General features: G+C 45.0%; 3 long non-coding RNA genes across 3 annotated transcripts; all 3 read right to left on the reverse strand.

Moving 5' to 3' along the window:
* Nucleotides 1-13,953: 13,953 nt before the first annotated feature.
* LOC112846825 (uncharacterized) lies at nucleotides 13,954-27,511 on the reverse strand. The gene is made up of 3 exons (XR_003220002.1): nucleotides 27,060-27,511; nucleotides 26,635-26,775; nucleotides 13,954-14,027 (listed from the first exon to the last, which is right to left on the reverse strand). It is a non-coding gene; the product is annotated as an uncharacterized LOC112846825 (long non-coding RNA).
* Nucleotides 27,512-29,486: 1,975 nt separating this feature from the next.
* Nucleotides 29,487-35,644, reverse strand: LOC112846843 (uncharacterized). Its single transcript, XR_003220024.1, has 2 exons — nucleotides 33,640-35,644; nucleotides 29,487-29,748 (listed from the first exon to the last, which is right to left on the reverse strand). It is a non-coding gene; the product is annotated as an uncharacterized LOC112846843 (long non-coding RNA).
* A 13,671-nt stretch (nucleotides 35,645-49,315) lies between these two features.
* Nucleotides 49,316-51,011, reverse strand: LOC112846960 (uncharacterized). The gene is made up of 3 exons (XR_003220192.1): nucleotides 50,964-51,011; nucleotides 50,689-50,796; nucleotides 49,316-50,587 (listed from the first exon to the last, which is right to left on the reverse strand). It is a non-coding gene; the product is annotated as an uncharacterized LOC112846960 (long non-coding RNA).
* Between the last annotated feature and the right edge of the window lie 15,575 nt (nucleotides 51,012-66,586).

Raw genomic sequence — 66,586 nt, forward strand, 5'->3', positions numbered from 1 at the left:
CCTCTAAGTACGTCGGCACAATTCTGCATTTGCAGCAAAAATACATCTTCACTTCTGCCCTACCAAAATAGATCTATTATGGTGTGTATGTGTGTGTGCGTGTCTGCAGTGTATGCTATGTATGTGTCATGACCTCTCCTGCACTCCGGCTCACCTCACAACCCTCGTCCTAGCCAGACATAAGGCCTGAGCTCATACAGCTAAACTATGAGTGACTCTTGGCCTAAATGTCACACTCCAATAATGATAACATAACCATGAAGGAAACTTACTTAAACTGAACATAAGTGAACCTTAAACTTACTTAAAAGGATATACGTGATAAATGACACAAACTTAACTCTTAGCTCTAAAGAATATAAGGATATAAGGATATAACTCCAGGCATATGTCATGTAAGCAGGTGTGTTGCAATTCCTTTCAGAGCTCCTGTTCCCCCTCAGCTTGTATTGGCTGCTCATTAACGCCCGCCAAGAGTTTCTGACCTTCACTTGACCAGGAGCCACAGCTCTTCAATAAGCTCAAATGCAATCATGTATAAAAGATTAAAATCATTTTCATAACACAGGTTTTTCCTTTTCAGATCTGCTAATATGTTTGCTCCTCCTAATATAGTCTAAAAGCCACCCCAAGCAACACAATTTGAACTTTCCCCTATCAGTGATCCCTCTAACTAAGTGTGTGTGTTAATCAACGATACATGCATAATAACACCCTGCTCTTAACTTGCAGTTAAACTCTGGTTTCAGTTTCACTTCTGCAGAAGCCTGCAACTTCAAACACATGTAACTTCCTGTCCCTGCAGTCTACACAGAAACCCTGAGATCATAGAAGCATTAAACACATTTACAATTATAGATTCAACTCAACCGTTTAAAGTGGTTCTTCTTGGACCTGTAATAAAGAGTATAACCATATATTTGAACATCTGAATGCATCTAAATGCAACATCACTATTAATACTGAAATGTTAATGATGATTATAAAAATAGCAGCAAATAATAGCAGTAAAATATTTCTATCCTTCACAGTACCTAAAACGTGCATATTTATATTCTGAGATGGATTTTTTACTTACATCCATTTGAAAGGTGAAAACTAGGGTTGCGAATCAAGAACCGGTTCCTGTAGAGAACTGGTTCCCAGTGGTTCAGTTCCTCAGAGTTAGTCTATTCGCCCATCTGTCTCGCCTATCACTTCGATTGCACTCGTGCTACAGTCAGCTGATGACATTTTGTGGCAGGAACATGCGGTGCAGTCTGCAGCTGGACAATTTTGCACAAAAGGACGAGAGCGTGAGGGTAAAGTGGAGACTGCATCCGAGGCAGAAACAGCTGAACGATGCTGCTAACACCTGCACAGGCAGCACGCTAACGCTAAGCTAGCCAGGAAACCATAGTGATGTTAAAGCTGAGCGAATGCCGACCCCAGCCCAGCAGCCAGAGTCTGAACTTCTACAGGTAACAAACTGATGAGCAGTCAGGCCTTTCTACCTGTTCATGTTTCTATGGCGACCACTTTGAAGTCTCTTTGTGCTGCTTTTCACGCTGGCTTTGTGTTCATACCTGAATCTGTAAAGAGAAAGATTATACATGTCCTCATTAGGACGAGAATTTATGTTGGTGTGTTGGACTGCAGCCTCAGGTTTGTGTTATGAAACAAAGTGTTTCAGGTGATTTTACAGAGAAGTAATGTAAAGAGTTATGTAATCAATTACTTTCTTCTAGCACTGATTAACATAACTGCATTACTTGTAAGAAAAGTGTTCTATGAAATATTCCATTTTTTTTATTTATAAAACACAAAATCACAACAAGAGTCACCTTAATATTGTAAAGGCCCGGCAATAATACAGAGACCACACAGAAAACCCAACAATCATATGACCCCCTATGATCAAGCACTTTGGCGACAGTGGGAAGGAAAAACTCCCTTTTAACAGGAAGAAACCTCCGGCAGAACCAGGCTCAGGGAGGGGCGGGGCCATCTGCTGTGATTGGTTGGGGTGAGAGAAGGAAGACAGGATAAAGACATGCTGTGGAAGAGAGACAGAGATTAATAACAGATATGATTCAGTGCAGAGAGGTCTGTTAACACATAGTGAGTGAAGAAGAAACACCCAGTGCATCATGGGAATCCTCCAGCAGCCTACACCTATTGCAGCATAACTAATACGTTACTTTTTTTTTTGAGTAACAACCCCGACACTGGTCGCAACAGAGTGCACAACATGCACGAACATGTGACGCAGAGCATGTGATTATTGTGCACGACTGTGAGGGTCAGAAGCATATCAGAGACATCAAAGGGGAGCCAATGACATTCAATAAGTGATATTGATCATGGAATCTAAGGTCTTATCAGTCCCCATTACTGATTATAGCTGGTGTTAACGTTGTAATTAATCAGCACTTTGATGTGTTATACAGTGTATTTAGTTCTTGAGCCAGCAGTGATGGAGCTGTCTGATACAGGGACTGATGCTGTGGCTGGACCCAGACAGTGAGCTTCAGACTATTGATGGTTGTGGAGCAGCTGAGTTTACATGTACTTCATTCTTTGTGTCAAACTGCAGTATTTTTATGGTTTTACTACTTCAAATAAGAGAATCCAGCTTTAGGGAACCCCAAAGCATCACAGCAGGTTTCAAAGGTGTGACGTGTTTCCGAACAAAGTTAAACAGAAAAATCTGACGTTTGTGTCAGCCCTCTCTCATCTGATGTACATCAGGAAAAACACTGAGTTTAAAACTGTGACACCAAAATCAGTTTATTTAGACTAAAATAAATGTTTGAACCATCAGACGCAGTAAAAAAGAAGTAATTGTGTGGTGCTCGGTGTGAGTGGGCGGGCTCAGCGACTCGGCTCTGACCGACAGTCACGTGACAACAAGCCAAGACGGTTTTATTAGGTTAGCATTGTGCTGAGCATCGTGTACACGGCGCTTCAGGAGAAACTGAGAGGAAAATCAAACATTCTGTATGATGACATCACTAGGGATGGGTATTGATAAGATGTTAACGATTCCGATTCCATTTTCGATTCTGTTTAACGATTCGATTCTTTATCGATTCTCTTATCGATTCTTGGTTTTAAAAAGGAGAACACTAAGGTCGATTAGCTTAGAACTGTTTTATATCTTCTCTTTCAACAAGATAGAAATTTAGGAGTAACATGGCCTTACAAACCCAACAGTGAGATCTTAAGAGATCCACAGCCTACGGCTCTTCAATGGGGCGTCACAGGGTCCCCGGGGAAAATTGTAAACATAAAATAATAAAATAAATATTCTTCTGTAGCAATAACAAAGTATAACATAAATTATTCTGTAGCAATTACACAAGAATATCCAGTAATGTCCCTGCCTACAATTAAACACATTCACTTACCATCTGCTGTGGCAAATGGCTGCAAGGTTTTGACCACAAACTAGTCACTGCTCGGTGACATTCGGGCCTGAAAAGAGACGCTATCAGTAGACTGCAGCGACAACTGCCAGCGAGCGCCAGCCAGACTCTGTCTGTCTGTCTCATCATGGTCACCTAAATGCACAGTAATGGCAGGTTTTGTAATAAAGCAGATAGCGCTAACATAATATGCACTGTTAGCTGATTATTTACCTGCCGCATTAACGGGAGAGGACGTGCAAACGTTACCGCTGCTGCTGGGTTGAGATTCACGAGTCCGGAGCGGAATTAAAGACATTCATTTAAGTTCATCGCGTGTTTTGTGAGCAAATGCTTTTGCATATTCGTAGTGTTTCCTCCCTTAGTGAAATATCTACTTTGCAAGTATTGCAAGTTGCCCTGTTGTCATCCGTTCTCGTAAAGTATAAACAAACTTTTAAGCGTTTGAGCTGCTTAGGCGCCGTGTTTCCTGCCAGGTACGCTCCGACGCTCCACAACGTGGTGACGTCATTCGGGGCGACTGGAATCGATAAAGGAATCGTTTGCAAAAATGGCAAACGATTCCAAGGAATTGAAACAGTGGGAACCGGTTCTCAACAAGAACCGGTTTTCGATACCCATCCCTAGACATCACGCAGCGTGGAGCTGTTATCTTCATCTCCATCATCCTTTGTCCAGCATATCCACCCTCCCTCCTCTGCACATGTCCAAACCCTCTCAGCCTCTCCTCTCTGTCCCTGTGACGGACTCATCTCTGATCCTCACTTCCAGCGAACATCTGAACATCTTCAGCTCACCCACCTCCAAATCCGCCGTCTCCAAACCATCAGCAGCTCTCACCGCCATCTTTAAACCCTTCCTTTCACTCTCACTTGCTGCTCTCCTTCTGACACAAAACACTATGGTGCTCATCTCCACCCGCTCCACCCTGCCTGCAGCTCTCTTCACCTCTGTTTGGATGGTTGACCTCAGGTACTGGAACTCATCAGGTCCTCACTGTTACACTGATCTCATTCTCTGTCTACAGTCTGAATAAATCTTCTTCTTCTAATTCTAATAACATTTTAATAACAGTGGCTCTGTCACTAATAACTTTTGTCATGTGACTGCTTTATTTCCTCATTGCTCCCCCCCCCAGCCCCCATGATCAAACTGCTTTCACTTTAATCCCATCATAAGTGCAGTCGCACACGTGGCTCATTAGTGAATGAGAGTTACTGCTGCGTAGGTTAATTACAGGAATCATAAATGACACGTCACAGCTGGGTCCTGACAAATATGATGCAGGCTAATAGAAACATTAATGTTAGCTGATCGTGAGCCTTTCCCGTCACTGAGTGAATGTGCTTTTCATTTTCAGGCTCTGATGCTGTTAGTGTAGTACTGATGTTTGTCACAGGTACCATGGCGATTTCCTGGGTTTGACTCCGCCTGCCAGCTGATGACCTGTCCAAGGTGTACCCGCCTCTCTCCCCGGTCGCCTCCGGCCTGAATAGGATGAAGATAGTGGATAGATAATGACGTGCACATTGGCCCTTTTTAAACAAAACCTTTTCGACTGCAGGAAATTACTTTTTTAAAATATTACTTCCATAAACCTGAGCAGCTGACATTAACGTTACCTGTTCCTGTTGTAATTGAAGTGATTTTCCACTCAAAACCGTCCCATCAACACCTGAGGCAAAGCTAGCGAGTGCAATGTGCTTCTATGGTAATTCTTCACTTTTTAATGAAATTAAAGTGTTTTATATTAATTATAGCTGACAGCTACAGCTTGTTCTGGTCTACGGTAACACCACTCACACCAACCACCCTCAGACCTGCAGCACGGAGCGACGCTCCCAAACGTGGCTCCGATTTCGCTCCGTGCTGCAGATGATAATGTGAGACAGTGATGTGCAGCTGCCTGTCATTTAAAGTTTTCTGTCAGGATGCTGGGCGGGGGTGGGGGGATTAGGCACGTCTGCATAAATATCAGGATTACAGCCTTGGGTGTTTCTCTCTGCAATAACGGCGCCTCGTTTGTCGCCCGCCAAACCATTCTTTCTTCTTCTTCTGTTTGTTGAGGGTGCCCCCCCCCCCCTTTCAGCATGAATACATAACGAGCAGACGCACAATGATCCAGATGATCAAACAATAAGAATATAATGAAATTATACAAACACAGCAACGCAAGCACAAAAACAAAAACTACATCCATTACTGTCAGCCCGGGTACATCTGCTCGCGTACTCAGACAAACCGTCTGCACACCAAACCCAGAATGATCGTTTCATCTGTCAGAATTTATCCGTCCTGAAGTGTATTCAACAACTGCAACAACAAAAAGCATTTGAAACGTGATATTTGTTGCAGTGAACTGTATTTTAAAGTCAGCCTCCTTCAGCTCCCAGCCGCTCCCATCCTCCGGTCCAATCTGTATTATGTTATCTGTTCACTCAGGGATTCATTTTTAACCGGATTATTTGCCACATTTGTAATTTTAGGCTCACACAGTGCGAGTGTGTGCTTGTCTCTGCAGAGAAGATGAGTTATTATTCTCAGTGTTTGGATCTTTATCCAACTTTCACTTTGTAAAATACAAAACTTGATGTGAAATACAACCTGGAGCTTTAATGGTGATGATGTCACCATTACAATGGACATCACTGCCATGATGTCAGAGGCTGCTTTTGGGCTCTTCATTTTGAACCCCCAGCTTTAGTGTTTTGGAGGTCGCCATGTTGTTTTTTAGAGCACGGGATGAATCTCAGGTACAAACACCTGCTAATAAGCAGCATCCAATGGAAATCCAGGATTTTCCCCAAACCTGGAGCTAAGACTTGTAGGATGTCCTGTTATCACAATAACCTCAGAGCGGCCATATTATTAGTCAGATAATTACATCCAAAATGCTCCGAGAGCACAAACACTAAGTTCAGGTAGAGCTAGTGGACAGCTAGCAGGAAGCTGATTAAAAGTCCTAATCCATTTCCTGCCTCTTCTCCGGGTCTGGTTGTGGGGCCCAGACTTCCTTTACCCTGTCACGTCTTCCAGCTCATCCAAGTTATTCCCAAGCTAGCTGAGAGAAATAATCCCTCCTGAGTCTCGGGACTGCTCTGGGGACATTGGACATGTCTGGAACACCTCACCAAGAAAGCATCCAGGAGGCGTCCTAGTCAGATACCTGACCCGGCTCCAGTCAGTGTGTAGCAGCAGCGCCTCTACTCCAGGTTCCTCTCGAGTGACCAACCTTCAAAGGAAACCCGTTTCTGTGTCTTGTATCCCCCAGCTCGTGTTTAGGGTTAAAGTGAGCTCATAAAGCTACAGATCGGTACAGCGTCTGCATCATTGATCATTGATGCATCCTGATCCCCTCTCCCCAGAATACTTAAACTCCTCCATATGGGGCAAAAACTCACCCTGACCTAGAGTGGCCACGCCACCTTTCCCCTGCAAAGGAGTCTGACATATTGTTGGAAATACAAACCAAGCTCTCGTAATGGTTGTACAGGGACTGAATGACCCATAGTAACCCCCACAGGATCCCTCGAGGATGTCGTCCATAAACACATGTAGACTGTTTGGGCACGCGCTGCCACGCACCCTCAAACATCCACGAGAGGATGAAGAGGTGGTCCAAGTTTAACAACTAGGATGAAAACGGCATTGAATCCCTGAATAACAGACAGACACACACTCACATATAATCCAAATCTTAATTTAAATCTCACAGAGGTCTTCAGTGAGTGAGCTGATGAATGTTTCCGTGTGGGATCATCTGGTTCTCAGACTACAGCCGAGTGGTGTTAAAGAAGCGCTCAGGTGAAACGCTGCGCTGACATAAAAAAATCAAAACTGATTTTTTAGTTTCTGCTTTTAAATGATTTCCTCTAATGATTGCACTCTTACATGACATCCACTCCCAACAGCAGAATAAGGGGCTTCTCATTAAAAGCACACAATAGGCTTTGTTGTCCCAGTGATTGAAGGACTGGAGCCCGGACCGAGCTGAGCTCGAGGACTTTAGGAATCTTCCTGATGAGGGGAAATTAAGGCCATTGTTTGGCATTTTCGTTTTTTGTGGGGAAACGAGGACGGCTCAGACTCTGTGCTGCAGACTGAACGCCTGTTCTCATTTTCACTGCTGTCTCTTTCATGCTCTCCTTTGTCTCACACTCACAGATTCACATTCTGTCATGTAATAGGCTAGAGACCAGGCTGGGCAGTTATTTAGAGATGTGTCGTATATTTGAAGGATCTGAAGCAACGTCTGTCCTTTAAACACGTTAATCTTACAGAAGCAGGCGGGACTAATGTCCTTTGATTTAAATGATCAGGACCGTAACTCAGAATCCTCCAGAGTCCTGGAAATACACGGCAGCTTATTTAATGTATTTGGAGTCAGAACCACAGACCAGCTCGACATACGCTTTTTGGTTGGGGTGGAAGAGGCCCAGCAAGCGTTTGCTGTGTTCTGCTGGTGGATATGACGGCTGCTCTCCTCCAGTGAGGATGGCAGAAGCTAGAAAGTTTTCGCCATCCTGTGGTGCTGAATTAATGAAGCAGAGCACTAATGCTGCCAGTGTTTGGGCTTCAGCTCTCACTGGGGCCATACATGCTGCAAATGTAGGCACACGTGGACTGACATGCCCGCCAAACGGCAACTATTACGCTTCTGGCATCGGTCAGAATCAGAGGGTTCGTTAGCAAAACATCATTTCAAATTCCTGCGCTGCTTCCATCTCTGAAGCAAAGGATACTCGGAGCGTGATATGTTCATCAGGGAGGTGACAGTGTGCACGCCCTTGTTGATAATGACAGCATGTCTAGAAGAACATCACCGCTATCAGCACATTCACTTATGCAGGGTCACATCTGCACGTGTCAGCCGCCTGCTGCCTCTGGGTCCAAAACATCGACGAGTGGAATAATCAGCCGTGCTGGCTTTCCTGTTCATGTGTGTCCTGCTGCTCATTTCGCTCCAACGGGAGATAATTTTATTCATTTTAGTTTAGCTTTATTACTTTGGCATCATTTTAATCAAACTCACACTTTGATTAAAGGATAACAAACAGGGCAGGCGTAGAACTGTCACGGCCAGACGGGCCGGTGTGTTTGTGGTGCCGACCCAAGAGCAGACACAGAGGAGGCCGACAAACATGAATACAAAACAAGGCACAGTGTACAGGGGCGTAAACTAAAACTAGCACCTAAAATGGGAAAACCTAGACTATGACAAAGAGACATGAACATGATTCTGAGCAGGAGCATGAAATACTTGATGTGTCGTGGAGAGAGAAACAGACCCACCGACACTGAACAGAGGGAGACAGAGGACACACAGGAGGGTGATGAGGGAAGTGGAAACACCTGGGAAACAGCTGCCACAAACAAACATGACACCACAGTGGAAGTGAAACTAAACACACTGAACATGGAAACACCAGACCTTTCAAAATAACACAGGAAACATGGAGAGACATCGACATGACAACACAAGCTTAACAACGTAGACATAAAACACATGACAGACTGGAGAGGCAAGGAAGACGAGGAGAGGGAACTGGGAACAGCAAAGGGAGACGACGGCACGGCATAACTTACATGTTTAACATAAGGGACAAGACAGACTACACAGAGGACAGGAAAAGACTCATAAACACAAAGACCTGAAACATGAAACAGACTAAAACTCAGCAAAGACAAACACCAACAATGATACTGGTCCTTAACATTATCTCATAAGTAACCAAAACTGAACTACAACCCTAACTGAGAACATCACATGAACTAAACATTACTTAAACATAAGAGATCAACAATACCAAATAAACTCAAAAGTCCGAGTCACAGAGCCAGCTCCTGACATCGACTCTCCTAGAGTAGCTTTGCATGATTCACAGTTCAAAATAATCCTTCATCTCTTTCTGGGCTTGAGTGCAGCCATTCACCCACAAGCTGCTTTAGCTCCTCCCCCTTTTAGCCGACTTTCTTCCGATTGGCCGCCCTCTCTCTGACTTCACACAGATCCAGCGGCAGAAGAAACTGTGAGTGTGTTGAGATCTGAACACACACTGAGCTCATTATCATCTCCGTTCCATCACTTCTCTCCACCTGCTGCTCTCACAGTTTTAACTTTCCTCATTTAATCAGCTCTCACTATTATTTTGGAGATTCCACGTATGACCCCTTGAACTTACTTTCACGCACTCTTCTTTAAACCAAGCAGCAGATTTTTGTGTGATTTAGTCACGTTTCTTTCTTTCTTTCTTCTGCAGTCAGGTTTCCTCCCTCATCAGTTTCTGTAAATGTGTCATAATTATCGGTTCAGACTGAAGAGAAAATGATTTCTCCCATTTTTCTGGTGAGCAGAAGTTGAAGTCAGATAAAAAGAAGTTATTTAAAAGCGATCGTGACTGAATGAGGATTCTTTTCATTTCTTTCCACAGATATCGAAGCGCTGCGGCGCTAACTGTGACCGCGGCGCTCTCCGCTCTGGAGGGATTTACTGTTTTTCCACAGCGCACTTTGGTATTGGCAGAGGGAATGCAGCATCACTAACCAGCTTGACATTTTCTGCCCTCCATTTTGCAGAACATGTTTGTTCTTCACTTTGGTTTGGTCTCGCTCTTTTTCGACTTTCCTCCCACTCCGAGGAGCTTCCACCTCCAGCAGAGTAACACCAAACTGTCAGCGCGCTTTAAAAGCCTGTTTGTGAGTCGCTTTGAGCGCTGCACAGGAAAGAAGATCTTCTGTGTACTTCGGCTTTGTGTGAGCAGCACAAAGAGTCAAAGAAAAATAATCCCGAATCATCTTTCCCCTGCGTCGAGCCGGAATTCTGCATCTTGTCGTGTGTGAATTTTTCACCAGCATTTGAGCTTCAGTGATGCAGCGACGGGAGGTGGAAGCTGAAGGGTGGAGTTGGACATTTAAGTGTTAGATGGATTCTTTTCTCATGCACAACAATTTATCTAAGCTTAGAGGTGGGGGGATGGGGGTGGGTGTCGCTGCTTCACTTCTGTTAAACAGACCCGGGAGCTCGAACCCGGCCGGCTGCATTCTGGCCCTGCAGAGTGTGCAGGGTGGCAGTAACGTCACAGCCACGACGCAGGGGTGGAAATATAAACGTACAGGAATTCAAAGTGTTTTAAACACTTCACCTCTGCATTAGCTGTCATGCTCACAGTCAGAATGGCGACCTTGATAACGGCTGTGAGTGTGCAGCAACTGACGACAGCCAAAACACTCAGTGTGGGACTCACATCAACGTCCATCTTTTACATACACATATGGACACAGCTGTCACACATCTGCACATCCGACAGATTTTTAGGAAACTTTGATCTTTTTTCCTCTTTACAGACTCAAAGAATTATGGATCGAGTCGATCGAGCCCACGTCTGCTCGCTCGCTGGTGTGTCTCAGCCTCTGTGTGGTGTGCACTGGTCGTTTAACCCACCAGCTGGTTACCACCCGAGGGTAGTGAGGCCTGCCACCTTTGTAGGTCAAACAATTAGCTTCATAAAAGCCGGTCGAGGCTCGCAGAGCGTGTGGAAGACAAGCCTGCTAATTACAGCTGAAGCTCTGCTTCTAAACACTGAGACACTTTTATTTAAAGTCACAAGCTCAGATCAATAAGTTAATTTAGAAACGAGCTCCAGAGGGAGAGAAACTTTTCGCATTGATGTTTCTTCGAGTTTTCCCTCACATCGTGCGTTCCGTCTTTCTGTCCGGCGGCGCTTCTGCTCCAAATGTCAGACAGAAACTGGCGATTCCAGCGTTTGATATTCGGTTTATTCGGCTCGGTCTCTCAGAAGACACAGCGCTGCCTGTTTGCCTTCATCTCCTGCACATGAAAGCAGGCAAAGGGGAAAGGTGAACGGAGCCGCACGATAAAGATGAGTCACCTCATCTGTGGAGCCGGCGGACAGATTGTCAGCGCACATCGGGACTCGCTCACGCTGACAGTTTTTACAGCTTTAATTCGTCCTCTATTGTTTTTGCGTTGGTGCTTCGTTTTGGCCAGTTTATGGTTCAAATATTCTTCTTCTATTTTCAGTTTGGTAATATGCTTTATTTTTCTACAAATGCCATCTTCATTCTTAAATAATGGGCTTGTATCTTTGCCATTTAATGAGTTGTATAATAAACTTTCATACTCATGCTGTACAGGGGCACTGTTTCATAACTCACCTGTTTAAATTAGTGTTACAGTTTGCATTTTTAGGGGCGTGGCCTCTGTGACAGACAGGTGGCTGTAGCTGCTAGCTGTCAGCTAGCTTCACCTGATCCGGACCTGTGGACCGTGTTTGTGACATCATGTGACCAGTAATACGGCTGCTGTGAGGTTACTATAGTAACAGACTGTCCAAGAAGTGAGATGTCTCACACACACACACACACACACACACACACAACAGTCCCTTTGACTACAGGAGAAATAAATTATTAAAGCGTCACATAAAAGCAGATGAACACAAAATGTTTACGAGTGAAATGTTCACGCGTGTCCTCGGGCTTTATCTGTTTCACAAACGCACAGATACGAGACCGGAGGCCGAATGACGCCAGGTGAGAATCTGTTTCCTGCCCGAGCGCTCCTCTTTGGCGTGCACGGCTAAACACGGAGGTCACGTTATGTCGGAGCTCGCTCGCCACGTTTCGTGGAACGTCAGAGCGTGGAGCTGCTGTGAGCCGCTGACAGGCGTCTGAATCATTTCCTGCACTGCTTCAGCGGCTCGAGCAGGGAGGCAGGAGAAGCAGCAGCACACGGCTCTGATATCATCAGGTGACCTCTGTGCTGGCGAGGAATTAAAGCTGAATCGCACTGAAGTGTTTACTTAACAAATTACAGAGCGAGCAGATTCTCAGCTGATTAATGACACACATGACCTCTGCAGTTCTTAGCCAATCACAGGAGGCCCTCGGCAGCCTTTTCCTCTCTTATTAACACACTTTACTGAAGCCGCAGTCGGATGCACCATCACGTCTCCGTGTGTTTACTCGGGTGTTTTGAACAGCGTCTCCATATAAAAGTGTTGCTGAAGGGTTAATTTATAAAATATGATGAAAATAACATTTTTCTCCATCTCTGTTACTCTGAATAACATACACTCCAACCCAGGCAGCAGGGACAGCATTGCGCATCTGATGGGGTGAAAATCGATCACCTGTGCTCTGTGCGGTGGGTTCTGTAGTTTTATCGTACTAATGTAGTTCTCTGCCTCATTCAGAATTCAGCTGCTTGAACAGCACAGTGAACTCGAATCTCCGTCCTTTGTTATGTCGAGCGTGAGCGGAGCGAAGCCGGAATAACTCCCGCTGGTCTCCTGCTGCTGATGGAAGCTAAAAGTTTAATGAGGAACTGAAAATGATGACTTTACAGGGCAGCGAAGTTTCCACTGAGGTTTGAACAGACTGTCACATGCACAAGGGTTTCATTTGGCACATTTGGACTTTGTCATCATGGGATTGTTGTGTGAGAGATGTAAAACACACGTGCGATTATTAAATATGACATCACTCTGAAATGACACAAATGAACTTTGAACTCATTCATTGGGTTCTATCGGTTACGTGTCCACTGTGTCCAAAGTCTGCTGAGAAGACGGAGGACTGATGGGAGGAGAACCTGTTGGTTCAGGCCTCCTCACGCTCACTTGAGGCTCTCTCCTCGTTTCCTGTCCAGATCTTCATTTTGACTTTGGCCAACTGTCACACTTTCCTTTTCTTGCTCCTTTCATTGATCCCTCTCAGAGTTTATGTGCAAATTGAAACTGCTGATAAAAACCTGAGGATGGAAACACACCTATTGTGCACGGCTCATCCCCAACTCTGCCAGACGACGACGTCTGAAAACCGAGGAGTCCAACAACAGTTTCAATTATTTAAAGTGCGCATGTGGCCGAGCCACAGCCCCTCGGCTAATGATGCCTGTGCAGACCGAGGAAGGTCAGACTAAACGATGTGTGAGAGTGAAGAGGAGAACGAAATGAAGGCGAGGCTGCAATCAATGCTAAACCCAACGTCTTCTGCAAAGAATGCTTGGAAAACACGTCTAAAGCCAATGTGCATGAAAAAAGAATAAATAAAGAGAAAGCTGATGTGAATTAGACGTTCCTGCTGCACCTGAACAGACCCCACCTCTGTGAAGAGCAGCAGCCTGGTGACTAATCAGTCCACAAGATGCTGCAGTGGAGGAGAGGAGAATAATAATGTGTGTGCTCTCCACCGTCTCCAGGATCTTTGGTCCGATCCACTTTAGACCTGGCAGGTAAGTTTCTGGGTTTGAGCTCATTTAGATGATTGTTGTCTTATTTTGGCTCAAACTTCCTCTACAGCATCTCTGTGTTTGTTTAAAAATATTAGAAATAGTTGAAAATGAAGTATTTGTAATATTTTTGATTGTCTAAAGCTTTGGCAGAGACATGACTGCACTTTATATTTATGGCTGCTTTAATCAGGATGAAGAGGTGGAGAAAAGTGCAGTCAACATGTCGTGTTGAAGAAGGTGGACCACACGCAGGCAGCGAGGTAATAAATAAAAACAGATCTTTTGTTTATTAAAGATCTTTATTCTTCCACCAAGGGGCAGAAAACAATGTCCATTAATCAGATGGAGAAAACTCCCGGGCAGGCCTGCAGGAAACAAACAGAACAATGCAACAAAGAAGTGAGAGGAGACAAAGGCTGTGAACACAAACACAGGAAACACAGCAGGAAGTAATCAGGAAAACAGGACAAGGGAAGCCAAATTAAATACGACACACACGAAACAGGAAACTATCAGAACATGGGAACATCCAACACGCTGATAGAGACTTAACCTAACCTCGTTGGAAACTCAAAAAACCCCCATAAACCTTACAGCAGCGGTCCCCAACCCCTGGTCCACGGACCGGTCTGTGAGTCGTTTGGTACCGGGCCGCGAGAGTTGAGGCTCGGCCGTGAAATTTATGGTTGTCGGGGTTTTTATAGGTTTTTATCATTATTTTGATACTGTTTTTATCGTTAACTCGGTTTCCCTGGCCCATAGTCTTCTTTTTTTGGTACCGGTTTTATTTTGTTGTATTTATCCACGAAACCTTGAAGGCCGGTCCGTGAAAATATTGTTGGACATAAACTGGTCCGTGGTGAAAAAAAGGTTGGGGACCGCTGGCTTACAGAGCACTGGCTTAGAGACCCAGGACCCTGACACTGCTCCGTCACCTTTTAACCAGCCACTCATTCTCTGTCACGTTCCTGCCTCAGGGCGGCGGTGGGGGTGGAGCCCATTACCAGATGAAGGTTCATTTCTCGAGGCTTCATGTGCACAACCGCCTCCTGTTGGTCAAACTCTTTATTGTCATTTCAAGTGTTTGTGATGGTGATCAGCCCCAAGAACAAAACAACACCTTTATTTGATTTTGTGTGGTTCATTTAGTCATCCATCCATCCATCCATCCATCCATCTGCTTCCGCTTATCCTTTTCATGGTCACGGGGGGCGCTGGAGCCTATCCCAGCTGTCTTATGGCGACCCTGGACAGGTCGCCAGTCTGCTGCAGGGCTAACGTAATGTGAGGTTGTCGATGTCAAAAACCTCAAATCATCAGATTTCAGTGATTATTTAAATAAATCCAGGGAACCTGATGACATGAGGTGATGATGACTATTCACTTTTTAATATTAAATATTTGTTTTGCCACTGTGATTGGACCAAGTGGGTTTCTTGCCGTGGAGAGCGAGCAGGCAGGAGTGCACAGGTGTTATACCTGTATGGGTTTGGATATAAGTACGTCACAGGCTAACTGGTGAAACTGAAACATGAACACCAGCATGCTGATGCTGTGGGGAGAAGTCTGAGCGTGTAGAAGACTCTGAGACTCCTGATCACCTGACCTCTGATGGGTTTAACAGCTGCTTGGAGGGAGGAAGAGCTTTGCTTTCTAATGTACAGGAAACAGTCAAACGAATGAGAAATGCTCGGACGTGCAGGTCTGACCCTTCCTTGGGTCTCTGCCTGTGGCTGGTGTTTGTGGCTCTTTCTAACGAGCAGCATGTTTTCCTTAAACACTGCTGGTTTCCCATCACACGGCTCCAGCAGACACCCGCTCACTCAGTCCTGCTCGAAACACTTTTCATTTCAGCTCAGAGTGATGCGTAACTTTTTGATAGCTTGTTAAGCCGAGAAATTGTTAATGACTCACTGCTCAGGCCTCCTGCAGCACAGACAGGCATGACTAATCAAACTGGCTGTTTGGAGGTCGGCTGGAGGAGAAACACCACAGACAATTGGACCAAGTGACAAATAAGTCCACAGTTCAAGAGCAGAAACAATTTGTTTGTGATTGGCTGATTCATAGTTTACTTCAGGTCTAAATGAGCCTTAATGCAGCGCTGACGTAAAGTCAGCATTCAGAGAAAACTGTGTGAGTGTCGTGGTCGACATCACGCAGTCTCCATTATTTCTGCTGCTTGTTAAACTGTACAGTTATCCCTCAGTCTTTAAAGTGGACCCTGTCCTCCTGCTTTAAGGCAGCCTGCTGATTTATGTTCCAACCCTCAGCTTTGAACACAAGCAGCAGCACAAATGGACTCGCTGGCTCTGAAGGTGTCTGGGCTCAGTCACTCAGGAGGAGATCAGCTGCTACTAAACATCCTGCATTTATCTTGATAAAGGCATAACTTAGATTTAAAATCTATTTGTTGAGAGAAACTGACCCAAGAGTGCAAATACAGAGACGGGGAGCCTGTCCCAGCTGGTCCCGGCAGCAGGTCGTCAGGCTCTTGCAGTCAAATCACATGTAGTAACACATCATTATGAGCTGTCACGCTGACCATCCTTTAAAATGGGCTTAACTCGTCCATCATAACCAGTTCTGACAGTTTCAGGTCCTTGTGTAGATGCTTCATTTTAAAAGCCTTTGTCCTGTTCCCACTCTGGGGATGTTTTCAAACACTGAGCGAGAGTGATGGCCGTACTGCTTATGGTTTTTACATAGATAAGAAGAATACAGACTACTCCTCCACCTGTAAAGCCAGCTGAGATGCTGTTGATATCTACCTCCTCCTCGGTGAGGTGTCCAACCAGGAGGAGTCCCCGGGACACAACGGAGAGATCAGATCTCTCAACTGGCTTAAGAAATCTTAATATTCCCTGTGGATGTGCTGGTGTCTGCAGAGACGGAGGTCTGCACATCTCTGCTGCCTCCTCCACCCAGAGCGGCAGAAAATAGACAGATGGAGGCTTCTGTAGACGAGGATGGATTAGGTTCAGAGAAAAGCTCTGTTTGCTTTTCAGCAGCTTCAGGTTGAAAAAGTGAAAAAGCTTTTCCACTTTAACAGTTTATCATCTTCCCAGGAACTTTTATGACTCTTATTAAAGAAACCAAAATCGGGCTCTGTGAGCAAAGAGGAAACCTTATTAAGAAACACGAGAGTCTGAAGGACATTTGAAGGACAACAAGAATCACAAAAGTCCTGAAGCTGCGACGTGAAGTTTATGGAAGCTGAAAATAGTTTTCGAGGACACTTCATACAAAACCAGAAGAAAAGTGCAGCTGTGGAAAATGTTTCCGGGAACAAATCACTTTGGTCGAGAGTGATGTGTAGATGGGGATTGTTGACCACATTTGACCTACACGAGCGCGCGCTCAATCAGATCCCAATTTAGTAAAACACAGAGCAGTTAGCATTTACAGCCGAGTGTTCCTTCTATCAAGTGCTGAGAGTAAAGAAACGATCAGCTCCGGCCTGGTTTTCCTGCAGCGTTCTTATTGTCACAGCCATCCTGACCCCATTTTTCTGACGGCAGTAATCACCTGGAGATGACCTGCAGTGTTTCTGACTGAACAAGAGAAAGCCATTACTGTAGCCCCTGTCCTCTGAAGCGGCCTGTAGCTTCAGCTTAACATCAGTCTGCAGCTGTACTCGGTTACGAGCATGCTTTCAGGACATTTATACACGAAACAAATACGGGCTGGAGAGATAAAGGTTTTCATCCCGAAACCCAAGAAGAGCCACAAATACCAGCCAGCCTCACACCGGCAGCGTTTGAAGGATGTCCGTGTGGCAGACAAATATCCAAAATCCCAATCAAATCACAGCAGGTTTGCTAAAGTCGCAGTTTGCTTGCATCGTTTCCATGTTTGGTGGAAGAAACGTCCTTACACTGAAATAAAGCGTATTGATGAGTGTGTTTTTAAGCCGTGTCTACATTCTGCAAAGCTGTTCACATATGAAGGCAGCTGTGGCCAGAAGCTGCTTCTGCTTCTGCTCTATTATTCAGCAGCTTTTCATCTTGGAAATTTCCACCAGGAGCATGATGGGAAATCAACTTAAAAGTACTCTAGCTGTAGCTGTGCAGATGGTGACCCCGAGTCTTCAGAAAACCCTGTGACCTTGTGTCTTTATGTGTGAGCGTGTCCGTCAATTTAGTCTTTTTTCATCTTTTTAAATCGTTTCCTGAGCCTTCTGTTGTGGTTGGCATCTGCTACCAAGGTCTGCGCATGAAGACAAAGAATTTCAGCTCAATTCAGGTCAAGGTTTGTTTTTTTGTGGTGCATAAAAAAAAAATTAGAGTTTAAAAGAATTTACTGTTCAAACATCTGTGCAGTTCATCTGATCCAGCAAAACAACCTTTTTGAAACACAACTTTATTCTGTCCTTATGACAAACAGAGAAACAGAGAAATGCACAACGTGTCCTTTTCTGTCAGTAACTCAGTAAACTTAACCTAATGTCACAAACTTCTGTGTGAACCTAAAGGAACTGAAATATTAAGATGTTATCACCTCTGCTGTGGAGGCTGACTAACACGGCTCAAAGTCTAAATAATTAGTTCATGGCTGCTACATTTACCTTCATGACAAATAATTTCATTATCTTACAAAATGTCTGCATTATTTTAAAAACCTGACTGAAAATACATCTGTAACCTGTAACAGTTGTTCTTTATCATTCAGTGGGGTTTTTTTTATATACACCAAACAGTTGCTTCATAGTAAAGACTCTACAGTAATACAGAGAAAACCCCAACAGGAGAGCTGGGTTTGCCGACAGTGGGAAGGAAAAACCTCCGGCAGATCCAGGCTCAGGGAGGGAGTATATTTCCATACGTCTCCAGCAGTTTTCTGGGTAATTAGTGTTTATTTAAACTATGAATCCGGCCTCTGTGATGTCCTCTGTTGGTTTATGGATCACTGAGCTAAGTGTTTTCGCTGTCGCCATCTTGGTGTTTGAAAGCAAACGTGATGAGCGAGGGGCGGAGTCTTGACTTTAGTCATTAGACCTGCAGCGTCTTTGGTTCCTGGAGCTGTGTCTATTATTGTAGCCTCTATATAAAGCGCTTTGAGGCGACTGTTGTTTGCAGCTGTATAAATAAGATTGAACTGAACTGGAGCGACTGGAGAGTTCAGAGAGATGCAGACGCGTCGAAGCAGCAGTCCGAGTGTTCACACTGCGAGCCAGCACAGGGCACACAAAGCCTTGCAGAGCTGCACAGCAACACTTCTCCAACACAAAGCTGAAGGAGTGTGTCCATTCAGGCTCGCAGAAGCCATTTATTGCCGCATTGACGCCTCATGTTTTCTGAGACTCCCGATTAGCCGTGCAGCCTGTTTTGTTCTTTCTCACCACTGACACCTAATAAATGCACACATCACTTTCCTGTTTGTATCTGCGCGCAGAGCTCTCCAAAGTGCTCTCTGTTTGATCGAGTTTAAATGGGGAAGCAAATGAGGCGACGTGAAAGTGATGTCGATATGAATATTGACTCGTGTATTAGAGTCAAGCCGAGCCTGGAGCAAGACAACATTAGTTTTCTCTCCTCTTTGTCTGTTTGTGCTTCTGCAGCCGAGAATCAATCACAGGTGCACGCACACGTGGCTGAACTCCAAACACGCCGGCAGCTGTTCTACACAGAGGACTGAGCCGTGCAGGCCGAGGTACTGCAGTACTTACCCTCACTGCACGGCATTTGCAGTATTTGTAGGATTTTACAGCCAGACTGATCATAGTTTTGACTGACATCTGCACACAAGCAGGTGAGGTTATCCACGTAGTCTGGTCCTGTGACTTTGCACATCTTTAAAATCTTCCTTTGGTGTCTTTGTGTACACGACACAGCACATAACAGAATCAATCAACCAGTAACAGGAGGATGGCTCCTAACAGCATGTCTATGGGAGTAATGGCAGCCGATAATGGTCCTTTAATGGTCTGATAACAGCTGAACTGGGCACTCAGTGTGTTCGTCCTTGGTGTTCTTTAGTGCGTCACTTTAGCCCATTGAGGCTTCAATAGATGTAAGAAAAATAATGCTCATGTCCACCTTTTATATACAGTCTGTGGTTGTGAAGTTGAGGGTCTATAACACTGGTAACACTGGTAACACTGGAAACCACAGAGAAACGTCGCAGGTCTGAACGTGTCCGAGGTGACGATGACGGCGGGACGAGCAGGCAGGCTGGTCTGAAGGACGAGCGAGCCCACCCGGGGACTGAGTGTAAATGAATCGAGGCTTAAAACAACTCAGAAGGTGCACACAAACCTGGTCCCGCTGAGCCGAACTGGCACCGATTTCAAACTCATTCCTCACTTTGTCTGTTTGCTGGCACCCCAAACAACAGCTCACAGCTGCCACAGACTCTGTGAATAAATGAACGATTTGTCTGTTTGTGTGAAAACTTTTCAATCGTCAGCTGCTCGCTGCCAAGAAGCCAGTCAGGGCGTTTGAAAGGCTGTAAATGTGTGAGAAGAGGCACACGCATATTAAATATACGGCAAAGACTCACAGCCGTGAAAAGTTTGATGTGAGTTAAACTCCAGTGAAGATTTTCCAGCTTCGGGAGGCAGCGACGGTGTGCAGAAGGTGCTGTGTGGCGATATGTCCGGCAGGTCCAAACTGATGAGCAACATGGGAAAATGTGACAGAGGGAAGGGCTTGATTAATGGTCTCATTGCCGGTTAGAATGCCCTTGAGCAAGGCACTCAATCAGTGACTGCTGGAGCTGGTCAGTCACCAGGAGGATGTCGTGGACAGCAGTCCCAGCTACAAATGCTGCTCGCAAAAATCCTGGATCTGATGAATCCCTGCGACTCAGAGAACAGACGCCTTTAAGGCAGTTTCTACCACACAAAGCTTCAACAACACATATTTGCTCAAAAACTGAAGCTTATGTATATCTCATGAAAGTGTGCAAAGATAAATTACACTGAAAAACAGACCAAGCTGCAGTGGTTTGGAAAGGCATCAAAACTGAGGCTCACTGAAGCTGTGAAGTAATAAATGTCTTTATTTCACTGGACTGCAGACATTTCAAAGATACATCTGTGTGTGTGTGTGTGTGTGTGTGTGTGTGTGTGTGTTGGCTTTTTCAGAGCGTACAGACACAAAGAAACAAACAAAGCGTTTATAGTTCACTCACAACGTGTGCGACGCAACATTTTCTTTGTGACCTCGAGGGCCAAAGGTGAACACAAGGAAGCACAACACTCAAGCCAAAAAATATCAACAATACTGAATCTCTGTTACCGTCAGTGAGAAAACCAGAAGGAGACATTATTTCTGAAGACATCAGGGGTCCGTTCTTCGTACCTCGCTTACCTCCAAGATCAAATCATCGCGCCAACTTTGAGCTCGCTAATCCGGTTCTCCGAACACACCTGTTGTTGACGATTAGTATAGCTGGATGAAGCAATCTGAGATCACTGGGTGGCTTAAAAGGGGCTACGCATCGATAGTAGAAACATTGATCGGCAACCCTGTGATTGGTCGGCGAAGATGTCGAAGGCGCGCGCTCAGTATTTTACGGCAGCAGACCAAGAACTCTTGATCGAGGGATATCAGGAGTTTCAGAGTGTAATTAAAACGCAAGGGAACACTGCAAAGGCTGCAAAAGCAAGGAGAGAGGGCTGGCAGAAAGTTGCTGACAAATTAAACTCGTAAGTAATTTATTATATTATATCACATTATATCCTCTTTCACATTAGAGCCACAACAGGACCCACTAGAACATGGGAACAAGTAAAAGTGAAATATAAGAATATTCTACAGAATGGTAATATTTATCACTTATATTGCTTTTAGTCTCTTGAAAAGAGACCCTGAAATAATCTGTTTGTTTGTTTATAACAGCAACCAAGAAAAGGGCAGAGCAAATAAAGACAGGTGGTGGTCCTGCACCCCCTCGTCACACCCCGGCTCTTTGTACTGTGACATTTATTGACATTGTGGGTTTTTTGTGTGTAGTTTTACATAACACTCCATCACTTTTACCTGTTCCCATGCAAGGAGTGACTGAAGCATGCACAGTAAGTTGGGAGATATATCTATCTATCTATCTATCTATCTATATATATATATATATATAGAGAGAGAGAGAGAGAGAGAGAGAGAGAGAGTGTTAAGTAAATAATACCCTGACGGGAGAATCGATATCTCTCTATGAGCACACCGTCGCGCTGAGCTAAAGGATCCTGTCTATCCCGCAATATCCGCTGAATTCTGTAAACTCTCCTTATCAATCTTGCACCTTCCTTGCTCGCGTACAAACGGACAGGACATGGCTGCGACAGACTTCCCAAATCCACCTTCGCTTTTTTAGCCGTGGTCTCTCATCTTGATTACACGTAGTAATTTACTATTACTACTCTAAAATATGAATCTGACATGATCTACTACATGTAATAGAATGATTATAGTACATTTCCCTTTTTTTCGGAAATGACCTGTATGTATCTGTATGAAATCAATAAAAGAATCAAATACTGCATTATCTTTAGTTACATTGATAATATTTATTTATGGTAAAACAGTGGCGACATATCGCTGTTGCTTTCGTATAAATGAAGCGGACATACCTGAGTGGCCGCAATCTAATCCTGTTTACATAAAGTAAGCCTGCTCCCGAGCAGGTTTACGCTTACGGATCTGTTGCTATGACAGCAAGTCCCAGATGAGCTTCGGAGAACCGAACGATCCAAGATCACGCGAAATCGTCAACAATCAAATCCGGCTAACTTACTTAGTGAGGTACGAAGAACGGACCCCAGGTCCTCAAAGAGAGGAGACAAAACTAAACTCTAACTTAGGACCAAAACAATCAGCACCAGAAACACGAGAGCTTTATGATCTTGTTGAAAACCTGTTTTTTAATCCCACCCTGGCATCAGTGCAGTGTCCTTAACACCTCCATCATCGCCTGTTCAGCTACAGGCCAATTCAGAAAAACGACTGTTAGTAATGTCAGCCGGCTGTGCTGGTTGACTGTTTGCATATGGAGCTGAAGTAAATGCCAACAGTCTTTTTATTTCCACCTTTGCATCGCACCAGGAGCACTTCAGAAGACAGCATGGAATCTATATCGAGTCTCTTATTTTGAAAATTCAGGGGATGTTGTCATACTTCCTTCTGTAAAAGATGATCCAAACACCACAGTGGCGAGCCAGTGCTCTCAAAACAAAGAGTTTTAATAACACACTCCGAATGTGCAGGAGGAGCCGGAGCGCGGGCAGGCACGGGAATCTCCGGAGACGTAGCTGACACACCAGAGACTTTCAGATCTGAGAGGGATAAACACCGTTAGTGGAGTGAGGAATATGGGTGAGCCTGCTTGCTTGGACCCCTGAAACAGTCTGTCAGATGGTGGGAGGATGAGCTGGTCTGCACATACTGCAGGTGAGCGATTAGTGACGAGGAGCAGATCTGCAGCTCCGCCCACCACAGACAAAAACAGGAGCGGCAACTGAGAAGTCTAAAAAACTCTCCTGTGACTTCCCAAAAAATGACGAGGACTCGGGAAAAGTGAAGGATCCGTCTGCTCTGACACAGACTACTACAACATCCTGGACTACGTCTCCCATACTTCTGTCATTCAACATCTCATTCTGTGAAATGCTGCTTGCTCTGCCGTCTCCTTATTTTGGACAAAAACTGTTTCAGTGCTTTCATCTGGAGATTCTTTAGATGCACACGGAGGCTGTTCTTACAGACAAGCACCAGAGGCATCACCAGACTGCTGTTAGCCTTAGTTAAAGCCAAGTCATTCAGTTTTCTGATTTATTCAGACTCACTTTTGCTCCGGCAGCAGAAGAAATGACTCAACTCTGCCACACAAATAAGACGATGCATGAATCTTCAGTCCAATATAAAAGTAACAACAGCTGAACTGTTAGCTAAAGCTAACTAGAACAGCAGAGCAGCCAAAGTGCTAAACAGACTCACATGGAAGAAATTATTATAGTGAAAATATTTCAAACCTTTTTGAAATGAACAGAAACGAGGACACTCTGTGGACACTCCTGTGTTCAGTGACGATGATTAGCTGAGAAACAGTGCAGCTGTGACATGTTGGTGCAGCCACAGATTAAAAATGAAGGTCTTTCCAAAGCTGATGACGTATTTCGGTGCCCAGCGGAGCCCCTCATGACTGAAAATAAAATCTGTAAAAATCTTTCATATTCACAGCAGAGCCGCTGGACAAAAAGTTCGACGTGGATGTGAAACATTTCAGTGCTGTGATGAGGCGTGAGTGGGCGGCTCGTCTCAGCAGTTTAATATTTTTAGTTTGTCTCGTTCACAGAATTCATATTTCACTGTCTTTGTGCTGCATGCATCATCCTGCCTGCTGATCAGCCCTCCACCTCAGCACGCCCCATTTACCCCGGCCTATTTATTTCAGCCAGCTTAGAGCTTCACCTTTAGCTCCTCTTTTCTTCTTCTTTTCTTTTCTCTTTGCACAGCGTGCTTTCACAGTGTGGTCAATGTCAAAGAAACCTTTTCAGATTTTCAGGGAACAGCCAATCAGGAAAAGCTGTCTGAAAAAGGGGAGGAGCTTCTTTCAGAGAAGCTTTTGAAAGGAACAAAAGCCGTCGGTTGTTTTAGTTTTCAGATTCTGAACATTCAACATTCAGAATCAGAATACTTTCATAATCCCTCAGGAAATGATGTAAAGACAGATTTGACATCATGTAAGCTTTTAAATCAAACAGACCTCTCCGATGCGTCCTGATGAAAATATCCATGAAGAGTCTTTTTAAAAACGCAGCACACTAAACGCTCTCGTTTCTCCTCTCAAACAGATGGACAGCAGACGACCTGAGGCGACATCAGCATGCTTCAGTGTCAGCAGGGCAGTCTGGTCCTAACCCATTACGAGCTCTAAAAACAAGTAAAAGCACTTAAAAATCAATTACTCCAGTGTTTGTCACTTCCACTTTCTCCAGCAGCACATCCTGCTTGGCCAAAAAAAGTTTGTGTCTGTTCTCAGAAAAACTTTAAAAAGTTTTCTGTCATATTTTTACTGATGGCTGATAAACAGTTAATGATCGAGCTGGGGTCGCTTGGTTTGAGCTGATGTTTCCAAACCAGCAGAAACACTTTGAAACGGGCAGCTGGCCTCGCCCCTCACTCGGCACTTTAACCTTAAGTATTTTTTGGCAGGAGCTCCTAGGAAACAACCATTCATCCACTGTTCTGCCCAAGTTATACATGTTGACTCAAACCCAGCTCTCCTGAGTAAAAGCTCACTGTTGCTGCCACGTTTTATTTCCTGTATGGATGTCTTTGCTCTTCATACTCTTCACTTCTTTATGCCAAAAATACCTCAAAGTCACCGTCACTTGTGAGCTGCTGCAAAGCCTGAAAGCCTGTACAGGCTGTAGGTCCCTCTGTGAGGTGTGATCAAATACCGACAGCCAATGAAAATTTGTTCCTGAATTGTATTTGGCTGATTTCAAGGGCACGATGTGCGGGGAGAGAGCTAAAAATATCAGCCATGAAAGCTGTCTGCACATGTCTGAGAAGATGATTGAGAGGCTCAGGGGTTATCTCCTTTGTTCCCTGAATACCAAGGCTTTGGGGAACAACTGAACAAAAACAGAAATGAGAGATTCTGATTCCCCAGAGTTAAAGTTTGGATTAGTCTTAGACCTCAGAGAGTTCCAGCTTTTTTGTCCTGTTACACCAAAAAACATGGGGTCTATACAAGCTTCATGTTATGATTGCTGATGATTTCACCTAAAGGGAACTTTTGTAGGGAAATGACGGGGAACTAGACACCTGTTTTTGCAAAACCACGAGAACTTGGAGTTTGTGTTTTTCCTATTTTGTTGTGCTTTTATTGTTTCAAACCTGTGACAAAACATGAGTGCCCTTCCCCCAGGCTGGACACCTCTTCCTGTTTAAACGGAGTTCGCTCTTCCCACCGTTGCCAAATGCTTCTCATAGGGTACTGTTTGATTCATGTGGTTTTTCTCAGTAACACTGTAGAGTCTTTAACTTACAGTGACTTGTAGGTTTGAATGTTGAATATTATCTTACTTTAACAAGTCTTTCAAGAATAACACCCTGGAGTCTGTGTCCCGTCTTCCTCCCCTCACCCCCCTCACCCCTCCCTGAGCCTGGTCCTGCTGGAAGTTTCTTCCTCTTAAAAGGGAGTTTTTCCTTCCCACTGTTGCTAAATGCTTGTTTATAGGGGTCTCCTGATTGATGTTTCTCTGTGTTTACCTTAGACAGGGGTGTCCAACTCCAGGCCTCGAGGGCCGGTGTCCTGCAGGTTTTAGATGTGTCCTTGATCCAACACAGCTGATTTAAATGGCTAAATTACCTCCTCAGCATGTCTTGAAGTTCTCCAGAGGCCTAGTAATGAAATAATTATTTGATTCAGGTGTTTTGACCCAAGGTGAGATCTAAAACCTGCAGGACACCGGCCCTCGAGGCCTGGAGTTGGACACCCCTGACCTTGGAGCATAAATTATACATATTAAATAGAATGAAATAAACTCTGTCTTCATCAAAAGTCACGTGTTGCTTGTAGCTCTCCTAAGTTTGATTTCACTTGCTGGCTCACTCAGACATCATCTTTCCAAAAGCCATATTTGCCATAAATGAGCCACAGTCAGCCAAACCGGAGCTTTAGCTGAGCTGTGAAGAGCTCAAACATGAGCGAATGTGTGTGTTTTCCTAAGCGAACCCTCTCTATCGGCGCCGTGCGTATTTTGGTCGACGGGCTTTGATGTCACTGCATTATCTAACACAATAATTACCATGTGAGCAGATTTGCCCGCAGACCTCTTCTCGCTTTAGCTGATGCTCCACATAACAAAAGCAGCTAATAAGGCAGCTTTGAAGTCTGCTGAGGTCTAATTTGTCCCCACCAAACGGTCACAGGAGCCCCTCGGCCGTCCGGGGGACTCCAGTGTCCCATCTTTGACTCTCCGTGTCCTACGCTTATCTCGCAAATAGAGTTTCCTCCCATCCTTACCTCCACCATCTTCTAATCTTAAGGCCTTCCTTCCAGTTTGGGGATGCTTCTTCTGTCACTCCTCCGGCTTTGTTTTCATGTTGGCAGATGGCGAGGGGACTCCGGCAAAGCGACGTCTTTTCTCGCCAGTGTGCAGTAAACCTGAGGAGGGGATGAACAGTACGAGGTCATTAATGATCCAGCAGCTCGGTCCAATTTGGCTGCTCGGCTGTTTATATGTGTGCAAAGAGCAAAGAACTGTCTTTGAGCTTTGATCGGGCTTTTTCCCCCGTTTTATTCGGCCAGGTGGTAAATGGCTCTCTTTTCACAGCCAAAACCTCTCAGCAGATAGATGTGCAGATAGATAGATAGCCAAATGCCACAGAAAGAGAAGCAAAATGTCCATAAAGAGATATGAAAAGCCCATAACGAAGATGGATGATTACCTGCGGTCTCCGATATGCCGCTCCACCTGCTGTCCTCCCCTCTGTGTGACTCTCAGCAGATACGACCAGCAGACGTCGCCTCAGGAGCTTCTGGCTCTGCTGCTCGTGCCTCTGTTAGCAGCTTTGCTCTCTCACTGCTCTGGTCTCCGTTCATCACTAATGAGACGAGCACACTTTCTGCACATGTTTCTGTGCAGGTATGACACAGTCAGGGCTCCCAGCCTGGCCCTCCACTCTGGAGTCAGTGCACAGTTTCCCCAAGAGCAACTTCACCGACTGTAAGCTGTAAGTTATCAGTCCGCATCTGTAGGCTGTCATGCAGACGCTCTGTTAGTACAGTGACCTCACAGCAGCCATGCTATTGGTCACGTGATGTCATTAAAATGCTCCAAAAGGCTCCAACAGCACAAACACGGTCCAGAGGTCCAGCTCAGCTGAAGCTAGCAGACAGCTAGCAGCTAGCACGGTCAGTCAAAGAGGCCACGCCCCTAATAATCATTGAGTTATAAAAACATTCTTCTCCTCTTAAAGTTGTTATTAAAGGAGCAAATTATCCACAGAGACTAGAGCAGTTTGCTTGACCATGAGCGTCTGTGGGGACGGACTCACTGCTGGAGCTTCTGGTGGACACTGAGGGACTGCAGGCTTCACTGTCAGCCCTGGAGGTTGCTGCTTCTCTTTTCATCGTCTTGGTTCTGATTAAAGTGCCCATGTTGTGCTTGACTTACTGCTTTGATAGCAGAACACCACTATGATGAGAGGAGCAGGATTTTAAACTGGATTAAACTGGATTTAACATGGAGCCAGTATAGGAGAAGCATGCTCTCTCCTTCTCGTCCCCGTCCCTGATTCTTCCCTCTCGACAGACATGAAGCAATAATTCTGTGTTACATACAAATATGTGAAATCAAAGTATATGAAGGATATGTGCTGAATGTTTAGCACATTTCATTGGACTACATGTCACTGAATGTAACATTTTACATTGTGCTTGTGCACAAAAATGACATGAATATTTTAGATGTAATTAAATGAGTCAAAGTCAGCGTTTGGTTTTTTCGTGTGTGTTTCCTGGATGAGGTTTTTTGCAGTTTAGTGATGATGTGCATTAACTGAGTCATCGTGTTGGAGTTGCTGATTAAAGCTGTAATCATCCTGGCCCTTTATTTATCACTGTTGTGATTTTTAATGCTTTACTGTGTCTCTTTGTGCTCCTCTTTGTCCTCGCGTTTCTTCAAAAACAAAAAAGTCTCTTTTCTGGGTGTTATATAAGTTTTATGAGCTCTTTGGTAATCCTGCCTCTGGTGTCTGAATCCGAGTCCTTTGTCCCGAAACACCCTCGGCGCCTCTGCACTTTTATCTCCTTGAACTTTTTCTTCCTCCTCCTCCTCCTCTTCTCATCACCTGCTTCATTCTATTCAGATCACCCTCTCTCCTCCGCTCCCTCCTCTCCTGTCTTGTCCACTTACAGTCATTTCCTCCCTCACCCCCTTCCTTCCCCTCGCTGTGTCCCTGCTCCTCGTTCCTTTATTTTCTCCATAATCAGATTCTCCTCAGAGGAGCCCTCCCCCTCACAGCTCTCTCCCTCGTCTTCTCATCCTAGCACATTTTCCCTGCGCTTCATGCCTCGTAGCTCTGCACTTCGTGATGTGCTAATATAAAGAAGAATCACCCTCATGTTTATGCACACCCACACATGCAGCCAACAGGAGCATCCCCACAGATGCTCTCAGAGACGGTTCCTGTTTGTTTGCATGTCTGTGGAGCTCTTTGCAGAGGCAGTGCTGCCACAGGAAGTTTAAGCTTCTTTTCAGACGTGGATGCTCATCGACTGCAGCGCACATATGGGCTCCCTGCAGGAGTCCCGCAGGCTTATTGAATGTGTCTCGAGAAGATCGCAGTCTGATGTTTTAATGCAGTCAAGCGTGTCAGTGACTGAGCTGCTTCTGAAGGTAAATGGGCCGATGTGTTTGAACTTTGGAGGCAAAGAAAGAGAGAAGAAGAAAAACCTCACAGGAGGCCTGTTTTTGCACATTTGTGGTTTCCAGACGATGAACCCTGATGACTTGAGCTCCATCGTAACAGCTCCACCTTTGTGCTTCAGGGTGAATTTCATAGTCATGATCCCCAGTTCAAAGTTGGTGCTAATATCAACCTGTTGGCTGAACAGAGCCTCACAGAGATGCTGATTTTCCTTCAGAGAGAAATACTGCAGTTTCACCTCAAGTCAGAGTGGATGGCTAAAGGAGCCATTGAGGTACGAGCTCAGACACCTGAGAGTCAGGGGGTCTCGGGATCACATCTTTTATTATTTGCATTCTGCTGTTTTCACTGAACAGTGAAGGCATGGATCACAGAACGGGATGGACACTCAGATTTGGGGAGTACCTGCAAGATCAAGGATGTCTGGTTCACGAGAGGGGGAGATTGATAAATGGACCGGTAGATCCAATGTGAAGAGAGAGCTGAAAGTGAAGGCAATGTTGTGTTTTTATTGGTTCATCTATTAGCCTCGGCATGACCACAAGCTGTGAGTCGTGACCTGAAGAATGAGATTGTGGATACCGGCAGCAGAAATGAGCTTCCTCTAAAGAGTGTCTGTGCTCAGCTGAGTCATTCAGGAGGACCTCACAGCAGACAACAAAGGAGCAGGAGTTCTTCTGGATGAATCCGAGGCAGGCGTTTCCAACTGAAAGGAGACCGAGGACACTTACAGTACAATCTGAAGCATCTTTGCTTAAACTGCTCCCCCAACAATTCTGATCTGGATAAGTGATGGAAGACATGAGAACCAAACTGAAACAAAACAACTCAAACTAGATGCAAAACAACAAAAAAGACACAAAGAAGTGCAAAAAGACAAAAGCTGGAAGCAAAAAACTCAAAACGAGACACAAAACAACCACGAATAGAAGCAAAGAGACACAAACAGCCGCAGACAGAAGCAAGACAGACACGAGGAGATCCGGTCTGGTTATAAACAGACGCGCTGAGCGGGAAAATATATGTCATTGACTACAAATGACACGACTTTGTGTCTCTACCAGTCTGGGGGCATCGTTCCTCAGCAGGAGTGTCGGGGCCCTTTCATGAGTCTGGAGCACAGTCGCTGACTTTTCATTGTTCTCGAGCACAGAGAGAAAAATAAGCCATAAACGCACACAGAGGGTCTAATCACGACTCCATCGCAGTGAAAAGACACTGCAGAGTATCTTGTCGCAGAATTGTTTCCGTGTATCTCGTTCGTGCATCTTATCGGTGAATCCACACTGCGGCGAGTAATGAAGATAAAGTCGGGGTAAACGGGGAATATTGAGATGGAGTGTGTTTTCTGTCTGAGCCACATGCTGCTATCGAGACTCACGCTCAGAGCCTTGCCCGAGGACTCTTAAAGCAGAAAGCCGAGCTTTTTAACAGAAATGAGTGGAGAGAATATAAAAGATGCTGAGGTGGGGGTAACAAAGGCGTTCCTACCCTAACATGAATCGGTCAATGGAAGCTGCCTTTAACCATGAACAACAGCAGAACTGCAGTCTGTGCATGCACTTTTGTCAGGTGATGGAATCTCAGAGAAGAAAGCATTTCTTCATCTTGTGCTGATTAATTATTGAATTATTGATAATTAATGCTGTTTTATCTTATGTTACAAACTGGGCAGAGGGAAACTGGAACAGGCAGCAGCTCTGTGGTATTTATAGCCCCACAGCTCTGAAGGTTCTGAACGAGGCGAGGAGAAATGACTGTGTAATCCTCCCGGCTGTGTACCGTCCTCGTGATGGATAGAATAATGTGTGAGAGAAAGCAATGTGTGAAGAAGACAATAATTAAGCCCCGCAGATTTATCAGCCCTCTGCTTAACCCATCCCCAGCCTCTCCTCCTGTTACTGTATCCACTTTGATCTCTCCATCTCTCTCCTCCATTTCATCGTTTTTCTATCCACTTCTCGTCCTCGCTTTCCTCCTCTGGTTCTAAAACTGACTTCAGACTATTTATGTCTCAGATTCAGATGTGAAGCCAGAGAGAAGCAGCAAAATCTGCAGCAACTTTTTAATCTGGAAGCATTTCAGACTGTTTCTCCTTCCACTATTCTTACGCAGATCCTGTTATGTAGAATCCGTAATAAGACCAGACCTGCCCTGGTGCAAAAGTAAGTGGTCAGGATGCAGATGACTAGTATAAAACATAGATACCATACCAGCTGGTCTGTCCTCGTGTCCTGCTGTAGAGCCAACATACAGATCCATGCTGAAACCAGAATAAGCTGGTGCATGTCTCAGGTCCTGCAGCCGACACTTAGACAACAGCAGTTTTTCTCTGCTGAAAAAACTGGAGCGCCCCCTCTGGGCTGGGAGAAGTTTGCCCCAAACGGGGGGCCTCCCTGGGATTAGTAATTATTATGCTCCTAACTGCCTAACTGACTGAAATTATTGGTAAATCAAGTATAATCGTCTTTGGGTCTGACTGCATGGACTTTACAATGAAGATATTTCACTTCATAGCTCCCCCTACTGGAGGCCTAAGGCATTACCAGCAGAGCAGCGCACAATCAACACAAACTACTGATTTCTGCTCTTCTGTTGTTTTGTGTTGGTGTAGTTACGATCCAGTGGGAATGCATGACACACAATGACACACAATGGAGTGTGTGTTGGAGGTCAGAGGTTAACGTCACTGCTGCCTGATGGAAAAAGGCCTCACTGAAACACTTCACAGGTGTATGATCTCTCTGTGCACACCGCCAGTCCACCTGTGGCTCTTTCTTCACTAAACCTTCCTTCTGTGTGTGTTTCTTCACAGCTAATGACTGTTTGTTGCCCTCCACCCTCCTCCAAGGCTGGACTGAGAGGACAACAGGAGCTGCAGATAAACAGCAGCTCTAATGAACAATCAATCTATTCAAACTATAATTGATCTGTTTGTTCAGGGGAATCAGCATATTTGATTAACAGACACTAGAGGAGGTTCAAGACGAGGTCAAAGCGCTTCTGAGGAGGCGTTGTGCCAGCGCCAACCTCACTGCAGACATATGAGATACACGATGCTGAGGGCTTCTCATCACCTGCTGATATGTGATGGATGGTTTTATCCCACCGTGTTTGCTTGGATGCACCGTGGGACGCACCGGAAATCACATCCTGGGTGTGTCTGATGGAAACCGGAAGGAGGAGAAACCCGACAGGCAGAACAGTCCAGTGCTTTCATTAAACCGAGGCAAAAACATCAGAGACGAGTGATCTGACAACATGACAAGAAACTGGAGAAGACGGTAGGTACATATACTGGGGCGGACATGGGAACAGGAAACATGTGATCATGTGGGTGCAGGGAGTCAGGAGTGTTTTGTGGATCAGTCACAGGAATATCAATCATGTGACCGTGGCTCACGTTCAGCTTCACCTGTTCGCTGATTCCTTTTATTTTAAATAGTTTGTTTTTTCTCTCTCTGGTTGGATTAAGCATTAAAACTGAATAAAGTGATTTCTATGGAGGTTTGGATTAAAATAAGCTCTTCCACAACAGGAACCCTGCACTTTGAAAAAAGAAAAGCTGGGAGCAGCAGACTCAGCTCACATGCAAAGACCCGAGCTTCCCAGACTCCTGGAGACTCCTGGAGACTCCTGGAGACGGTCACTGTTGGAAACATATTTAACTGCATGGTCTCTGCAGTTCTCTCGGATTTGCTGGATATCAGTTTTTGGGCCAAGTCCTGATTGACGGAGATCCATTCCTGCCTTATCAGTGCTCCTAGGTGATAAAGGTTTGTGGTCCTACTTTTCAAGGACTGACAGTGATGGATTCTTGATGGGATTAAGATCTGCAGATATTCCTCGTCACCTTAGTTATCACTTTTGCCTTAAGATACGGAGCACCATCAAGCTGGAAAATGTGCAGATTTTTACAGAATTCCTCCTGGAATGCTGACGTTGGTTAAGGATCAGCTGTGTCCCTCTCAGGATGTGGACCCAAATGCAGGATCCCGGAAACCAGGAGCGAAACACAGCTTTAATGCTGAACTCGTTCAAAAATACAGAACAGCAGTTGAACAGAAAACACAGCCGAGGGTAACTAACCTAATGAGTTTGAAGGGGAAGCTGACCGACACAAGACACACAAAATAAATAACACACACACACACACACACACACACACACACACACACACACACACACACACACACACTGTGTTTCTAACTCTAAGGGAGGGAACTCCGAGACAATAATTATCAGGAAGAAGAACCTCCAAAAACTGTGGTTGATAAGAATGAAATCATGATCGCACAGAACCCGGGGACCGTGACAAAGTCCGTCTTTGAGGACATGTTTAGAGAAAAGGTGGAAGGACGAGCAGAAGCCAACAAACTCTGCTCATCAGGAATTAATCACCATTTTGTGTCACTGCCAAAACTCTAACCCATGACTGTGTCAGCTTTATATTACAGGAACCGGGTAAATGCTCATTTTAAAGTTGGGCTCTAAAACTCCCCCAAAAATCTGAACACTGAAGGACAATAACTTCATGACAGACTCTCACTGTCAGATAAAGACACCCAAGAAGACCTGCTGTGTGACTGAGACGCACCTGTGGCTCTGAAGAAACGCCATCACCTGACTGAGAACAGCAGCTGCAGCTGCAGCTTCCACTGACCCGTCAATCTTGTGCCGATTGTTGCTTCTTTGACAATCTGGCCTCCAAACTGAGTCTCAGGTCTGCGAGTCTGCTTCCATGGAAATGACATGAGTCTCCTCTCGTCTGTGAAGCTCACCGCACCAGTGACTCAGTTCAGTTGTCCACCTTCGTTAGGTCCAATCAGCCGAGCGTGCACCAGCCCTGCGAGCTGCGTGGCCGAATGCCAGATCGGTCTTTATTACTCAGCCGAGCCTCAGAGATGAAATAAAACTGAACGAACAGATGCGCTCGCGGCTATCTCCGCAGTCAGCTGGTAGCACAGCGCTCACTCTGAACCTATGACCTGTTTTTTAAATGCGTGTGACTGCGTGTGGAGGCGAGCGACCCGCTGCAGCCTTTTATTGAGCCGCTGTCATTCTGCTGCTTTCTGCTGATTGATTTTTGAGCCTTTCAGAGTGTTGATGTCGCCCACGACACTGATCGCCTCATGACTGTCAGAGTTTCTCCAAACAGCCACAAAGTTGACTTTTTAAAGTTTTAAGGGTCCCCGGGACAGAGATGTTACCTGTCATGGACGAACTCGGGGGTTACGCAGGTCACTGGCAGCATGTAAAGATCTCTCCCTTTGGCCGTTAGACGCCTCTCGGTGAGCAGCGTCAGAGTTTGATAGTCCTGTCCTGCTTCCAGCCCTCTCCCTCTCGCTTTGTGTTCGGGGACTCGACTCTCGCTCTGACACTTTGGGAATGGACTGCCACTCTTGCCTTCACCCTTTGTCTCCATTTCACTCCATTTTGACTCGCCTAAAGCCAATCTCTCCCTCTGCCTCATTCTTTGTCTCTCTTGCCGTCATGCTGCGTCTCTGACTCCATTTCTTCGTGTCACTCAGCAGAACCCGAGCGCTTCGCTGACCTTTTCCTTCGTCGTCTCTTCCTGTCACAGAATCTTTGAATAAAACATAGACCAAAGACATTTTCATTGACCTCTGGCACCTTCGATGCAGTGTGAAGTGGCCACTTTCACACCTTATAAAAATCTGACCGAAACTCGTGAGAATAATCTACAGTCTCGCCCTCAGGCTAAAATCTGCACAGGGAGCTCAAATTGAAAGAAGCGATCAAATGCCAGAACAGGATTACAGCGATATGATCATGTGATCCAGAGCTTACCTCGCATACCGAACAGGAGAAATAATGTTCGAGTGGACGGCGTGGATAAAGTGTCTGCAGCGTTGCACTGCACACACATAAGGAAAAGCTTTGCTGCTGTCCTAAATGAATGCATTATCTCAGTTCATGTAGTTACTGCAGCCCAGATCACCCGTCAGGTAAAGCGTGCAGTGTTACTGCATCCAGTGTGCTGCATAACTACAGTTCACTTCACACCAAACTGCAATCAGCAGGTACAAAACCACAGCCCACCAACAGGTCTGTGGAAACAGCATCACCACAGCCTCACACTGATAGTAAGAGACTGAAATTTTTTCCTGATGATGAGAAATGTGAATTTTTAGAAGCAACCTTTTTTTTTTTTAGCTTGCTGCAACATTTCTCTCACGGTCCTGGGTCCATTTATTAAAATATATATTTGATTCTGGGTTTGTTTGTCTTCCCTCCTCTTGTATCGGCTGTATTTTCATGTCTGTTTTCTCTGTTTAGTTTCTCACTTCCTGTTTTATTTTGATAGCTAGTAGTTCTCTGAGCTTGGCTTGTCTCGTCGTCCATGATTTAGTCCAGCTGTGTGTTGTTCTCTCCAGCTTCCCTGATTACCCTTCAGTGTATATACAGTATGTTGCTGTCTCCTCTTGTCCTTTTTGGCCTTATATGTGACCTTTTAGTGCAAACAGCCTTTTATTCTCTGCAGGAATGCCCTCAGTGATTTCATGGGATGCATGATTGTAACTACAGTCAGATCTTCAAATGTCTTCACAGTGCTGCAAATTCTGCTTTGGATAAATTAATAAAGCTGGAGTTCCTGTTGGTCTGCGTTCCTTCGGGATTAATAAAATATATCTGATTCTGAAGTTTAGGCCACATCCATCAGAGCAGACCTGACAGCAGCCATGTAATGGACTGATAACATCCAGAGCAGGCGAGCTGGCTTGTCTTTACTCTTTATTATGTGTGCAATGAGCAGCATGTTCATTGCCTTCATCTGCCACGAAGGCCTCGTTGATAAACCCGTTATCTGCTGATGTGCAGCGAGTCATTAAAACTTATTAGCCTGACGAGAAGCTGAAGCTTGTAGTCTGAGCTTTCAGACCCTCCTGCACCTTCACTGTTACTCTGGGAGCTCCTCTGCTTTTTATCCTGTCAGAGCCGGAGCAGAGAAAGAGGCCTGTCAGCTGCTGAGTCCTCTGCACAGTCCCCAGCAATCATACTGATTAATCACAGGGCTGCAGGGCCACTTCGTATTGCTTCTTAAACCTCCCCTACAGTTGGAGAGGTGCAGTTTCCCTCGAGGCGTTCGCTTCACTTGGCCCAACAATGGCTGTAGCTCACCTCGCTCCATCAGTGCTGTGCGACTGGCCTCGGGCTCAGCAGTCCATCTTCCAGAGTTTCATTATACAACAGTTCATGTTGCCTTAAAAAGATATCAGCCTGAGTGAGACTGACGCGTCCGCTGCTCCTTTCTTTCCTTTCTTCTTATTTATTTGCAAAACACAAAAGATGAATAAAAAAATATATTTTAAAGACAGTTATTGTGATGAAAGAGAGCCCAGCCTGCTGAGGAGCTAGCAGAGCATTACAGTGATTTATAATCTAAAGCTGACCATTAGCTGAGTCAGCACAGGGAGGATGACACTGAGCTCAGACGCTCGACTTCTGTGTGTCGCTCACCTTTGAGGTGGGCACACGAACGCAGCGACACCAGTTTCTGGAATCTTCACTTTAGTTTAAATAACCTGAAAGCAGCCACATGATTGGTCAGATGATGTCATCAAAGGCTCTAACAGCACAAACATGGCCCAGAGGTCCAGTTCACCTTTACCTGACACATGACGAGCTGCAGAAAAGCTTTGTCCATGTCAGGTTTCAGAGTGCAGGCACGAGTCTGTCTGTCGTGTTTAAACCGAGTCTGAGTAAAAATGCATCATTCCCATCGAGCTGCACCAGCTGGGTGAAGCTGAGCTAACATCAGCCATCATTTGTTCTTACCGTTTCAAAAATAGTGCTGAATTGTCAGCAGGTCCAGGGTGTCCTCACAAACAATTAGCCAGTGTATCAGTGCAGAGACCTTACATCGACGGCTCATCTTTCCTGACAGATAATCACATGAAGGAGGACAAATGTGCTGTAGTGCTGCCTATTAATTACATTCCCTTTTGAAAGCCCCAGTTAGCTGATGGAGGGTCAGGAAGGAAGCCAATTTGGCAGATACAGCCCGAGTCTGAGGCTCATTTCAGCTAATCTTATTTCTGTCTTAAATACAGTCCATTAAAGCTGGAGAGATACATGACGTGACAATGCACCATCCTGTAATAACTACTGCCTTCACCTGCAACCATGACTGCTAATGAGCATCAATTAGATGACTGTATAGTTAATATGATAGCTCCCTCACTTTGAAGCTGAACATTAATAATCACTAATCCTGTTTGAAACTGAGTGTTTTTCTGCTTTTGCTGTTATACGTTTCATTTTTCATCATCAGTGATGATTAACTGGAATAATTAGAGTTCATTGGAGCTGTTGGAGGACACCACAGCCACCTTTTTATTACTGCCTTAGTGATAAGGTAGACTCCATTTGGCTCTCTTCCTGTTAATATACTGCACGGGGGAAGAGATGGAATTAATCTTTTCATGTGACCCCGAGCAGAAGGGAGAATCCGAGTGTTAGAAACCAGACGGCACTGCCATCACAAGGATTTTTCCTTCAGACTCTCGGCCGTCGTCGTTTAATTATCCACAAAAAAAAGATAAATGGGCCAAAAATGTTTTTGTGCACATGGGAATGGGCTCTTTTTAACTCCCAAGGTGCATTTAAGTGCCAAACACACAATCGTTCAAAAAAACCATTGAAACAGGTTCTGTCATTTCATTTAATGTGAAACATGACACCAAACATACAACAGGACGAAGCGTGGAGGCTCGAGAGAAATCAACAGGAAACATACGGATTTTTATATTTAAACAAAATTAGGTGTGTGTGTGTGTGTGTGTGTGTGTGTGTGTGTGTGAGAGAGAGAGAGAGAGAGAGACTATTCAATGCAGAAAATGAGAGGAGACATGGAAAGACAAATAAATACATAAACAAATAAATAATGATGACAAGAAGATGATGAAGAAAAAAAAAGAATAAAAGCGGTAAATGAAAGGAAACAAACACATAAATAAAAACATGCATAATGGGGGGGGGGGGTGTCTGGTGCTGTGGTGTTTAACAGAGCCGTTTCTTTCTGCACGAAGGCAGGCCGAGTTTGTCCACATTTCCAATGCAATTACCGTCTCTTTGCATCTGGACCCAATCTGTCTCTATACCGTCCTTTTTCTTTTGAGCTGCTTTTAAGTAGCAATCTTCCTTCCAACACAGTGTGTTTGTTTTGATTCATGGCCTGCCAATATGGTGCCGTGCTCCCACAATGCATTGCGGCGTTATGTCAACTCCAAAGTCCTATAGCTCTCAGGAAGTGGGGAGGAGGCAGGAAGCAGTCTTTAGGTGACACTGAGGAGGAGACAGAAGAGATAAAGGTTGCAAACTCTCCCTGTGGGGGGTTCAAAGATGAGCTGTGCCTTTTGTTCTGACCTGTATTTAAAGAAGCGCTGTGCTCATCTTTAGAGGCTGAGTACCAGCTGAAGGCCCTCTCTCTGTCATCTGCATGAGTATAAAGGTGTTGACTACCGCTGACCGTGTCTGCAGACTTTGTTAATTATATTTCCACGACACTGTGAAGGATTTTGCCATGGGGTGAGCTTTTCCTCCTGACATTTCACACCACGTGTGCACCCACTCGTCTGTGTTAATGTCACACAGAACAACACCGGTCAGGACGGGTTCACAGCCATCATCGCACAAGGTCACCATGATCCCCGCCTCCATCTGTCACTGCCGTCACACACGCTCGTGCACGGGACATTATTCAGCCCATGACTCCAACCCCCAGCGCCCATTTCCCTCTCTCTCTCTCTCTCACACACACACACACACACACACACACACACACACACACACACACACACACACACAGTTTCCAGCATGCACAAACACACGCAGCCTGCCACTTTACGTCCATCTATCTTTGTCAGATTAGACCTCCAGTGATGAGGTGACATCCGAGGGCCGTCACAGAGGAAAGAAAGCGCCCTCCACCTCTCAGCGTGTGTGTGTGTGTGTGTGTGTGTGTGTGTGTGTGTGGTGGGGTGGGGGTGGGGGGTGCACTGATGTGCTCACACTGGCACATTGTGGGCACTCAGCACAACCTCTGTAAGAAGTGACAGACAGCCAGAGGATGGAGAGAAATGCACGACACATTTTCAGAATTAAGGCAGACGTGCAGGTGTGTAAATCTAACGCTCACTTTAAATTGTCTAGTGAAATAAGAGCATGCCATTTTTACAGCTTTTTCATTTCTTTGCAAAGTAACTGAACTCAGGTATGAGTAGCAGGTACAGCCAGTGTGTAGTGTGTGTACTGTTTAAAGTGAAGAGCAGACGTAAGAAATGTTATAAGCGCTGCTGCCTTGTTTGTCAAGGACGCTGCTGCCTCGTTCATAAAAGAAACAATAGAAAGTAGATCCAGAGCAACATGCCTGAGGGAATTAGGAGTAGTGCAGGGGTTTGTACAACGATCTTATGAGTGGAAAGGCCTCCGGTATGTTTCAGAGTTTTTCTACATTCATCATAAAAGTCTTTATGAGAGTCAGCAGTTTGAGTTTTTTCACTATGAAGGTCTTGAATCTGAGCAGGCTGGATTTTCATGTATGACCTCATGAACAGCTTACAGATCATTTTGGGCAGATGTTAAAACTTCTTTTTGATTTGAGTGTTTTACACTCGAGGGGTAGATCCAGGCTGAGGTTTCAGTGTGCTGTTATCCTCTGGCTGTGAGGAAAGTGAATCTTTACTGGAGAAAACAAGCTGGTGTGTTTCCATCAGCGCTGCTCTCCGTGTCCGTTAGAATGACGTCCTGTGTTATCTTATGAAGTCTGTTCCCGTTCTCTCGCCTCGCTTCCTGTTTTATTTTGGTGAGCTTGCTCTCTGTGTCTTTGTCTTGCTCGGTGAAGGGTCTGCAGCTGTGCTCCCAGCTGTTCCCTCATTACCTTTTGTATAAATTGCCTCGGTGTCGCCTGATCCTTTCAGTCTGTGTTCTCCTGTGATCTATGAGTTTCTGCCTTTCTGCTCAGTAACGGTTCTAACTTTGTTCTTTTGTGAGTGATCAGCATTAAAACTCTCATTCTTTCTGCTGCTTCCTCGACAGGACAGGTCAGTGCAGCACAACACTGACTGTAGAAGGTTTCAGAGCTCCTGCTGAGGGCGTGTAGTGGAGCAGCTGTGCTGTCACAGTATCTAAAGCCTGACTTTGTCGATGGTAAAATGACATTCAAATCCATATAAATCAGAGACTTCAGAGTTTAACTTCAGAGTTTGGAGAACAGTAAACTCGTTCCACATGAAATGAGTGAAAGTGTCTCACATCATTAGAAGACCAACAGTGTGGGCCGCGTTCATCCTCAGAGGAGCATGCTCTGCTGCTGACTGCAGAGCTTCCAGCAGTCGTTTAGGTCTCCGAGTGTGGATCAAACAGAGCGAGCCGGTCGGTTAGTGAGCTTCAGATAAATGTAACACGCTTTCTTCTGTTACTCTTCTGTGGTTGATGCGCACCCCCAGGGCCCGTGTGTGTATCAGCACCTGAACAGGTGAAAGAGGTTAAACGTAGAAGTGGAAACACCTCAGGGGTCTGCAGGAGAACATTTGTTTTGTTCTGCCTCTAAAGCAACGCGAGTCTTTGAACTGTCACAGCTTCACTGTACAGCAGCAGATAAACGGCGGTCTGACTGAAACAGCAGTTTGAATACGAGGAGGAACAACGAGGCTGGAAATGTGTTAGAAGACTAGAGAAGTGGGGAAATGCTTCCTTCGAGGCGAGCTTTCATGCTTTTGTATTTCTGTGTGTAAAAGCCTGTTTATGTAGAGCTATGTGTGTCAGCGTCACGTACAGCTGAGGTCTTATGAGGGTTTATATTACATCTATTAATCACGCTGAGCAGTGGAGGGCATTTTTGCAGTGTGTGCCTCTCCATCTCCTCGTTTCTCTGGTGTTTGACAGTCGACCACAGGCTCTCAAACACACCTTCAGTGTCCACGTCGGCCACGTTATCCTGTCTCTGTGAGCACCACGTATGAACACGCAGTGAGTCCGTCCTCGCTCACTGACTGCAGCTCAGCTTACTCTAAAAAATCAACCCGAGTCCATTTATTAACATCTAGAGTGCGGATATGAAAAATGGTGACTGATGGGAACGAGGAGACAACCACAGGTGACCTGCCTCTGAAGGAAAATGTATTCCTCTCAGTTTCAGCTGGACTCTGTGAGCCTGACTCGACTAATATTATGATTTTGGCGATGCAGCTGATGGCCCCATCACACTGGAGTCAAAATGGGATGGCAACATCTTTGTCACAGGGAAAAACTGATGGTTACCTGTGATTGTATTGAATTCTATTTGCAAGCACTTGCAGCGAGCAGTGATTGGTTCACACAGGTCACCTGATGTCACCTGACATCTGAGTTGGACTGACCGCCATCACTGTCAGTCAGGCTCGCAAACACCTGCAATATAATTTATAAAGACTGATGGTTGCCGGTCTCTGCAGAAGCTTACCTGCTGGGTATGTTCCTCATGAAAACCTCTGCTGCCTTTGTCAGTGGGCTTTCTGTCCTGCAGCAACTACGATGTGATGATCAGGAATAATGACTGTATTATCACAAACACAGCTGCGATACCTTGCTGCATGATGCCGGCACACTATTAAAGGTACTGGAACCAGACGCACCAGAATATCATATTTCAGATTGTTTGAAAGTCTCAGATGAGACGACGGAAACGAGGCGTACACACAGAAACCTGCAGCTCTTAAAAGACCTGAAACGCTTCACGCCCTTTGTGCCAAAAAGTTTGAAAAGTGTTTCTTTTAATCAAACAGAAAAAAGATGATAAAGTTTATGATATTTACATGATTTGGGGCATTAAACCATCTATAAACACACCAGCTTCAACATGAAGGAACAGGATGTTTCAGGAATCATTCTTGCAGCAGCTGAACACAGCCGTGGACATCTCCAGCCTCCACCCAGTCACTGCTGCACCCACTCAGACGGTTGCTTGACTGCTGCAGCTTTTGGTCCTGAATCTCTGCCAGTGTAGCGCTGCTTTGGCTTGCAGATCTAACAGGTCTGCCTCTACGCTCTGCTCTTTCTGGTTTATTTAAACCTCATTTTTTTCTCATTAACGGGGCTATTGTGGCTAATGTTGCACTCTTTACCTCTGTCGTAGACACTCTAGGAACAAAGGAGCTGAACAAATGTGGCAGATGCATCCAATCATGAGTCCGTGTCGATATCGTGGCGCAGGAGCCTGAATGAGCTCTAATGGACGGCGGAGAAAGTGCCGCAGATTGTTGTTAATTTGCTTTCCTCATGTCGTCCGCGTGTTTCAGCCGTGTGTCAGCTTCTCTAATCTTCCCTCTCAAAATGAATGCAAATCCAACTAAATGAAAATCCTTTTTCTAAAAGCTGCTTTAATGCTTTCACTAAATTGGCCTGAATTTCAAGTGGAATATCTGAAACCTGCATTATTCTGGATGAGCAAGGACCATGTTATAATGTCAAGGAAAGAATCTCCTAATAGAGAGTAACTCTGACATGTGACTAATATAAAACAGCTGGAGGAAAAACGAAGAGACGAGTCCCATTTTCCAGTTCTTAGCAGGTTTATAGTATGTAACAGGCTGATATTAAAGGCACTCAGCAGTGTGTGAGGAACAAACGGCCTGATTACAGCCGTTGTCGACTCGACTGAATAAAATCGACTCGAGACTCTTTTATGTTCTTTTAAACAGCAGATTAAACAGCAGCCGCATGAAAGGAGCTGAAACACGTCCACCATTTCTTCGCCTGTTTTCTCTCTGTGATCTGACTTTGTGCTCTTTTGTTATATTTTTATAGTTTTTCCTCTCTGTAGTCAGTTTGCATCTTCTCTACTGCAGGTCAGTTCATTAATCAGATGTGCATTTTGTGATGTCAGACAGTCCCATTTGAGTAACAGACTGTCTGATTGGCTAATCAGAAACTTGTATATTTCATTGCCTTGGCTGCACAGACACATAAACCCTGTGAAAGTGTTAAGTGACTGAAAGTTCAGTGAAACATCTGCTTAATTTGTTAAGTGTGAAGTGATGACAACTAACTGAAAAAAACAGAGAAAATGAAAGGAAAGCGCTGTGGAAGTAAAATCATCTTCATTAGAAGCTCACGTTTGCTCGTCTGTTCTGGCCAGACAACCACAGACAGCTGACAGCCAAACAGAGCATCAAACATGGATCACACGCCGCTTTTAGCTGTGAGGATCTTTCAGATTGGAACATTTAGAGACTCAGCCGGTGATTCTGATTACTTGAGAAGTCTCTTCAAACACTATATGATTTCTGGGAGCGGCGCTCAGCCATGTGAAGCAGGAAATGTCACCGTGCCCCGGCAAACATCACTGCAGCTGCTGTCAGAGCGTCCCAGCACAGAAACTTTCAGATGGGAAACTTGCATCAGGTCAGTGTGGATTCTGTATCAAAGCTTTTGAGGTTCCTCAAGGTTTTTCAAAGGTTTCCTGTTTAATACCGACTCTAATATTAGGAATCAGCCTCTCTCGCCTCGAGTCTACAGCCCTGCTTTAGGGAGACAAAGCTCCAAACCTTTGCTTAGATCTTAATTTATAATAAGTCTGTTTGAATTTGCTTTATCAACAGTTCCACAACAGAAGGCTGAACAATGGCTTTCTTGGTGGATGGATTTACATGCAATCGGTCTGCTAATGTACTCAAATAAATACAGGATGGAGAGACTCATAAAACATGCAGACACAGCCAATGGTCAGGCTGGTGGGAAAACGGGGAGCTTTAAATTGGACTCTTCAAGTAATACAAAGCATTGCACATTGTGACAGGAAAGGCCAATAACCAAATAAATAACACACATTAACAGCATAAGAAACCTGGGAGAAGCTGAGGACTATGGTCTGAGACTAAGAGGTGCTGATTCTGATTCCCACATTGCAGCAGACCCCGAGGGTGAGGCGGAGGAACCACCTGAACTAAACAGAACTACATCATCTGCAAAAAGCAGAGATGAGATCCTGATGCGGTCGAATGCTTTCAACACATCCCAGAGAGGATGAAGAGCTCGAGTTCAGCAACCAGGACAGAAACCACAGTGTTCCTCCTGAATCTGAGGTCGGGGCAGCAGGCAGACGCTCCTCTGCAGCAACCTGCGAGGCTGAGGAGTGTGATCTCTTCCAGTTGGTTCGCTCTCTGGTTCTCCTTCAGTTGGAATCAGCACACACATTTAGCTGTTCTCTTCCTTGAGGAGACAAAGTGTGGGCTGAACTGTGAATAATGCAGTTATTCTGGTGGAGAATCAAACTACAGAGCTGCAAATGTACAAAGTCCAACTTTTTGACAAGTTTCTTTCATTTTCTGTGGTTAACACTGAAAACGTTTCTCTGTTGTTGGAGTGAAAATCAGTGCAGTTTAATTCAGCAGTTAGTTCTAATTGGACTCATTTATTCTTTCAGCACCATGTTTCTGTGCAGCACAACGCAGCATCATTTACAAAGGCAAACATGAGGCGTGTGCCATGAACAAGGAATTAATTACTTGAACTGAATTAAACATTTAGATGACAGAAAGATCTGTCTGTGTAAACTCAGTGACACCACCGGAGGTTGGCGAGCCTCGTGCTTTGGTGAAAAGTGCTGAACGAAACATCAAAGTAAAAGCAGGAGGAAGACGGGGGTGTCACACAGCTGATCCCGGCTGATCAGCTGATCTCAGTGCCGGCCCCCATCAGCTGATATCTGTCCACACATGGGACTGAGGAACCTGGTACAGTGTGCACTATTTAAGCTCCTTCAGCCTTCTGCAAGCCACTCTGCAACCCAGCTTCCCCGCCTGCTGCTCCACTGATGGAATCTGTCCCGGCTGACGCCTGCTCGGCTCTTTGATGCGCTCGTGCTTCCAGAACTGTCAAATATAAATAAGTGCATGTGTGCAGGTGCGGCTCACTCAGGCTGCCTCATTAAACGGTACAAACAGAAATGTTTTGGCTCCCTTTTAAAAGGGGAACTTGGTTTGAAAGAAGCAGGAACAAAACTACCTGGATCCAGACACAGAAGAAACAACAGCATGAAAGAGCCAACACACACTTGTGTTTAAGAAACAACCAAAATAGAAAGGCGCTCTCCTCGCCCTGCCCCGCCTCGGGCTGTGAAACTCCCTCACACAACTTCTTTCAGCTGCCATCTCTCCCGATGCCGCCGCCGCCGCCTCGACATGAAACGGGAGGAAGAGTACGCAAATCATCCCGAATTCTGTTTGAAGCATGACGTCAGTAGGAGGATGACGCCGGGAAGCATCAGCCACGCAGCGGGAGAAGAGCAGTGAAGAAAATTTAAGAGGAGACTGAGACACAGAAACAGCAAAACTGAATAAACCAAATCTGGATTTTTGCTCAGGAGAGCTGCTTTTGCCCAAACAGGCCCGGAGATCTTCTGAAGGCACCATGAATATTTCAGCAGCTTGGAGATCAGGGTCAGACATCAAGGAGGAAGATGCCTGCACTGGGATAAAAGTCGCCGTCCCTCATACGTCTGCGGCTTCGACTTTCAGCTGCGTGTCAACAGTCCAGGTGTTTGAGCCACACTAGCCGCTCGGCTGTGTTTACGGCTGTCGTCCACTGAAATTTCTCCACATTTATCACTGTGATTGAGTTTATTCAGCTCCTACCGGACAGGCCTCGGTCCTGTGTTCTACCCTGACATTAACAGGCTGCTGACGACCTGGTGGATGTTAAACTGCACGTTTCTGTTGAAAAATGTTTCTGCCTTTCAGATCCAGAAAGCGTCCCTGTGAGACGTGACTGAGGGCTTTCAGATGGAAAACTGTTGAAGGAAAACAAAACGACTCGCGAAGAAGAACAAACAGCAACAGGAAGACATCCAGACACTCAGAGTCCATCACTGTGTGTGTGTGTGTGTGTGTGTGTGTGTGTGTGTGTGTGTGTGTGTGTGTGAGAGAGAGAGAGAGATAATAAGACAGACAGACTGACCTAAGGCATAAACAACATAACTGCACAATGAGTGTCTTTAAATGTGTGATTATGAGAAAAGGGCATATCGCAGCCCGTGATTGAACAGTTAATAAGTTTGGTAAACACACTCCTGTATTATGCAGGAAGCCACACACACACACACACACACACACACACACACACACACACACACACACACACACACACACACACACACACACGCTGTTCTGATGCGCAGTAAGGGGCGGAGCTACCTGGCAAACAGCGGGGTAGCCCGGCCCCTAAACCAGCCCCTGCTCTCTGTTCCGTTCAGAGACGTGGAAACAGAGACTGAGAAAAAGAGTTCAGTGACCTCTGAGATCAGCTGAGCAGGACACTTATTTCCTCAGACTTTTATACAAACATGACCGACATCACGTTCGAGGTCATCCTCTTCTGCTCTGGACCATTTTCAGCAGTTTTTACTTCTTTCAGTGGAAGAAACGAAGTCCGCTCGCGAATGGAAAGAAGATTGAGTTGGTGTGACCAAAAAACCGCAGTGAGGCTCACAGTGAATACTGCTCCTGCTTTCACAGAAAACACAGTGTGAACCGTGAACATGACCAAAACGAGGAGCCATCTGGGTACACCTGAGAAGGATTTGCCTTTTACGGGTCTGCTCCTCTTACGCAGTCACCCCCAGGTGGTCACTGGAAAGAATCCAGAGACTTTTCAGTCAGCCAGGTATGCAGGTTGCTGATGACGTAAACCTAATGAAAGCAAGTCTGTAGCATCAAAGAGCTCTTCAACGTCTGTCCTACAGCAAAGCCAGCTAACAGACCTTTAACTGCCTTCACCCACAGAGAAAACTCCTCTACACATGCACACTCAAACTGATCTTCACTAATTCCTCAAGTTTCAGTTCATAATTAATAGCTGGGAGTTGAAGCTTCACACAGACACTCCGTGTGCGCAGTATCACACCCTGTACGTAACGTCTTTCTCCTCCCGGTGTGTTTGATTTTTCCAGGACTTTCCCAGCTTTTCCCTCCATCTCTGTAATCCATCTCTTCTGCAGCAGCACGGATCAGATATTTATTATCTGTGGGCTCAAAAGAATCTGCCTACAAGGTCTGACAAAGAGAGGAGGGAGGGTGGGACGGAGGTCGGGGAGGGGGGCAAATTAGATTTTGGCAGGTATTATCCATTTCCGAGACATATGAATGTCCAAGGACATCGCTTCCAGGGTAAACAATGGCACGCGAGGAGGCTGGATAAATAAAAACAGCAGCAGATAAACTGCGGTGATGATTGTGGACTCGGTGAGGAATGAGCTCTGATATGGAGCCAGTGGCTGAGGGTGGGGAGGGGGTGTCGAGCTGTTGGTTTTGTTAATGATGGAGGTTCATTAGGAGGAGTTCTGGTCGTTAGTTTGGGGATAGTTTTTCTTTGCAGTGTTGTGTATTAACCTTCAAGTTGTACCGACTTTGGCCTTATTTGCAGCCGCTGTCTGTCTAAGAGTAATTACTGCAAAACTTTTGGAAATGTTTTGGTCGAGTATGTGAGACAGCAAGCAGCACAAACAAGCCCCGAGCTCAGCGTTCGAGGTAATAGAGAAACGAGCTGATGCAGAGCACAGCAGAGGTCCAATCTGCAGAACAACCTGGAGAGAAATGTCCCAATATGACCGTCGATGCCCTCAGAATAAACACACTAATCACCAGTGTTGGGAAGGTTACTTTTAAAATGTATTCCACTACAGAATACTGAATACATGCCCCAAAATGTATTCTGTAACGTATTCCGTTACGTTACTCAATGAGAGTAACGTATTCTGAATACTTTGGAATACTTAATATATTATCATGCTGTTTACAACTACGTGAATGTACTATTGCTGTGATTTATTACTGTTACTGAAGGTCCGCGGCTCCGAACCGTAGTAAAGGGACCTCTGGCTAACACGGTGGGTTCCGTGTCGGGCTGGTAGCTGAAAACTAGCTTTACTTTGTTGTCTGGGTCAACTTTGCTTGCGGGAGACAGAGAGAGGCGTTGAAAGGCTGCTCCAACGGAACTTATTTTTTCCGGAGGAAAACACGAACACAGTGTACAGTTGAGTCTTAATAGCTTACTTACAGCTGGGCTCGTCAGGCACTCTTCTTGGCTGCAGTGGTTATTATTATATTTACATGCTTCCAGCTCCCGTTTTTGCTCCGTGACAGCTCGGACTTTTCCTTTCTCTCCCTCCCTCGCTCACAGACACATAACGTGTATGGTAGTCCATTCTCCCTGCAGCACGGACTACACTGCCCATCAGGCTACATGCTTTAGAGCTATGCCTGTAGCATTCTCCCTTTTAGCTTAGCACAACAACAACAACAAAAAGGCGCTCTCTCACCCAGGAAACACGCAGAGAGAGAGAGAGCGCTTCACCCTGTAACCATGGCAACCGTAACGCTGCCGCCTGGAACAACAGAACGTAGCTGTCAAACAAACCCAAATAATCGTGACCCGCGACAATATGAAACAGGGAAGTACCGCCGTGTATTCCATTTATTTCACCAAAGTAACTGTATTCTGAATACCACCTTTTTAAACGGTAACTGTAACGGAATACAGTTACTCATATTTTGTATTCTGAATACGTAACGGCGGTACATGTATTCCGTTACTCCCCAACACTGCTAATCACACAACGAGAGGTCAGCATCTGTGTCTGTGGTTAACTTTCACATTTGATGTGTTTTGTAGTTAACTCAGATCTGCCTGAAGTGACTGAGAGCACAAAGACACAGGATAATGCTTTGTTCAGTTCTGTGAGTGATGATATTAAAGCTTCTATGACTTTAGAAGAGAGAGGAGGAAAAGCTTATTTAAACACGGCTGACAAAGAAGAAGCTTTTTTTGATGCAGACACATTTTTATTTTGGCAAACCTTTTAAATGAAAAATGAGTCACCAAGATGCAAATGGTATAAAAAACACTCATGCAAACGAGACAGAAACAATGATGGTGACAGACAGCTGACGAGACGGAGAGGAAGACGAGCAAGGGCGAAGACGAAGGAGTGAAGGCCACCGAACTGCCAGCTGGACCTCTGCAGACCCCACACCCCACAGACTCCCACTGTCAGGCTACCATCACTCATTTCCTGCTCACTCACCACAGCCTGCTCATGAAGACAGACGGAGACTTTCAGATTTCCACCAACAGGATGATAAAGCCTGAAGCTGAAGCCATTGTTGCCACGGTAATAATAATGGTAATTCATGAGAGGCACCAACACTTGTAGACCTTTATCCATGTTTTATATTCAAAGGGAAACCTGTATTCCTTCCACTGGCCAGCAGGGGGCGACTCCTCTGACTGTAAAACTTAGTCTGATTTTACAGAGAACTTCTGCTCAGCTGATCTGAGCTCAGTGAACTCAGGCGCTGCTTTCAGGTCAGATTAAAGAAAACATTTTGGGAATTTTGGTCCCGTCAGTCAGAAAGACCGAGAGGGTAGGTAAAGGTGGGACCTTGTTAATGACAAGTCTCCATCACATGCCCGAGCACTGCCCCTTACTTTACATTTACTTTACCTCACGCCATACATCCTGTTTTAGAACATCATTAAGCTCCACTAAGCTCCAGTCATGAAAGCCTTTACATGAAGCAGCGTTCCCCAGAAGGAGACCCGAGAGAAGAGTACCAGTTTACTCTCCCATCTCCAACGAGCCTTCAGACCTCTGAAAGGGAGTACAAATTCTGAAAACGGTCACAGTGCAGCTGTTGGAGCCTTCAGATCCAGATTTAAAGCTCAAGACTTTCTTGAGAGAAAATGGCTTCAACCTCGAGCTGCTTCAGACGTACTGACTTCAACCTTACTTATGATAACTTTACATTTATGTGGAGTCCCAACATGTAACAGCAAGAACACTCTCATTTTCTAACATGAGTCAGTTCAGTGCACATTCAGGATAGCAGAGACGGAGTGCAGATCTCTGGACGTCTCAGGGACGCCTGTTTAAAACGTCTCAACATTAACCTTCAGCACGAGTCTGAGCTGAGCCTGTAATCCATCCTCAGCCCTAAACTGTGACATCTTTACTGGTGAGCAGCCTCCGCCGTGATGTTTATGAACTGTATATGCCGCCGTAAAATCCTACAGGCTTTGATGAAGTGCTGATGTTCACTTTCAGACTCTTTCACTGAGCTAATAAACAAGCAGCTCGAATTATTTTAGTCTTGATATTAAAGTTATACTGTGTGGAGATGCTGGGGACAAATGTACAAATATGCACAGACTGATAAAGAGACACTGAGCCTGGAGTCATGAATCAGAGTAAAGCTTAGATCATCTCGTGAGTTATTACAATTCACTTTTATTGATTTTTTTCACATCATGAACTCTAACCCCAACATTTCAGACAAAATAAAAGATGAAAATCTTCACTTGTAGTGTGTGATGATGAAATGATGAGAACACAAAATGTATAGATATTTATGGCCAATAAAAGCATGTCTTATTTTCTGGGCTTGATATGTTGGCAGTTATTCCTGCAGGGGGGCAGATCCCGGGGATCCATAATTCATGCTAGAAGACTTGGACATTTTTCCACTTGTGTCAGTTTATTGTGATGCCTGATGATAAAAATGTAACGATTGGAAACACCGAATTCTATTTATCTTAATAAACTCACAGATGTTCTTAAACCTCCAACCTAACGAAAGAAAATACCCACCAGCAACCAAAGTTCTTCCAGCTCTTCAGGTTTTGGTCTCTGGTCTTTCCAACATACTGTGGCTTCTGTGCAGGAATCTCACAGCCTACGCGGTGGCAGCCAAACAAACTGTGAAATAGTAAACATTACATAAAGGGGTAGAACTTCAGCACCATGGACAGCGCTGTTTTGAGTGGGGAACTTACACAAATTCAGCTGTGTGCACTTTGATAACGCACACACACACACACACACACACACACACACACACACACACACACACAGAGCTGAGGTACCTGATGCGTTTACAGCTGACGGAGTGTGGCGGTGGAGTGGAGGCGAGGTCGAGTGTCTGGCTTTCAGAGGACTGCCGGAGGTGGAGAAAGCGAGAAACTCTACTTTACTCAAACATCTACATTCATTTGTATCCCATCAATGTCTTTTTCAATAGTCATTAGCAGCAATGACACGAGGTAAAGGGGAGAGAGGTCAGAGGTCAATGTCTGAGAGGAGAGGGAGAGAGAGAGAGTTGCTAATACAAGCTGCAGCCGGTGGGAAGTGAATGTGTAACAAAACTAGTGGACTAACAAAGCGAAACAATAAACACCAGCACTAAGCATTCAGCCTGAGCTTCATCATCTGTTCATAAACACCATCAGAAGCACTTCGGTGTTCATAGAAAACAAACAAATTCAGATGTGAAAAGTCGACGAATCACTGATTTAGGTGGGGAACATTCTTCAGCACGATTTATGTACAGATCTGTGCATTCACCCCGTTTGTGAATGAGGCCCAGTGTAAAGGATCAAGCTGCTGCGATGGTCCAGTCAGAGTCCAGATCTCCACCTGACTGCAAACGCTGTGGTGGGACCTTCAGAGAGCTGTGCATGAATGGATGCTGCAAACCTCGATGAGCTGAAGCAACGCCGTGAAGATGAGTGGGCCAAAACTCCTCTGCAGTGACGACAGAGGCTGATGAAGAAAACTAACAGCCTGGATGTGCCCACAGTGACTTCACCTTTGCTGTTTTAAACCAGGTGAGACAAGCATGGACCACATTTAGCAATTTGTGTTTTACAAGGCAGACCTCAATTATCTCAGGCTTTATTTTCCATCTCTGACAGGACCTTCATTTCCAAAACAAACTCCTCAGGCAGGGTTTACTTAGCTCAGAAGAGTCGCCCCCTGCTGGACATCCAAAATAATGTACTTTTAGGTACTTCAGTAGTGGAAACAGATTCCACCCTGGCTCAACAAAGAAAGAGGCAGCAGATGCCACCTCCAGGCATCATTCAGTAATTGTGCTTTCTAAAATAATTATTTACGAAGGTGAAATCCCACAAAGCTGGAGCACGTGCACACAGCTCCCTCTCCAACTGAGGAACAACATGGCACACATGAGGAGAACACAGCAGGTGAAGCTCCAGCTTTGCTGTTTGGGAAGTTTTACAATAACATTTTGTATTATAAGCTAAATGTTGAATTTGCAGCATAAAGACTTTAAAGTAATTCGTCTGTATCCACGGTCAGCTAACGCAGGAGGACAAGAAGACGTCGTGAAAAAGAAAAGCGGAAAACATGATGGAAATATGACAATAATGTGATGAAGGTCGCAGCCTCCTCATCACTTCACATGTGTTCATGTGTTTTGGTCTCTTCACTGGAACCCAAGGATCATTCATTCATTTACTGGAGGAAGAGGTCACATGATTCATGGACTTTATTCACCGCGTTTACTTCCATTGAGCGTTTCAATAATCATGACAGCTTTCAGTTTTACACTCAAGGCTGTTACGTGCATAGAAACAGGAGATTCATTCAGAATATTTTATTAATATCCTTTTTTAAAGAAGTAATAAAACTCTTGTGAATAACATTTTTTGACATTAAGTATTCTTAATAATGATGAGCAGCAGGAAAAAACTACTCTGGGCCTCACTGCCTTTAAGAAATGCCTCAGTTCACATCACAGCCTGTCACAGTTTGCCGAAGCAGACTGTATAATTGTGAAGAGTGGACACAAAATGCAGACACAAACAAAAGTGAGCCGTTTTATAAGGCCGATGAAAAGGGGACAAAAACTAAACTGGGAAAACTAAATGCTAAACACAAAAGACAAAGAACAGAACCTCGAACGTGAATTAAAAAAAACCTGAACATAGAAATTCCTGACGACATGGAGGAATCGAACCATGAGGGGGAACAACAAACGACCTGACAACAAATGAATGAAAACACACAGACTAAATACACTCAGGAGGTGATCAGGCGAGGTGCAAACACATGGGGAAACAGCTGAGGCTAATCTGACATAACGAGACAAAGGAAGGAAAGCCGACTACACTGACATAGGACACTTTCAAAATAAAACAGGAAACAGCATGGAACAACGTAGACATGATAACACAAGCTTGACAACAAGAACAAGCAGACAAGAAACATTTGACAGACTAACACAGAAGACCTAAGTGAAACATAACTAGACTGAACTTAAGGCAACCAAATGATAATCCTGTAACTCAACATATCTCAAGTAATAACTTAAGAACTCAAACATAAACTGAAAACGCTGAAGGATCGTGGCACAGCCAGAGTTCAACATCTTTAAATCTTACAGATACAGATACTTTCTTTATAATTACTCCAAACAGGGACATGATGAGCTCGCTCTCATCCTCTAGCATCTGTGACTCCCAAAGCACAGGGCTCCTGCTGTGAACGGTCAGGTTTTAACCTAAACACAGTCAAGCTGCTTTCAGTCCCTAAACCTGACCTATAGGACCTGAAAGGTCTTATACTTTGTTAACGCTGCAGCCTCGTTCTCCTGATCTTAGAAGAGAGAGCTTGTTAAAGGCTCCAACATGCTTCTGTAGTGTCCTAACGCACATGCTGTAGCTGTTTCCTGACACCAGGGGGAGTGTCACCTCAGCATTGGGCTGTTGGCGACTCTTCTGCTGTTGTTGTCCCTCAGAGTTACCTGAAGGCTTTTTATACAGTAGCACCTTAAATCTTTTCGTTCTCTGCTGCTGTGCTCGGGATCATCATGGCCCAGTTTGGTCCAGACTTTAGCTGCAGGACAGACGGCCTGATATTTGAATACTGTGGTGTAGAGACGAGTGCGTGGTCCACTTGGGTCATCATCCATCCACCACCGTGCTGACAGCTGCTGTGAGCAGTTTGGTTTTGTACGTTATGGTTATGTCTGTCTGAAGGATGTTGTTCCAGAAGTCTGGAGCTTTGTTCAGACGCAGCTTTGCAAATGTCTCACTGTGTAACGAGCACATCTCCATCACTCGTTTCCCACCACATGGAGGCGCTGTCACCACCAAACTGAACTAAAGCACTTCTGAGTGAGGAAGCTGAGCTTATTTACCTTATTTCAGGATATTCTAAAAATAGTTAATGATGAAAAATATTGGTGCTGTCAGCGTTAATCTCGTTAAAATGACTTTAACACTATAATAACTGCATTAGCGCGACAAATCTCCGCAGATCGCTCCGTGCATGGGACTGCATGGCGTTAACGCATTAATGAGCTAACCACGCTAATGCATTGATGCAGTGCAGCCCCATGCATGGGGCGATCCGCGCTAACTCTCTAACGGAGATTTGTCGCGTTAATGCAGTTATTATAGTGTTGACGTCATTTTAACGAGATTAACGCTGACAGCACTAAAAAATATATTTAAAAAAAAAATATAAACAAGGTTGAAATGTGGAGGAAATTATATATTTTCATAGTTTGAATTGAAATTGTTGCTGAATTAAGTTTTAATTCAAGTGTAACTTGATGTGGTGACTCTGGGGTAACGGCATCTCTTACAAGCAGAAATAATATTTCTGTGAATGAGGCAAACAAAAGCAGCTCTGAGGCTGCAGGTTTAATCATCTTTCCATCAGATACTCACTCAGCCTTGTGCTGAAAATCAGCAAGAAGAATGCTTTTCCACCTACAAGCTCTCAGCACGATGATACACTCACTCTGCTGAGCGAGATCGATTGTCTTGCTGTATATTTAAGCCGAGCCGGATCAATAAGGCAGATTTAACGGGGCTTGTTTTTATGCTGCAAACATATGAGTAGTGTGTATTGAAGCGTGTCATGAGAATGCACACACACACACACACACACACACACACACACACACACACACACACACACACACACACACAGTCAATGCCTTGTATTCATACCGCCAACATGCACACGTGAGATATGACTGCAGGTTTTTGTTCATTGACTTGAGTTGTGCACAAACACAAACACCGAGCTGTGGCCCGGTTTGGCCATGTTTCCTTCCCATATGTGTGTTCTTCTTCTTTTCCCATTATCCTGCAGATTTTAAAGCGGCTCTCACTCTGAAGTGCTGGAAAGTCACATGTTGATTATTCTCTCATCTCACCGTTACGTGTTTAACACTGACCTGAGCAGAGAGAGTTCATCTGCATGGTGGTTTAGCCCTTTGGGACAGCATCAGTAATGGTAATGGAAGCGCGTGATCCAATCAGAGAGGCATTAAAGAAGCGCCAACATGCAGAAAATCCAATTCTGCTCTAATGTCGTGATAACAGGAGAGGAGAGGACGCTCATCAGCACATCATTTTGTCTCCGGAGAGCGTCTGAGCACTCGCACAAATGATTCCCAACTAAACTGTTACAATACACGCAGCTCAGCAGCAGATGTGTTAGATTAACCATTAGCCCGTCTTATTGTAGGTATTTATGGCATCTAATTGAATGAAACTAAATAGTAATTTAAGAGGTGTTGGTATCTGATCCCTGGAGCCTGGTTTCTGTGTATCTGTGATTGATGAAAATGCAGGTCTGCTGCAGATTCAGCTGTGCTGGTGCACGACAGTTGATCACTAAAACGTGGAAGCTGTTCTGATCTGAATGAGCTCGAGAGAAAGTGCGTAGCGGTAACGGAGCAAAGCTGAGTCACCAAGCCTAACAGCTCCGTGGATTCACAGACGGAGAGGACGTAAATCCAAAAACCAAAAGCCGCCATTAACATAATCTGTGCCTGGATGTCTTCCTCCTCTTACCCCAACCAGTCGCCGCAGATGGCTGCATTCATGTTAAAAAGGAGTTTTTCCTTCCCTCTGTTGCCAAAGTTCCTGCTCATAGGAAGTTGTCTGATTGTTGGGGTTTCTCTGTATTATTTTCAGGACAATTTAAAACACCTCGAGGTGGCTGTTGCTGTGATTTGGTGTTATATAAATAACATTTAAAGTGGTTGGAGACCAGCTTTCAGTTTGTTCATGTTCTCTATTTCCTGTTCTACTGTTTGCCTTTTGTCTCTGTGCATTATGTTCAGTTCTACTTCCTGTGTGTTATTAGTCAGACTTTGTTCAGCTGTGTTCACACCTGTTTCTATCATCATTAGCCAGTGGATTTAAACCCTCAGTTTCTCCCAGTTCCTGGTCTTGTCATTGTCTAATATTCAGTTCAGTTAGCTTATGTTCTGTCCGTCCAGTCCTCAGTCTGCCTGCAAGTCCTGCATTTGGGTCCTCTCTTCTGTCTGTCCACACACCAATGCTGACAGTTCCTGTGTGTGCCCACCAGGAGTGAACATAACGGAGATTGTATGCCCTGACAGCAGGGAGCCTAATTCATGAGCAAATGTAACATAATGACACAGGAAGAAATGTAGAGCAGAAACCCCTGAACAGAAGAAATATCGTTCACAGCACCGCTGATCTTCAGACAGACGTGAATATTCACTTTATCTCGCATATCAGATGGTCCACAGTGCACAATGTGTACAAAACCAGGATTCAGCAAGTTGTGTATAAGTTTTTGTCTGCTCCTTGAGCGTCACATGGATATTATCTTTGTGCTGCTCTGATTTGCTCTGGAGGAATTTAAGCCTGACCCCAGAATTATTTGGTTCCTTTTACAGAAACTATTCGCACTAAACACTGGACGTCAGATAGACGATCATGTTTATCTGTACTGCATCGGTAACCGGAAGGTCACCGGTTTGATCCCCGGGCTCTCGGTCCTGGTCGTTGTGTCCTTGGGCAAGACACTTTACCCTACCGCCTACTGGTGTTGGCCAGAGGGGCCGATGGCGCGATATGGCAGCCTCGCTTCTGTCAGTCTGCCCCAGGGCAGCTGTGGCTACAACTGTGGCTTGCCTCCACCAGTGTGTGAATGTGAGAGTGAATGAATAGTGGAATTGTAAAGCGCTTTGGGTGCATAGAAAAGCGCTATATAAATGCAATCCATTATTATATTGGGTTGGTTCATGACCAGTTCTGGACATCTATACAACATCTGAAAATTCTTATATTGGACATGCCATTTAAGCTGCTTTGCATCCCAGCTCTTCTTTTTCATGCCTGTCTCACTTTGTCACATTTGTTTTGTGCAGCCTGGCTGCTGCGTTCTCACCTGTTTTCTGCATATTCAACTAGAAGATCAGGATGATCCTGAACAGAAACATGGGTCCAAATATAAATGACTGCAGATGGAAACAAAAGGGTCCTTCAGAGTTCATTGTTTCCATATATTTCTAACGACCTGTAGCTGTTACAGTGTGGTTATTACAGATGATGGTGAAAGGTGGTCATTCATAGAGCATGGCTGTTCATGTTAAGTGGTTAATATATACATACATATATATATATATGTATATATAAAAAACACCCAGCACGCCCCTACGGGTGGTCTATCCTTCAAGCTGGGGTCCTCTACCAGAGGCCTGGGAGCTTGAGGGTCCTGCACAGTATCTTAGCTGTTCCCAGGACTGCGCTCTTCTGGACAGAGATCTCCGATGTTGTTCCCGGGATCTGCTGGAGCCACTCGCCTAGCTTGGGAGTCACCGCACCTAGTGCTCCGATTACCACGGGGACCACCGTTACCTTCACCCTCCACATCCTCTCGAGCTCTTCTCTGAGCCCTTGGTATTTCTCCAGCTTCTCGTGTTCCTTCTTCCTGATATTGCTGTCATTCGGAACCGCTACATCGATCACTACGGCCGTCTTCTCCTGTTTGTCTACCACCACTATGTCCGGTTGGTTAGCCACCACCATTTTGTCCGTCTGCATCTGGAAGTCCCACAGGATCTTAGCTCGGTCATTCTCCACCACCCTTGGGGGCATCTCCCATTTTGACCTCGGGACTTCCAGGTTATACTCGGCACAGATGTTCCTGTACACTATGCCGGCCACTTGGTTATGGCGTTCCATGTATGCCTTGCCTGCTAGCATCTTGCACCCTGCTGTTATGTGCTGGATTGTCTCTGGGGCATCTTTACACAGCCTGCACCTGGGGTCTTGCCTGGTGTGATAGACCCCAGCCTCTATGGATCTTGTACTCAGAGCTTGTTCTTGTGCTGCCATGATTAGTGCCTCTGTGCTGTCTTTCAGTCCAGCTTTGTCCAGCCACTGGTAGGATTTCTGGATATCAGCCACCTCCTCTATCTGCCGGTGGTACATACCGTGCAGGGGCCTGTCCTTCCATGATGGTTCCTCGTCTCCCTCCTCTTTCTTGGGTTTCTGCTGCCTGAGGTATTCACTGAGCACTCTGTCAGTTGGGGCCATCTTCCCAATGTATTCTTGGATGTTCGTTGTCTCATCCTGGACTGTGGTGCTGACACTCACCAGTCCCCGGCCCCCTTCCTTCCACTTAGCGTACAGCCTCAGGGTGCTGGACTTGGGGTGAAACCCTCCATGCATGGTAAGGAGCTTTCTTGTCTTTATGTCAGTGGTTTCTATCTCCTCCTTTGGCCAGCCTATTACCCCAGCAGGGTACCTGATCACGGGCAGGGCGTAGGTGTTGATGGCCCGGATCTTGTTCTTACCGTTCAGCTGACTCCTCAGGACTTGCCTGACCCTCTGCAGGTACTTGGTGGTTGCAGCTTTCCTAGCTGCCTCTTCATGGTTCCCATTCGCCTGCGGGATCCCCAGGTACTTGTAACTGTCCTCTATGTCTGCAATGTTGCCTTCTGGTAGTTCGATCCCCTCAGTTCTGACTACCTTCCCTCCCTTTGTTACCATCCGACTACACTTCTCCAGTCTGAATGACATCCCGATGTCATTGCTGTATAGCCTGGTAGTGTGTATCAGTGAGTCGATGTCTCGTTCACTCTTGGCATACAGCTTGATGTCATCCACGTACAGGAGGTGGCTGTAGTCGGTATCCGTAGCCAGTCTTGTTAATGATCTCACTGAGGGGGTTCAGGCCTATGCAGATCTTGTACAATTCTAGGCATTCCAGTATCCAGCTGTGGGGCATTGAGTCATGTAATCAATCCAGTGCACAGGTTGGTCAGTCTGGTCTTGCAGTCTCGGCTGACTGTTCTGTCTACCAGTAGCTGGTGTTTTGCGCCCCTGCCAATATGATGCCTGACAGGAGCTTCCATGTTGTACTGAGGCAGGTTATTGGTCGGTAGTTGGATGGGACCGGTCCCTTCTTGGGGTCCTTGGGGATCAGGACCGTACCCTAACCCCTAACAAAAACAACAACAACAACAACAAAAACATGAGCTAAACCAAACCTCAAGATTCATATATATATATATAGTTGTACTGACTTTGTATTCTGCACACACACACACACACACACACACACACACACACACACACAGAACAATAGATAAATACAAACATCCAAACACTGCCTGAAGGCTGAAATTCACCAACTGCCTGTGCATTGATTATCATTTAATTAAACATGCATTATGTTGTGCAGTATTTACATAGACACACACACACACACAGACTGCTGAAGGGTTAAGCAGCTTCGGGGAAAGGTCACATTTAATTACATCCTATGTATCAATCTCTGAGGCCTGAAACAATTACGAGTTAATGGAGAAAGTCACAGAGAGCAGCTCCTGAATGACTGTTGAATAATAATGTGTCACAGCTTTTGGTTTTTTATAACTCACCTGTTTAAATTGTATTAAAGCTTTATTAAATTAAAGTTCCCAGTTTTAGGGGGCGTGGCTTTGACTGACAGGTGGATGGTGACACAGGTGGCTGTACGTGAAACTGCCTCCTAGGCTTCACATAAACTGGACCTCTGGACCATGTTTGTGCTCTTGGAGCCTTTTGGAGCATTTAAATGGCATCATGTGACCAACAATATGGCTGCTGTGAGGTTGGTGTAGTAACAGACGGTCCAAGATGTCTCATCTCTTTCTCACACACACAGCTGCTAGCTTTCCAAATGAAAGTTGCTATCTTGTGGTTGCACAAATGGGACAGATTAAATGTCAGAAATCAGTTTTGTTTCTTGTGTCTAAAGCTTTTGAGCAGTGGAGATGGATATTACATATATTTTTATTGCATTAAAGGACAAGAGCGTGATGGTAAAGTTCAAACTGCATCCAGGACATCTGTTGTATGAGTTGCATGTATTACACTGAAAACGTTTCTTTGCAACTATCTGCACAGACAGCATGCAAATGCTAAGCTAATGCTAGCCAAGAACCCAGAGTGATGATAAAGTTGAGTGCATGCAGACTCCAGCCCAGCTGCCAGAGCCTCAACTTCAACAGGCAACAAAGGCAGTGATGATCAGTCAGGCCACACCCACCGTTTCTACCTGTTCATGTTTATGTTTCTCCAGTAAAATCACCATGACAACTGCTCGTCTCTGGGCTGGGTTACATCTTTGCTTTGTGCTGTCAGTGTTCATTATTTTTGTCCTTACATGTTGATATTATTAACTTATACTGTTAAGTGATAATTACAAGACAATTCATTTCATATAAAGTAGTGTAACTAATTTTTTTCTGAAATTAAGTAATTAAATAGCATACTGCATTACTTTAAAGAAAAGTAATGAGTAATGTGTAATACATTACGTTTTCACCCCAACACTGATGATTACAATGTAACAGGTGGTTTTTGTCTGCTACACACACTTCAGCCTCCTCGCAGATTAAAACTGAGAAACCTTTAATTGGTCATAGAGGTATTATGGAAATGTTGGGTATTTTGTGTGTATGTAGAAGTATGTTGTGTAACTGTTTGACAACTTTGTATTTTACACCGTGTATTAGGCTACGTTCACACTGCAGGCAAAAGCGCATCAAATCCGACTTTTTTGACCCTATGCGACCCATATCTGATCATGGTATGACAGTTTGAACGGCACAAATCCGATATTTTCATATCCGACCTGGGTCACTTATGTATGTGCTACTGAATCCGATACATAACTGATGTTTTAGAAAGCGACTGCTGTTTGAACGGTCATGTTGCATTAAATCCGTCTTTTACGTCACTGACACAAGACAGACGCCAATTATCAGCACCGGAGAAGACAAACAAGAAAGCATGGCGGCGGAAACTGGAGCCGGAGTGAGTCAATGGACAGAAACTGAGGTTTTCTCTCACATCCCAATCCCACCGCTCCTGGTTCCGACTCCATGTCCGCAGCCACTGCTCCAAACAAGGCCATTGCTAAAGCACGGGCTCTCTTTTTTCTCAGTGTCCTTCTTTCTCTAATTAATTTGTCAAAATTCTGTCGGTTACGACTGTGCAGAAATTGATAGACTGCTGCAACAACACCTACTAGCTCTGTAGCCGCCATTTTTACTTCCGTAAAAGAGCGCGTTATGTGTGACGTCTTCTTTTGTGCATGCGGGCCGCTTTGAGTGGATGGAAGGACATTTTTAAAGCACATTTTGCTTGTAAGGTTTTTTTATGTGTGCGCTTTTTTGTGTTTCCCACACATTTGTGAAGCAAAGGAAATGTGAGCGTACTGCATGTGTTGGTTTCTCCTTCAGCTTTAAATCAGGTTAACTTTGTAGTAGTTTGAAATATGTCAATGAGTGTGCTCACAGAGGCAGGTAAACATGCGTGTGTGTCTGTGTGTGTGTGTGTGTCACATACATCCAGCCCAATTTATGGCTCGTCTCTAATAGCAAAGTCATTTCACCGGAGCCGAGCCTCCTTTCATTCTTCCCACTAATCACTTGCAATTGGCCAATTAAGCCAAATCACTTTCACAGACCGACGCCCTTAACGTAATGAGCCCATCATACCGACCCACCCCCTCTCAATCACAGCCTCACACTGGGATTTTCCAATGTGCCTAATTACATCCACATTCCAAGCATGGCATCTCGCTGCATCAGAGCTTCTGCTCGTCTGCGAGGGAATAACAGAAATATTTTGGTATTCAGGCGTTGTGCTCGGTTGAAGCGCCCGAGGCAAGGTTGGGCTAAATTTGAAGTTTTTAAACTTTAGAGTTTCCAGGTTTGTCTCTGGGTTCCAGCGTATTAAATGAATTGTGATGCAGCGCACAGCATGACCCCTGAGAGATTTTCTTCATATCCTGCTTCATCTATAAGCCTCACGACGTGTCCTTGACCCTTAGGAATAATGTACTTCTGATCTCAGAGCTGATTTTTCCTTTTGCTAAAGCAGTGACTGTGCAGCTTTAAAGGAGCATTTACAAACAGCAAGTCTGTCTGAATTTACCATTTTAACAGAGCTCATCAAGACCTCAGTCAGTTATCTGTAGCAGACTGCAGTTTTATACTGACTGAGATCTTATACTCATCAGAATTATGAGACTGTCCTCATTCAGAATCAGGGAGGTAATCTCTCTCTGGAGCAGCAGAGGAGTCTCAGCAAAACACTCATGTTCATTCAGTTTAGACGCTGAACTACAAAAGTCTGAACGCAAACCAGCTCAGATGGCATTCCCTCCTGACTCTGAACATATCCAAGTTTCTGACTCATCAGGTTTGAGGACTTCAGCGGGACCGAAGACTGACAAACAGATCCACTCCACCCCTGTCTGAGGAGGCTCTCGGTTTATTAAAATACAGATTAAAAAAGGTCAGAGAGTTGATGTGCTGTGGCTGAGGTCAGTGAAAGCACTGCTGCTGGGAGCCAACCTTATCTGAGTGCATATGCATGTGCACTGAAACAAAGTTTGTCTGGAAGAGGACCCAAATGCAGAACTCGCAGGCTTAAGTAAAAGAAAAAGCAATTTTGGTGGGTGGGGTGGGCAGCTGAGACCCTCCTCCAAAGGGTCTCAGTTGTTTTTGTCAAACCACACCGAGGAGGAAACGAACACCTGGACTTGGACTGAAACAAACTAAACTAAGAAACCTGAAGACTAGACTGAGAGTGTAAAAATACAAAAACTGAAGACAGGAGTCTAAGTAATGAAACTGATCCCAGAGCCCAGACACAAACCCGTAGCGTTCCCGTCCATGACTATCTCTGCTGTTTCCGTCAGCACGTGCTGGACATGTCTGCAGTTTTTTGGTTTTTTTGTGCTGAAAGAGGCTGAATAAAATCTGAATCGATGGGTCATTTCAGGCCTTTGAAGGATAATTTCAGTTTATAAGCCATCAATTAATGTGTCTTTGCGGGTCATGCTAACTTTGCATGCTCCTCTCTCTTTGATGGATCCCTAATGCAGTTAGCCAAATGTCCGTTCCACACGGGTCATTTCTGTATTATTTCAGGCGCTCTGAAAATAAACATTTAAAATGATTCATCAGCTGTTTGGAAACCTGGATGGAGCCTTTGCTTTTTGCCCAGACATACACAACTGCTCCATTTACCAATTCTCTACAGGAGGAGGTGGAGCATGCAAAGCTAACAAAACTCAGAGAGACACAAACGACACAGCAGGGTGGAGCACACTCAGATCAGACCATTGCCTCTGCGGTACAGAGCTGGATAAGCAGGAGAAGGATGGATGGATGGATGCTTGACTGTGTGTATATTGTGTTTTTGTGTGTTGTGTGGTGAATGTGTCTGGGCTGTTAGAGCCGTTACCTCTGCTGTCAATGCAGACTGATGAGTGTTTGAATCAGAGAGCTGCTACACTGTTACCAATTTGTCACTTTTCTTTTGTTCTGAGAAGATTAACTAGATTCTGAACATGTTGCCATTTATTCAAAAAATTTCACTTCATTAGCTCAAATTTTCACCAACAATAATTTATATATAATTATTGGAAAACTCTTTGGTTTTTGGTGGTGGAAAAACTTCCACAGCATCTTGGTTCAATAATAAAAGAAAATAAATCTTGTAGTAATTCATTAAAAAAAAGTGTGTTTTTCCCCACTGTAAAAAATGTAGTTATGGAGGAGCTTCTCTTATTAACGGTTCATCCTGTTGTTGTGCTTTTAATTATTTGGTTTAATTGTTTCATTCGTTTGCTTTGCCATCATACTCTGCAGGTGTCTGCAGGTGTCTCTCATTAGACTCTCATCTTAACGACCGTCTTCTTTACAGTTCTTCGTCAGTGCAGAGCTCTTCATCAGGCTGGACTGAATCATTCAGACTGGTTTGAGTTTGTTTTTTCCCAGTACCAGTGAGAAATGTTAGGCAGGTTTGCTGGTACCGAAGCCCACTGTGGGCCATATGCATCTGCCCACAGTGGCCCTGCAAAGGCCCAGGCCATGTTCTGGTAGGTTACAGGACACTGTCAGTATAGCAGGCCAAAGACGTTTTTAGGTTTTGTGGTTTTTGACTTTGAAGGCACCGAGTTGTTTATACATGCTTTTCTGTCCAGTGCATCTCACTCATGACATTTACAACGATTCGGTCATGCTTCCCCCAAATCACCTTGAACTCCCTTTCATGACTCCACAGACTGATTGTGATTCACCTGCAGAGAGGACGCAGACCCATCCGGGCATAAACGGTCGCACACACAAAAATACACACAGCGAACTATCCGTGTGTGAACATGTGAATGCACACTGACACTGGAGGCAGAGCTCCGGTGCTGTCAGCTCACCTTCACCGACCCCGGCTCATTCCGCTGCCGGAGGAAGATTTCTGTAGAGAAAGTGAGACGCAGAGAAGAGGACTGCCTTTCTTCCGCTTGTCGCCCTCGTGCTGTGGCGCTGGATGGAAAGCTTTGGGTGGGATATGCCCACGGCTGTTCTCACCATCTCTCTGTCCGCTTTCCTCTCAGCCTCAGAGAGTCAGAGAGGAGCTACACACCAAGAGGAAGGCCAGTGAGCATCACTGTGACCACCTCCAGCTCCCGGAGGTTACTGTGCATCCTCAGGTCTTATCCTCTTCATGTACTGAGGAAAATTTAGACACAAAATACAGACTTAAAGAAGTGCAAAGTCACTCAAAAACATTTCAGATTTTTTCCAACAACAGGCATGCAGGGCTGGTCCTGGAGGCCAGATTAGTGTTTTATCAAGCTCTGTTTGGGCTTAACTTGGATTTTCTGCATCACTTTAAGCCAGGACAGACTTGGAGGAGGTTAATTTGGGTTTCTGCAGAGTCACAACACCAACAGGAGCCTGTCAGGGATTAAAGGGACAGCTTTGTTGTTCCCCTCAGCAGATAGAAGGACCTGCTGGTGACTTTATTTAAAGGATAAACCTGCCCCAGTGTGTCAGTATGTCTGGACTGTGGTGTGTGTTCATTTGTAAATAGAACTGAAGCAGAAGGCTTGAACTGCCTATTTCTTTTTTGTATGTTTCGTCTTGTTTATTAAATTAAGGAGTGGCGGTTTGGTTTAGTTTCACGCTGGGTTTAGAATAGCTTGTTTTGTTTGTTATTTTAGCCTTTATGCTTCAGTTTTGACAGAAATTAACATCACGTTTAACACGGTCTGACTTTGGGGACTGGGGCAGGGACACCCTTTTTAACCCTTATGTTGCGCTGCTGTACCCCTGGACTGGGACGTAACAGTATTAGTCTTTAAACATGTTTATTTCTGCTGTAAAGTTTTAGCACTGGGAGTCTGTGGGGACTGACTCACTGCTGCCTCTGCTGGACGTCGCAGAAACTGCAGCTTTTGGCTCAATTTCAGCCTTGAAGTTTGATGCTACTTTGGTAGCAACTGATGCTGAGATCCCCAAACAGGAATGAAATGAATGTATTAGCATTGTGTTTTTGTCACCTGCAGAGGAAGTCTGCATTTAACCCAGACTGCACAGTCTTGAGCTCCGTGGAGTTGAGTTTTAAAATGTAGTAAGCTTCCTTATCTGTGTCACCAGGCCACGCTGAGATTTTTAAAACTCAGCACAAACCGATGTCTTTATTTCCATCCAATCCAAACGTTAGAGGGTAAATAACAGCTTTAGAGTCAGTGACGCCGGAGGCACTGAATCCGCTTTTAAACCTGTAACTCCACCAAATCTGATGCAACAGAAATGAAGCTGCACAATGAGGCATTCATTTCTGTCACACCAGAAGCACGAGCCCTCTTCACTGAGTGTTTCACACTCAAACTTTTGAAAAGTGCTGCCGGTGGCGTTTTTCTAACACACTGACTCCTGGTACAGAGACGGGGTTCAAATCCAACTCAGAGAGCAGCATTTTTCTCAGGAAACACACTCAGCACTCTGACTGTGTGGAGTTTTATGTGAGATTTTCCACAGCCATCTAAGTGCTGGAACAAAACAGTTTTTCCCCAGCAGAACACAATGAGGTCAGCTGTCCTGCTTGCTTTCTATCAGTCTTTCATGATGTCTCTCTCTCTTTCTCTCTCCATTGTCTCGACCTTAAGTGGCCCTCACTTCACAGAGCCAGATCGATAAGGGGCACTTCAAAGTGTTCTTGGATCCAAGGGCTTCTTTGAAAGATGCAGGAGGCAACAGTTCTTAATGCGCACCGCATCCTCTTGCATCAGCATTGCTGCAGTGGCCAAAAGACATAAGCCAAGAGAAGGATGTGAAATCAGGTGAAGGCAGAGCTGAAGGGGAGGGGAGGAGTTTAAACTAATCAAAAATATCAACATGTGAACCTGCAGATAACGAGACTGTGAAGGGGAGAAATATTTTACTGCTATTATTTGCTGCTATTTTTATAATCATCATTAACATTTCAGTATTAATAGTGATGTTGCATTCAGATGCATTCAGATGTTCAAATATATTGGTATTATATCAGTCTTTATTACAAGTCCAGTTATAACCACTTCGAACTGTTGAGTTGAATCTATAATTTTAAATGCTTTTCTA

The sequence above is a fragment of the Oreochromis niloticus genome, linkage group LG5 (assembly GCF_001858045.2).
Source record: "Oreochromis niloticus isolate F11D_XX linkage group LG5, O_niloticus_UMD_NMBU, whole genome shotgun sequence".
NCBI classification, from domain to species: domain Eukaryota; kingdom Metazoa; phylum Chordata; class Actinopteri; order Cichliformes; family Cichlidae; genus Oreochromis; species Oreochromis niloticus.